The following is a 72089-nucleotide window of genomic DNA, read 5'->3' as shown; positions in this document are numbered from 1 at the left end:
GAGGGGTCCCCACCTGCTCACTCATTCCTACCTGTGCGCCAGGCACAGTTCAGGCATCATGTCATGTAATCCTCCCAATAACCCTATGACATTCTTGTGGGGATCAGGGCTCAGGGTAGTAAAAAGAACATCAGCTTTGAAGTCAGCTCTTGGGTGGGGCGCAGTAGCACATGCCTCTATTTCCAGTGATCTGGGAGGCTGACACAGGAGGAGAACAAGTTCAAGACCAGCACAGCAATTTAGCAAGACCATGTCTCAAAATTAAAAAAAAAAAAAAAAATGAAAAGGGCTGGGGATGTAGCTTGGGGTAGATAGAGCACACCTGGTTTCAATCCTCAGTACTGCATAAATAAATAAATAAATAAAGGTCGGGACCAGGTTGGGGCCAGGAGAATTGTACAGATGTTTGTGTTGCCCTTTTCAAGGCACACAGGAGAAGGAAACTGATGGTCTCAGCAGGAAACCGGCAGCTCTTTCAAATAAGGAGAATGCCTGGAGCGCCCCTTCTCCCCACCTCTGAAAAGGTGCTGGTGTGGAATAGGCTAAATGTGAGGGTTGCTGTGGCAACCTGGGGTTACTAAGAGCAGAGCACAGAAGCTCCTACCTCACCCATCCAGAAGACAAGTAGGGAAGAGTACCTGGACGGGAGGAGGGAATCTTGCAGAGATGATCCCTTGAGAGAATCTGTGCCCCTTCAACCAAGGGACAATCACCCTGGGGACCTCTTGAGGAGCATGCCAGAGGAGTGAAAGCCTAGCTGCACTTTCCTCCATTCCTCTGCACCTTGGAGGGCTCTCCACTGTCCAAACCCAACCAGAAACCAGCCAGCCTAGGAGCCCATAGCTGCTTGTCCCCAGGCCGGCCTCCCAGGACACAGCGAGGCCAAGAAGGCAGACAGTAGACCTGAGAAGCAAACGGATCCTTGAGGCAGGAAGCACACTTGGTGAGTGCAGCGTGGTGCTGGCCCTGGGGGCAGCCGCTTGACTTCTCTGGCCCTCAGAGGGAGGCAGGGGCTGACCCCTTAGGGGTCATCAATGAAAATGGATATTATGAATGTGGCCGATTTCCTGGGAATGTGCAGCAGAGCAAAGGTCTTGGGGAAACTGAGGAAGGGCAAGGAGGGACTCTAGCGAAGGGGCCGGGAAGCAGCCACCAGAGATAGCCAGTGGCTTCCTTCCCTGGGACTTTGTAATATATTCCTTTCATAAAGCTTTTTCTCGTAAAGCTTTATAGAACAGGATAAGGTTCAGTCTGTGCTCAAAGACAGCCACCTGAACAGAGTGTGACAGTTCCTCCGTGACAGAACAGTCCATTGGCCTCTCTGAGCACAGTTACAAGGTGGGGGAGGGGGTGTCACCTGGGAGTTGGGGGACATTGAAAGAAATCCTAGGAATGAGCAAAAGCTGATTTGGGAACCAGAGAGGGAGGAGGCGGGATGGGCAAAGATGATCCCAGTTCAATATTTAGGGCAAAATTTAATTTCCACAGAAGTCAAAGGCAAGGTTAGAGATGTAGGCAGGTGGGCGCTCATGGAGGCCCAAGGGCCTGGAGCTGGGCTTTGGACCTCTAGGCAGTGGGGTCCCTGAAGGGTTTTCAGGAGAAGAGCCCAGTGAGGCAGGGTTTCAAGATAGACCTCTGCTGAGGGATAGTAGGCAGCACCGGGACAGTGGTTACAGCATTACTGTTGTGACAAAACAAGGTTCCAGACCCCCAAGGAAAGTGACTGGCCCAACTCCTGCGACACCACAGCATCCCCGTTGGAGAAGAGCCTTACGAGCGTCGCCAACGTGGAAAATCTTTTAGCAAAAGCTCTAGCCTCGCTCCACACCTGAGAGCTCCCACCAGAGTAGGGCCTTATAGATGTGTGAATACTAGGAAGCTATTAGCCAAAAGTCTTTCCTCAAGTATCACAAAGTTCACGTGGGGAGGACACCCTAGGTGTCCTGGAAATGGGACATTTCTTGTTCCATAGAGTGACACTAGAGGAGACCCCTTATGTGGACACCATCTGCCTGAGCTTTTTGCTTAGGGAAGTAGTCTGTGCTCTTCCATCCCAGGGAGGGATCTGTGAGAAGACAACACCCGTTCCCACCTCCTTCCCCATGTGTTAGGGCCTGGGTTAGACTCATGTTTGGCCCAGAAGACTTGGACCGAGTCCTGCTTGTGAATTAAAAGTTGGACTACATTTTTCAGTGAGGTTCTTGGTCTTCCATGACCGGTGATGGAGTTTTCTGGCCTTGACCTCGCCAGCCTGAGAAAAGCCTGACTCTTGTTGCTCTGCTTTGTGCGACAACCAATGCCTTATTTATTTATTTATTCATTGTTTGATACCGAGGATTGGACCCGGAGGTGCTTAACCACGGAGCCATATCTCCAGCCCTTTTTATAATGTTTTACTTAGAGACAAGTTCTTGCTAAGTTGCTTAGGGCCTCACGATATTGGTGAGGCTGGCTTTGAACTCACCACCTTCCTGCCTCGGCCTCCCAAGTCACTAGGATGACAGGTGTTCACCACCGCAACTGGCTTAAATGCCTTATTTCTTGAGCCATCTATTTAAAAAGGAGATAAAGAAAGTGACTATCCCAGGTCCCTGGTGAAGGTGTATGGGTCCCTTAGCACACCAAACCTCTGAGGGGTGACCCAGCACCTTAGCTACCCTATGACATACAGAAGATTCCCCTTCTATAGGGACCTACCACTTGGAAAGTTAGTGGACCAGCCAGGGACCCACCCAGCTTTTCCATACTCTGGTACCACAAACCCAAAAGATTTACTGAGGATCATGGTCTGAGAGTTGCCATGAGAAAGCAAATAAGAAGAATTTCCAGACTCTGGAAAAGAATTCTAGAGACACTGAGCTCTGAGACAGTGTCTCCGTAAGGGGGTCCTTCTTTCCGCCCAGGAATCTAAGCTACCCTAAAACTTACGACCTTAGACAATTAGTAAGTAACAAAACACAAATACTCAGAAATGTATTTGCAGAATGCGAAGCCCCTGATAGATATAGTCCACAGGGGTTCTGGAACTAGGCAAAGGGAAAATGGCTCTGGTGATTTATTTAAGAGGGTCCATCAAAGCAGGGATAAGGTTTCAAGGGCAGAGTTCTTGCTCCATGATTTCTTGCAGTCAGCAGGTTGATTGACATCTTGGCTGGTCACACCCATCTCAGGTGCTGTGAGGGCCACTACAGAGTGGGAAAGACATTCACATTGTCCCTGGGCAATGGACCAGAGGAAATGTCCACTGGCCATCCCAGGACACCAGATTCTCTATCCACTAGGCTTCCAGGTGCAGTGACTCAGATGCAACCCACGGTGGCTTGTGACAGTCATCCCTTGCACAGGCTGAACCATGAAATCCTTGGGGGAGGGGGGAAAGAGTCTAGGATGCTCTGAATGTGATATAGGAGTAGCCCACTCACCCAACCATCAGGGCAGAGTCAGGGTCTCACCCTGGAGGGAATGTCCCTTCTACCTGGTGTTGATCAAACACAGCAATTAATGAAAGATGCTACGGGAATGCTGAGAGTCGCAGCTTTATACTGGGTGATGAATTTGTGCTGGCCAATTTTCCACTGCGGTAAGTCAGCCACATGTGCCTGGAGAGCCCCCAGAGCCCCTGACCCACTCAGGAACTACATCACTCTCTTCTTCTCATTAAAAACTAATCCTTCAGTTTCTTAAACTACACGGAGGGAGGAGGATTCATGGATGATTGTTTTATTATTCTCTAACCTAGACTGATGTGCCTTTTATGCATTTGAAATATTTCATTAAAATAGTAAAAGCAATTAAATTAAAACCAATTCTCTTAGTGGCAGTTTCAAGGACCTTCCTCAGCATAGGGATACTTGCTGCTTCCCTTTTTTTCTCTCCACACACGATTTAGCAACAGAGCGTGCCTTTTCCTGAGGAAGGAGATTAGCGAGGCCTGAGCCTTTCCACATGGCTCATGTTCACTGAGTGGTCAGAGGACATGGGCCACCTGCATGGCACCAGGGACAGGGCTTTGACTTTGCCTGCCCTCAGGGAAGAGGGCACCTAAGCTGTCCTGGGGCTGTGTGAAGACACATCTAGTCTTCAATCAGAAAATGGGGGCTGGGGGTGCAGCTTCGTGGCAGAACATATGCTTAGCATGAGTGAGACCCTGGGTTCAAACCCTAGCAACAGCAAAGAAAGGAAGGGGAAGGGAAAGGAAGGAAAAGAAAAGAAAAAAAAAGAGACAGGACCAGAAAAAACGATTCTTGGCTCTCTTCAACCCAGTTTCCTCCATCTGCGTCCACTCTGCCAGCCACTTCCTGCCTTCATGCCTTCAAACCTGCAGACCTTCTAAATATTCTATCCAATGAGAAATGAAGGTCCTGCCTGTGATTATAAGCTAACTCAGAATGGCAGAGGGTTTCATTCCCCAGGCCAGTGCTGGTTGATCTGTAATGGCTGCCTAGAGACGTGGGTGGAGACCAAGTCTAAAGCCATCTGAGGCTCAGGGGGAAGGGTGTCGACATTGATGGGTGATGTCTGCCATGAGGGCCAAATGGGAAAATGTTGGCGTGTGTGCCAGAGACTTTTTAACTAAGGGACCCAACAAAGAAATAATCCGTTTACACTGGGAAATGTTAATGAGATACCATTCACAGGCCCAGGATCAAGGGAGCTTCAACTCTTGGTGGAGAGGCCTGAAAGGAGACAGAAAGCAAGAGACGGGCGAGTGAGAAATGAAGGATGGAGACCAGGCAGAGATCCACACGAAAGTTATTCTTCACAGCTGACAAATAAAGGCCAACTCTCTATAGAGAGGAGAGAGACCCGGAGATGTTCAGGTGTTCAGCTTCTGTGGGGTAGGGGTTTGGAGATGGAGTTGTGGCACTATGGGATAGGCTTGGGGCGCTTGCATCAGAGTTTGGTGGATGGGGAATAGTGTGGGATTGGCCTAGGTGGATGGTACCCTGGGGCTTTCCAGAGTCAAGGTGTCATGTCCTTCTGGGGTTGGCTTAGGCTTATGGTACCATGGGTAGGTCACTAATGGGGAGAGGGGGAATTCGGATAAGAGGAAGTACAGGAAAATGAAACTTATTGCATAAGATGGTGGTTAACGTTTCAGATGGCTGCTCAAATGTTAAATCAACACCCTAGAAGCCCCAAGTTACGTTTTTGCCTCTAATCACAGAAATCAACTCAAGCTTTGCATTCAGCCTCCTGATTCAGGTTTCCTGTTTGGATGCTATGGATTGCTGATGTTAGGAATGGAGCTATAAAGTCATCAGCTCTTATTTCTCCACTGCTTTTATTTTTTTAATTATTTATTTTTTGGCAGACACAACATCTTTGTTTGTATGTGGTGCTGAGGATCGAACCCGGGCCACATGCATGCCAGGCGAGCGCGCTACCGCTTGAGCCACATCCCCAGCCCCAACTGCTTTTAAAATATATACATTTTGACAGAGGTCAGGACTGATCCCTGAAAAGGCCCAGAGACCCCACCTTCTGGGATAGGGACTTCTAGAAAAGTCATCCCACCCTGCTCATCCTGGATAGAGGCCACGTGACACATACCCGTGAGCCAGCGTGAGTCCTTCAGGCTCCGAGGATTCCAGCAAACACTGTTCATTCTTAACTCAGTTAACATTTACCCTCTCAAAATGGTTTTGAACTCTGAGCAAAATAAGACCTAGCACTTTCAGGTCCCAAGGTCAGGGACTCCCATTGTGTCCATGGAAGTTCACTTTGAGAATTGTTCCCCACAGACCAGTTAACTGATTCCCCTCAGGAAAAGGCCAAACTGCCTTTGGAGTGTACTTCTGAGAACAGCACTCTAGTCATGGATCAGTTCTCTCTCTCTCTCTCTCTCTCTCTCTCTCTCTCTCTCTCTCTCTGGCTTTGAACAAGACAACACACCCATCCTGAATTGAGTTTGGCAGATTCATGGAAAATAGAAGTATGTTATCTATTGCACAGCAGACATCTCCAGCACAAACCAGAACAGTCTGCTAGAAAAAGCTTCCAGGTGCCCCCGGGTTGCAGCCCAGAAACAACATTTATTAGATGAAGCTGAGCAGAACCTGCTTTGAAGCGATAACAGGTAGGAGGTTGAAGATCATGCATTGATGTCGGGAAATATACAATGTGATTCCACTTTGCTGGTGTGTGTGTGTGCAAACACGCACATGTCTGCACACAGGGAAAAAAAAAGATTAAAAAAAAAAAAGAAATCGTTAACACTTGATCTTGGCAAGGTGGGATTGCTAATGACTAGGGGTTGTTTTGTCTTCACACAATTCTACATTTTCTGTTTGAGCATATGCTCCTTTTATAATAGAAAGCCAATTAAATCTTTAAAAAAAAAAACAATTACAAAAGAGAGGGAAAGGGAAACGTAAGAGAGAACATGGATACTGCAGTCATTTAGAACTGAGCTGGGATTCTCATTCTTCTGCCCTTTATTAGCGGGTACACTTAAGACAAATTACTGAACTCCTCTGGGGCTCCGATTTCTCCCCTTAAATCACCTAAATAGGACAAGCTTTGAACAAAGAAGCAGACTCATTGTTTTTATGGTGTTTTTGTTTTGTTTTGTTTTCAGAGCAGGAATGCTTAACAGGGAAAGAAGAATATGGTGCCGGGAAGAGATTCTTGGTTTCCTCTGTGGGTGGAGATGGAGGATCTAGAGAGGAAGAGAGGCAGCCCCAGGGAACCAAGGAGATGCTTCATTTGGGCAGCTCCCCGTCACCATCCTCCAACCCGGGGATGGGGGATGGAGGAAAAAAACACCAGAGACCTGTGGGTCCCAGCATCCAGTCTCCAGTCCCACCTGTGGTCATGATGAAGGCGAGCTGACAGGCAGGAGTCTGGGACTCACCTCCCGATGCAGGTAGCGCATACCTGAAGGCCCCATCAGTGCTTGCAGGTTGGAGCCCAAGCTGGGCTGGGCCGGGGCCAGAGGATGGATTTGCTGGTCCGCCTGGGAGAGCCAAGGACAAGTGAAGTAGAAGGACCTCCCTGGCAGGGGCACAGTAGGGACATGGAGGCAGGCTGGGTTAAGGCAGGACATGGCTCCTAAGGCCTTTGAGGACACTGCACATCATGGGGAAAGAAGTGACAACATCTCCAATGCGCTGGGAGCCCCTGCCCAGAGGAGTAGCCCCAGCCAGCTCCTCTGTGCTGCGTAAATCTCATTCCAAAGCACTCAAATTAATTTCAGCAAGAGCTCCCCAGAGCTCAGGACTGGATCGCCAGGACTCCTCCTGCCCTAAGAAAAACAAGAGGGACAGCCAGAATTTGTCAAGAAATTAATTGAAAACAGCCAGGAGAGGCTCATGAATTCTTAATTAGACAGTAATTTGCTCCTTCCTCAAGGGCAGGCTCAGACGCCAGCTCTGTCAGCTCGCCTTCAGGGCCTGCTTACCCACGGCCCCCAGCTTCTGAGAGGAGACAGTCCTGCTACCAGGAAACAGCTGTGTCTTCTCTAGCTAGGTTACAAAATCACACGTCCTGGTCTGTCCTAGCCCAGGAGCCAGGGTCACAGGCTTAGATAACATCTAGGGTGCTTCTTCCAAGAAAAGCAAGGAAAAAAAAAAATGCCTCTGGGTGTTGCACAAACCCCAAACAAGCTCTTTACTTAGTCATTATCCATCTGGTTTAGGTGTCTGTGTGAAGTTAACTCCTTTCATGTGTGAATGATTAGACCAAATCAGAATCCAAACTCTGTAGACCTGGAAGAGAACCCAGAGATCAGACAGCACCCCAGGGCCCAGGACTGCACCCAGTAAGCTCATCCTTGTTTGATGGGTGAGTGTAGCATAGCTCCAGGAAATCACAGGACTGATCAAGGTCACAGAAGCCATGACAATGCAAGTCTACTGTTCCCAGCCCACTAGGCCATGGGACTCAGTCTTGAAGTTCAACTGGCCAGAGCACACGGTGAGGAGGCTAAGATGAACAAGACCTAGCCACCGTCCTCAAGAGAGTAAGTGGAAAAACACGGACATAAATGACTGTGATACTAAAAAATAATACTAATAATCCAAACCTTGGTAATAAGGCCAACAGAGAACAGCGTGTTCTGCCAGCCTCGTCCTGGGCATTGTTTCACAATCCTACCCAGTGGTTGCTTCATTACCTCAGGGAATCTATCTCCCTGTGATTTGGCTATTTACTCATAAGGACCCAGATTCTATGAAGTTCCATATTTACTTGCAGATCTTGCCCCATGAAGATAGAAATTATTTCTATCCAATAGAAAAGATAACAACAAAGATTATGTTTTTAATTGCCAGGTCTTGGTTTTTAATATTTATTTATTTGGTATTAGGGATTGAACCCAGGGGCACTTGAACACTGAGCCACATTTCCAGCTCATTTTATTTTTATTATGAGACAGGGTCTCACTGAGTTGCTTAGAGCCTTGCTAAGTCGCTGAGGCTGAATTGGAACTTGAGATCCTCCTGCCTCAGCCTCCCAAGCAGCGTGTGCTGCCGCACTGGGCTGTTTTTTTATTGTTGGCAGTAAAATGCACATATTAGTTACCATCTTAACCATTTTTCAGTGAACAGTTCAGTGATATTCCATGCACTCACACTATGCACCATCACCGCCATCCATCTCCTGAACTTTTTTCCTCTTGCAAAGCTACAACTCTATACCCATGAAACAAGAAATCCCCATTGCATTTCTCCCTCCCCATCACCACTCCTGGCAACCACCATCCTATAGTCCATCCTATAATCTGTCTATGAGTTTGACTATTGACTTCTTGGTACTTTGAAGAGTGGAATCTAATGGCATTTGTCCTTTAGTTATTGGCTGATTCCCTGAGCACCGTGTCCTCCATATTCACCCATGTTATAGCATATACCAGAATTTCCTTTCATTTAAGAAGGCCGATATAGATTCCATTGTACATGTATGTCACATCTTGTTTATTCCTTTATCCATTGATAGACACTTGGGCCAAGTGGGGCAGTGCACAACTACGGTCCCAAAGACTCCGGAAGCTGACGCAGAAGGATCCCCAAGCTCAAGTCCGGTCTCACCAATTTAGTGAGATCTTGACTCAAAGTTTAAAAAATTAAAATAGTGCTGGGGATGTGGCTCAGTGGAGATGTCAAAAAATAGCCCAAAACAAAACCAAAAAACCAGACACTTGGGCTGCTTCTAGCTTTTGGATATCACATACAGATATCTGCAGAAGATCTTGCTTTCAATTGCTTTGGGTATATATATCCAGAAGTGGAATAGCTGAATTACGCTGTAATACTCTGTTGACTTTTTTAAAATATTTTTTTTTAGTTACAGGTGAACACAATAATCTTTATTTTATTTTCATGTGGTGCTGAGGATCGAATCTAGTGCCTCTTGCACGCTAGGCAAGCGCTCTACCTCTGAGCCACAACCCCAGCCCCTTTGTTAATTTTTTTTTTTTTGAGAGAAAACACTACTGTTTTCCACAGTGGCATTTACATTCCGAACAACAGTGCACAAGGGATCCAATTTCTCTACATCCTCACCAACACTTGTCATTTTATATCTTTTTGTTGTTGATATTTATTGCAGTGCTGGAGATCAAACTCACAGTCTTGCACAAGCTAGGCAAGCATTCTTCCCCTGAGCTATTTTCTGATCTTTGATAGTATCACAGTGATCCTAATGGATGTGAGGTGATATCTCATTGTGGGTTTGATGTGCATTTCCTTAATAGTGATGTTGAACATCTTTTCATGTGTTTGTTGGCCATATTTTTATCTTCTCTGGAGAAATGTCTATTCAAGTTCTCTGTTAATTTTTTTAAATCAAGCTGGGGTTGTTGACTCAGATCCATAATCCCAGTGACTTCCGAGGCTGAGGCAGGAGGATAACAAATTCAAGGTCAGCCTCATTTAGTGAGACCCTCAGCAATTTAGTGAGATTCTGTCTTTTTTTTTTTTTTTTTAGTTGTAAGTAGACACAATATCCTCATTTTTACTTTTTTTTTTTTTTAATGTGGTGCTGAGGATAGAACCCAGTGCCTCCTACATGCCAGGTGAGTGTTCCACCACTAAACTACAACCCCACCTGAGATCCTGTCTTAATATTAAAAAAATAGAAAGGACTGGGAATAGAGCTCAGTGGTAGAGCACTCCTAGGTTCAATCCCCAGTACTGCAAAAGAAAAAAAGTAAATCAGATTTTGTTGTTGTTGTTGTTGTTGAATTGCAGGAGTTCTTTATATATTCTGGATATTAGCCTGTTATTAGATATATGATTTGCAAATTTTCTCCAGTTCCATGGGGTTACATTTTTCCTCTGTGGACAGTGTCCTATGATGCATCAAAGTTTTTCATTTTGATGAAGTTCAAGTTCTCTATTTTTTTTTTCCTCTTGTGGCTTGTGCTTTTGGTGTCATATCCAAAGAATCATTGTGAAATGTCATGAAGTTTTCCCCTGTGTTTCCTTCTAAGAGTTTATGTTTAGGATCCTGATTCATTTTGAGTCAATTGGGAGGCATCCCCCCTTCATTCTTTAGCATGCGGATAGCCAGTTTCCCCAATGCTATTTGTTGGCATCCTTGTGTCAAAAACCATTAATCACATATGCAAGGGCAACCGATTTTATTTTTTCAACCTAGAAAATTCTTTCTAACATTCCCTTTGGAACGCCTATAAATAAATATCCAGTCTCTCAAAATGTACTTCGATCCAGCTTTCCTATCTTATTGCTCCCCTCGTGCATGAGTCACTGAGTCTTTGCCTGCGTCCATTCTATATATAAACCTATGGAGGAGAATCGTGTGTTTAAGTTCTTGAGACTTATGCTTTGACAGTAATGTACAAAGTGCTATGGGGGCAGAGCGAAAGTCAGTCCTCATTGGGGGATACAAAACACTTGGTCCCTTTTGAGATCAGCCTCATGATGAGTGCATGAAATCCTGGTCGGGAGAAATGGTGGTTTGGAGCAGATGTTTCAGACTCTGGGGATGGCAGGAAACCCTTCTCCTTCCCCTTTGCTTCCTTTGTGTGCCTTACCCAGCAGCCAACACAGACGTTAATCCCCTCACAGCCCATGCTGCCCCTTCTCCTACCCGAGGAGAGTCTGGGCCTTTCCATCAACACTCCTGTCATCTCCAGTTCTGCCTTATCTAGGGAATCGCATTTCCTGGCTGTCTCCACCCACCACAGAGGGCAGCCGTGAAATATCTCCCTGACAGACTCTAAATGTTACCAGCATCAGTCAGAGGGATAAACAGCAAGAAAGCCCGACACAGAGCAGCCAGCTCTGTCAGAGTGAAAGTGATATTCATTAGGAAACCTGCTTCTGGCTGCAGAGGATGAGACCTGCAGCCTTGGCGTGACCTTGACGTTAGACCCATTTAGGGCTCTTCACCAAGGATGGGGCTTCTGCCCCTGGCTGGTACATAGGGTTGGGATTTCACACCGATTCATGCATTCTGAGCATCCCAGGGGTGCGCTTCCTTTGGAAGTTCTATCACTGTGTCCCCAAGCCTTCCTAACTCACAGCCATGGCATTTCTGAGGTTCTCCCTGATGACCCGGTTTCTGACTGACCAAGAGATCCTCGGGGCCTCACTTCTTCTCCACTTCAAGTTCATTCGTGCAAGTAGCCAGGAGGTTCTCAGCATCCTAAGCCCTGCATGCTGATGTCACCTGTGCTGTTGGGACCTTTGCCTTCGGCTTACCAACCCCAACCCGCCTTGAGCCTCAGTTGTCCAGAACCCTGACTGAGGCCTCCAGGCCCTCCAGCCCCTCGCTGTGCCCAGCCTCTAGACAACTAGTAAAGGGCAGGTCCCCTTTGGAGTCAGCAGGGATCCCTGAGGGATTGGCCCTTTGGCCAATGAGTGGGGTGGAGAGAAGGGACAGTGGTCTTCAAGCAGGGATGCCCGGGCTACTTTGGGGGCTGAGGCACCTGCATTGCTTGGGGTCAGCTAGTCTGCATTTGCTCTCACCCTTCAATGGTTGGGTAGCCTTGGGCAAGTCAACCACCTGAAGCTCAGTTTCCATATGTGTAAAGTGGCCCGAAGAACAGCACTTAACTCACTTAACATTTTAGGTCTCTGGATAATAAGTACGTAACATGCCACATAATCATGTTTCAGCCAACCACAGCCCTAGTATACCACTGTGGCCCAACAAGATTATAACAGAGCTGACAATTTTCTATCACCTTGTGACATTATAGACATCATGACCATCTTTTTTTTTTTTTTTTTTTTGTACTAGGAATTGAACCCATGGGCACTTAACCATTGAAACAAATCCCCCAGTCCTTTTTATTTTGAGACAGAATCTCACTAAGTTGCTTAGTGCCTCATTATGTTGGCAAGGTTGGCTTTGAACTTGCGATCCTCCTGTCTCAGCCTCCCGAGTCACCAGGATTACAGGTGTGCACCAATCTTAACATCCTAGCACAAAGCGTTGCTCACATGTTTGGGACGATGCTGGTGTAAATAGGCCTGCCTGCTACACTGCCCGTTATATGAAGAACAACACATCAGACTGCCAGCTGATGCACAGTTATGCATAGGACTTGGTAATAAACGGATGTTTACTGGTTTATGTATTTCCTATTATTTCTATCATTGTTTTAGTGTGTTCTCTTTCTATTTATAAAAAAGAGAAAAAAAGTTTATTTTGCAACTCTGCTATGGTTTCCTAGCAGCAGTCTCATGCGGCTTGTGTTTACCTGAGTCTTTGCGTGCGTGTGTGTGTGTGTGTGTGTGTGTGTGTGTGTGTGTGTACTAGGGATTGAGCCCAGGGGTGCTTTACTACTGAGCAACATTCCACCCCTCTTTGTTTTTTATTTTGAATGAGGACTTCACTAGGTTGCTGAGGCTGGCCTTAGAACTTGCAATCCCCCTGCCTCCGCCTCTGGCGTTGCTGGGATTACAGGCGTGCACCACCGTGCCCAGGAGTGTGTTTATCTCACTCTCAATGCCATCACTTTCTTTCATGCTTGATTTAACATTGTTTTGTTCATCAAGGTCTCCAAACATAAAAAATCCTCTGCTAAGGGGGCCAGGAAGAGGCCATGTCATGATTGACCTGGAGACAATCAGCAATAGTTACTTCTCTCCAGCCAGGCACATCCCGTTGCGCAATAGGTATGATCTTGATGAACAGAAGCAAAATGACGGAAGCTATTAAGGGATTGCTGTGTTAAAGGCAGCAACACTACTACAAGTTTGAGAAGGTTCTGTATCAGATATGGAGAAACTTCTAATGGCCTGGATTGTAGACCAATGTATCCTCTTCAGCACCATGAAGATCAGGGCCAAAGCAAAAAGTTTGTGATATTGAAAGAAAAGGCTGGACCTGCTGGGGACAGTGGCTCATGCCTGTAATCCCAGCGATTCAGGAGGCTGAGGCAGGAGGATTACAAATTTGAGACCAGTCTGGACCATTTATTAAGATATCAACTCAAAATAAAAAGGGCTGACTCTAGCATGTGCAAGGTCCTGAGTTCAATCCTCAGCATTGCAAACAAACACAAAAAAGATTCCATCATTTATAATGATGTTTTTCATGACATCATGTGAGAGTCAGTGGTGAGTTTGGGAGCACCGATGCAAAGGGAGATGAAGATTATTTGGAAACTTCAAATGAGTTCATTGTGGAGGGAAATTATTTGCCAGAACAAATCCTCAATACGGATGAAAACTCCCTATTTTCAAGGCCTGAAGGACTTTCATACATTGGGAGGTCAAGTGGAACACCAGGTTTCCAGACTTTTAAGGACAGAACTATAGTCTTGCTTGGGAGCAAAGTCGCAGGCTATAAATTGAAACCTTTGTGAACTGCACAATGAGAGCCCAGGGCTTGCAAGAACACCACTAAGTACACGCTGCCAGTGCATGACAGGAGCAGCAGGAAGTCAGGGATTGCCAGTTGCCACACACCTGTAATCCCTAACATTTGGGAGGCTGAGGCAGGAGGATCACAAGTTTGAGGCCAGCCTCAGCAATTTAGGGAAATCCTATCTCAAATTTAAAAAAATAAAAAATAAAAAGGGGGCTGGGATTGTGGCTCAGTGGTAGAGTGCTCGCCTAGCACAGGCAGGACCCGGATTCGATCCTCAGCATCACATAAAAATAAAGGCATTGTGTGGTGTCCATCTACATCTAAAAAAATAAATATTAAAAAAAAATAAAATAAAAAATAAAAAGGACTCTGGATGTAGTTCAGTGGTAAAACATCCCTGGATTCAATCCCCAGTACCCAGGCCCCCAGGAAAATCTCATTTGTCTAGTATGTGAACATAGACTTCATAAGACAAAATCACTTAATGATGCATTTTTCAGAAGGTATTCCCTGGGTCAAGCACATGACTGTGTAAAACACTCCTGCACTGCCTGGCAATAATCAATCCTCACCAAAGGTTAACTATTTTTCAAGGAACAAGGAATGGACTTTGCCCGGTGTGTATACATAAGAAACATAATGACCATCTTGGGGAAGGGCAAGTGGAGAGAGCCAGAGAACTTGCTGCTCTTGACCTTAGACATTTTCTCTGTTCATTGATGTTTTCACAAAAAAAAAAAAAAAAAAAAAAGTTGGTCCTCATTTCACATTCTCTTGTCCAGAGACTGAGAAACTGCTCTCTTCTTAAAGTGATCTATGCTGCTTTCAGATTAGCTCTTCCCCACCTTGACAGATAGATTATACTCATCTTATTTCCCCTCTGGCAATTGAAAATTCCAATGAGATATGAGTCTCCTTTCCTCTGACCTTCTCCTGGGGGAGAATGCGGATGGCCCAGAATTAATGTGGCAGTTGATATACTGTATGGTGCTGAAGACACGGGGACAAGTCCTCCCGTTGCTGGTGTGGTGGGGTGGGGGTGGGGGATAGGAAGAAGGCAGCTCTCAGCCACTTTGTGGGACTGACTCACAGGGCTGTTATCTCAAGTGGTTGCAAAAACAGAGTTACAGAGGAGCCCGCATACCTGGGATGAATATCCCAGAGTGGTGGCCTCAGGCTTGGTAGCCAAGGCCCTGGGCACTTTCAAGTACTAAATACCTTGACAAGTCAGTGGACCTTTCTGGGCCTCAGTTGCTTCATCCATAACATGGGGAAAGAGATCTCCCAGAGGATGACCATGGGATTAAAATGAATTGTGTAGCCAGGAGCGGTGGTGCGCGCCTATAATCTCAGCAGTTTGGGATGCTGAGGCAGGAGAATGGTGAGTTCAAAGCCAGCCTCAGCAATTTAGTGAGGCCCTAAGCAAATAATTGAGACCCTGCCTCTAAATTATATATATATGGCTGGGATGTGGTTCAGTGGTTAAGAGCCTCGGGGTTCAATCCCCAGTACCCAAAACAAAACAATAAACAAACAACAAAAAAACCTGACTGTTCTTTAACTGCAAGAGAAAATACCAAGCTTACAGTAAGATACTGAAACCCAGGCCTTGAGAGGTGAGATCTGCAGCAGTCAAATATTTTAGAAAGAGCATCTTCCGCCTTCACTGCTGTTGACACTTGTGGTTGTCACCATTCCTGCTGGTTCCTTGGAAGCTGGAATGAAGTACAGATGAAGGGCTGGAGAGGATCAACGTTTCCAATGGGGAGTTCTTCTCTAACAGAACAGATGTTTACTGACCACCTTCCAAGAGTCAGATGCTTATCTAGGCATCATGGAGGGTAAAGACACACACACACACACACACACACACACACACACACACGTTGAGAAGGCCTTGGTCCTGATGCTTCTCTTTTCATTCTCCTTTCCCTCCCTCTCTCCTTCTTCCCGCAACCCCATCCCTGAGGCAGCTCTGTTTCTGAAAGGTGTGGAGAGGGACAGCTCCCTGACCCTGAGTCCTCTCCTTAGAATCTGGTGTCTGCAAACTGCAGCACTGGCCACAGGCTCTGGCTAGGGCCAAAAGTATATGTAGACTGCTGTCACTGTCACATCTGGAAAGTGTATCTTCTCCAAAAACTCAACTCGGGATTTCTTTTTCATTATTTCTATCTTATTTACTGTATAGACCACGAGCCTTGAGTGAGGAAGTGAGGACCCTGTCTGCTCTACTGTTGTTCCAAGCACAGTATTTGGCAAACTATGGGTGAGGGAACAATAAAGGAATGAAATTGTGGATCTACAGTGAGGCCATAGCTAACACCTAGACTCTGGGACTCCTTTTTACTGCCATTATCTCTAGATGAACCTTGTAAAATGACCAGTGCTCTTGAACTTCCTGTAAGTCTGGGCTCATGCTCCAGACAAGGCAGAATGCATCCCTCCCCTTGGCCAGGGGGTGGATGCTGCCCAGAAAAGTTGCTCTCCAAGTTGTGAAAGGGGCGATAGGTGTCCCAGCTGAATCTCCTCCCTGCAAAGCAAGAAGCCCCCTGAAAGAGACACTTGGAATGCTTCTTTGATACCTAGCCCCCCATGAATGGCTTTGCTATGGTTTAGGTATTCATGAGAATTCCAGAAAGCAGAATGTTTCCTCCCCAACTGATCTTACAACAGAAGCCAGACATGTAACTCAGGCTCCACCTTCAAATGTACCTAGGCTTCAGTTCAGAGGCTCTGGGAAAATTCCTCTTGGCTGGCAAGGGCAGCAGTGGGTGTGGGGCTATATTCCTACTGCAGAAGGGGCCCCTGTGCAGCTGGCAGGTGTGGCACATTCCTGCCAGGGGCAAGGGCAGCCTGGGCATATTACAACTTTTGGCACTGGAAGCTTTGACTGAGCTCTTTTTTTTTACTTTTATTTTTTATTTATATATAACAGCAGAATGCATTACAACTCTTATTACATACATAGAGCTCAATTTTGCATATCTCTGGTTGTATATATAGTATACTCACACCAGTTCGTGTCCTCATACGTGTACTTTGGATAATAATGATCATCACATTCAACCATCATTAATAATGCCATGCCCCCTCTCTTCCCCTCCCACCCCTCTGTGCTATCTAGAGTTAGTCTATCCTTTGTTCCTCCTCCCTATCCCACTATGAATCAGCTTCCTTATATCAAAGAAAACATTCAGCATTTTTTTTTGGGGGGGGTTGGCTAACTTCACTTAGCACTATCTTCTTTAACTCCATCCATTTACCTGCAAATGCCATGATTTTAGCTCTTTTGCCTTTCCAATTCCATGAGCTACCTAATGTCATTGTAATAATTTCCTTTCATACTCCATAAGCCATGGTCAGCAACTATTGCTTTAAAATTAAAAACCCTGGGCTAGGTGTGGTGGCCAATGCCTGTAATTCCAGTGGCTTAGGAGGCTGAAGCAGGAGGATCATTAAGTTCAAAGCCAGTCTCAGCAAAAGAAAGACACTAAGCAACCCAGTGAGACCCTGTCTCTAAATAAAATACAAAATAGGGCTGGGGATGTGGCTCAGTGGTCAAGTGCCCCTGAGTTCAATCCCTAGTACCAAAAAATTTTTTAAAAATAAAAAATAAATAAGAACCCTGAGTGATCGACTACTTCAAATGTCTCAGCTCCTCACTTCTTGGAATCCCAAAAACAAAAAGAGCTTTAATTTATTCTGTGCTTCCAGTGGTCTCTGAGACTGTGCTAGGAGCTTTGTATGCTCTGTCTCCTGGAATTATCACAATACTGTTTGAAGTGGTACTATCGCTATCTAAACAGATATTAGGCATAAGAGAACTTGTCCAAAGTCTCACAAGAAGCTAATTACATGTTGTGATAGCAAATAAGCTCTCAAATCTAAACATGGATTTCAAGGTGGACTGTGGCAGTCAGAAAGTAAGTTCCTGCTCTGTTCCATGGTGGAACTGTGAGAACTGAGTGGGCCATCTCTGAGAACCAGTAACACCTAGTTCTCACCACTTTACTAAATGTATAGGTGGTGGGAAAAAAAAGATACAAATGTATTTCACTGCTCAAGGATGATTTTTCAGGACAACAGCAGGGCCAGTTAACCACACTACCTATTGTGCTCCCACAAGCAGGGTTTTGACATCCACCTGGGGCTCCAAGGAGGCACGTCCAGTAGAGTGGTAAAGCCAGAATTTAAGGCAGGCAGTCAGTGTAAATAGGTAAATTGCATTGGATCAAGAGAACAGAGGCCAGTTTGGGTCTCCGGAAGTTGGAGACCACCCCTGAGGAATTGAAATGTTAATTCCTCAGAGCCTTTCCTTCATCCTTACCAAGATAACCTGCCCCAGATCCAATAAAGGGAGTTGTAAAAGTTGTTAATTAATGCACCCAGAGCCCCACTCCTGTTCAGATCACTCGACCTTGGCCACTCCTGGGCCATCCCACCTGGGCCATCTCCAGGGCCTAGTCACGTATACAGGAAGGAGAGAGATAAGTGGGGAGAGAGCAAGAGAACAAAGAAAATTTAGGATGTATAAAAGAGGCAGAACACTCTCACTTCTTGCGATATATCTCAGGATACCAGCTATGGCTCCCTTCTCCCTCCCAGGAGAAGTCTGTGTTACTCCTTTTTAAATTAAACCCTGATCTATGTGCTTGCCTCCACGTGCTTCTTTAATGTTATATGTTAACATGTGAGGAAGCAGGACTGGTAACTGGTGGGATCAGTGGTATACAACAGAGCGGCTGCATACCCACATTTGGCCAAGCCTGAGTGCAGGCCAGCCTTCCAGATACATTGCAATATAGGTGATTTCTTTTCCATTTATTTTCAAGCACTTATTTCATTTACCCAGTTCCATGGCCAATAAATCTTGGCATTAAGGCTGATTTGATGTGTGATGCAGACAGTCTAATTAAGGCTACGGTATTTTATCAGCTCCTCTAAATTTTCTTTTTTCTGCTCTGCAATTTTTTATACTGGGTTGATCTTTTTTTTATTCATAAGGGGTTTCATTCCCATTTGTCACGGCTGCATTAACTGGGCATCTAATGAAGACTTGGATATAGAAGTCTGCATCTCATTTATCCTTAGTAGCAAAATTAATAAAGCAGTGGGAAAATAGCTTCCTGCACTGGAACTTTTTTAGCCCACCCTGAGTCATCTAAAATATATTTCACTGTGTCTTCCAGACCTTGAGGTCAGCTCTAAACTTTATGTGACAATGACCAACTTCACCTTCCATCCACTGACAGCCTATACCTAACTGCCCTGCCCAACCCATTACTTGAAGAGAATTAGAGTGGCCAGGAGCCTATTTTCCCACTCACTTCTTCTACACACATTTATTGAGCATTTTCTATAGGTCAAATTCAGAGACATAAAGCAGATTCAAGGTCAAAGGCAAGTGTGTCATGCTACCATGGTCCATGTCCAAAAAAAGAAGCATATCTTAGCCAAGTAGCAAGTCTGGGGGCAGACTGGACAAATCATCTCCTTTTGTCCCTGGGAGGGCGATCTTCTCAACCAGTCCTTGTAGGAATGGGGGACTACCAGTTTCGACTTGCAGATTTATGGATATGTGGGCATATTGGTCTCCTGGGAACGCCATAACAAAATACCACAAACTGGGTGGCTTTTTTTTTTTTTTTAAGAAAGAGAGAGAAAATTTTTTAGTATTTTATTTTTTAGTTCTCGGTGGACACAACATCTTTGTTTGTATGTGGTGCCGAGGATCGAACCCGGGCCTCACGCACGATACCGCTTGAGCCACATCCCCAGCCCACTAGGTGGCTTAACCAAACAGAAATGCATTATCTCACAAGTCTGCAAGGTGGAAGTCCAAAATCAAGGTATTGGCAGGGTTTGTTACTTCTGAGGGTTGTGAGGGAGGATCTGTTCTTGGCCTGTCTCCTTGCTTAGAGATGGCTGTCTGCTCCCTCTATGACCTCCTGTTATCTTTCCTCTAAGCACTTCTGAGTCCAAATTTTCTCTTTAGATAAGGACACAATCATACTGGATGAGGGTCTACTCTAATAACCTCATTTTAACTGGATTATGTCTACAAAGGTCCTATCTTCCAAGGAAGTCACATTCTGAGATTCTGGGGGTTAGGACCCTACATATGAATCTTGGGGAGACACCTTTCAATCCATCACAATGAATGTCTCTGGAGCTGGTTGAACTAAAGCTCTGGGGCAGCATCTGGAAGCACCATAGAGTTGGATTTCAAAAGAAAGTTAAAAATCTGAAGTAAAAGGTCTCAATCAGTAAAAGATCTCAAATGGAACCCTTCTCAGAGCCTCAGGTTCCTTCTCTGTAGAATAAGGGATCTGGACAGGGCCTCCCAAACAGCCCCACTCCCTTCTATCACTTCCTTCTATCACTGTGCCAGGACTGAAGTGACAGAGGGAGGATAATAGTTCAGTTCCATCTCTTGCCAGCAGGGTGATCTTGAGCAAATTCTGATCTTCTGAGCCTCAGGATTTTAACTGTAAAAGGGGACATAATAGTAGCGGCTTTGGAAAGGTAGAGGTGCTCCCCACCAGGGTGCTGTGTCTCAGCTCCATTGGGGTGAGAGGCTTTAGGTGGAAGGCAGCTTGTGATCCTAAAAAGTGCCTTTCCCATCTCCAACTTATGCAAATCTTACTGCATTCTATTTAGCTATTTTACATTACAGTTAGGGCTAGAATTTCAGTTGACTGTTTTTCCTCATTGTGTTTTATAATTTTTATACTACAGAAAAGCCTATTATTATAAGAAATACATTTAAAAAGTCTAATTAATTATTTCTGTTTTACTTAGCTTTTTTGCTGCTGTGACTAAAAGATCTGACCAGAACAATTTTAGGGGAGGAAAAGTTTATTTGCAGGCTCACACAGTTTCAGGGGTCTCAGTCTACAGACAGTAAGCTCCATTCCTCAGGGCTCGAGGTGAGGTAGAACATCATGGCAGGAGAGTGTCGTGGAGGGAAGCGGCTCACTTGATGATCAGGAAGCAGAGAGACAGAATTCACTCACCAGATAAAAAATATATACCCCAAAGCCACACCCACAATGCACCACCTCCTCCAGCCCTACCCCACCTACCTTCAGTTACCACTCAATTAATCCCATCAGGGGATTAATTCACTGGTTGGGTTAAGGCTCTTGTAACCCATTTCTCCTCTGAACCTTCTTGCATTGTCTCCCATGTGAGCTTTTGGGGGACACCTCTCATCCAAACCATAATAACCTCATTTAACACAGTTCTAAAAAGAAGCTATATAAACCTAGCCTCTCTCATGAGCACTAGACTGCTTGATGCTTATAGTTGTTCTGCTCTTATTTTGAACTTTTTCTATGTCCATCTTCACATAGATTATATTATTATTATTATTATTATTATTATTATTATTATTCTTTCTTTCCTTCTGCAGTGCTGGGGACCAAATCCAGGGCTTCCTGCATGCTGGGCAAGCGCTCTACCACTGAGCTACATTCTCAGCCTTCACCTAGATAATAAACAACCTGAAGAAACAAACAGGTTTCCTTACTCAGACTGATGTCCACAATGCACCAGCCCCTTACATAATATACCTCTATACTCTTCCCTACACCCTGGTATACCTCTACATCATAGAGGTACCCTCTGGGGCTGAGAAGTCATATGGTAGTCAGTGGCCAAGACAGGATTCAAGTCTACATCTGATTCCAAGCCCGCCCACCTAGCATGATGCCCTCCTCACTATTTTCTATCAACGGTATCTCAAAAGACACAGATTCCTTTCCCTCACCCCAGACCCTTCATCTGATCAGGGCTTTCTGTGGCCTTGGTGCCCTCTGGTGGCTCATAAGGGCTTATTCCACTGAAGGCCTGTGACCCCAAACACTTGAGAGAGTGACCACAGTCTAGTACAGAGACTCTGCATCCAGAAGGGAGCTGAACCCACTATTAGAGCTGCACTTTTTAAATGGGCCTCTCAGGAGAATTCTGCTAGGTCAAGGAAGAGGGGTTAGGGTTGTTTTGGTCCAACAGCACTGGACTGACACACAAGGTCTGAGACCCCCTGCACTTCTGTCCCACCCTCAGTCAGGACATGTGGACTCTGGCATTCTCTAATGAACCCTCCTGGGAATTTCATTTCCAAGAGCTTATTTATGGAGGAAGAAGAAAGAAGAGACTAAAAGTGGTCAATGTTCAGGACATGATGGTTCTCTGTTACAGAGTCCTTTCCAAAATATGTCATCAAGCTGGGCACAGTGGCAAATGCCTGTAATCCCAGCAACTCAGGAAGCTGAGGCAGGAGGATCACAAGTTCAAAGCCAGCCTCAGCAACTCAGCAAGACCTCATCTCAAAAATAAAATAAAAAGGGCTGGGGATGTAACTTAGTGGTAGAGTGTCCCTGGGTTCAACCCCCAGTACCATACATACAGAAAAATATGCCATTAGACTCGCCAGTGAGTATTGATTATATTCCTATTTACTCTGTGGCTCTCAGGATGCAGAAATGGAGAATACAATAGGACAAATACCTTATTGTGGGTGCTATGGACCTTCTCTTAAGTATCAAACAGACACAGACATGAGTGGTGGAAACATGGAAGTCAAGAAGATGACTCTATAGACTGGGCCTTCTGTGCTGAACCCCATGTGCTTTCTCTCTCTCTCTCTCTCTCTCTCTCTCTCTCTCTCTCTCTCTCTCTCTGTATGCGGGACTGAACCCAAACGTACTTAATCACTGAGCCATATCCCAAGCCCTTTTTATATTTTATTTTGAGACAGGGTCTAATAAGTTTCTGAGGCTGGCCTCGAACTTATGAGCCTCCTGCCTCAGCCTCCTGAGTTGCTGGGTTTACAGATCCCACATGCTTTCTTAAAAAAAAAAAAAAATTGCCTGAGGTTGTCCTGGCACTGTTTGCCTTAAGTCAATAGGATACATTATATTGTCAGCAAATAACCTGTTATCTTCAGGAGAAATTTGAGCCCAAAGAGTCCTCCCTGCACATAAGAATTAGTTTCTAGGACACAGAAAGATAAGATAAATAGAAATAAACTTCCCCAATGATAAAATCTGTAAGAACAAGTCCCAATTAGAATAGAACCAATCAGCATGGGCCAATGTGACCCAGAGTTGCCTTTGGATCTTTTACACCTCATTACTACAGTAAAGTCTCCCATCCACGGGGTAAAACCAAGCACAGCAAGGACTTGAAAGTCTGATGTTATCCTACTATCAGTCGAAAGTGGAGTGGTGGAGCATGCCTGTAATCCCAGCAATTTGGGAGGCTGAAGTAGAAGGAATGCAAGTTTGAGGCCAGCCTCAGCAATTTAGACCCTGTCTGGAAAAAAAATGCTGAGGAATGGACCTGGACAGAACTTGCTAGGAAACGTCCCTGGGACCCCCAATAAAAATGGAGAAAAAGGGGAATGTGTTGTCCCTCTCCTCTGAGACAATCCACTCTCTCCCTCTCTCTCCCCTACCTGAGTCCCCTTTCCCCCTTCCTTTTCCTTTCTAATAAACTCCCATCTGCTACTATGCATGACTTGTTTGATATCTTATCTGTGGGACTGCAAACAACTGGTAGTGGAATCACTTTGGCTAACATGGATGGGACTTGCTCTGAAACACTATTACCCCCAGAAATGGTCACTTGTATTCAAAACCAAGAATAAAGTTTCATCAAATATCCTATTGAGCTGAAGAAGGTGGAAAACAATTAGGGGTCAGATAACTCCTGCAGCACCACTCCAGTCCCCCAGCACTTGCCCAGCTTCTATTCACTATTCCTTTCCCTCTGCCTTCCTGCTCAGGGGCAGGAGGACAGCAGGGCAGAGAAAGAGGGGGTGGTATGGAAAGCTTGCCTTCCCACATCATTTCCCGAATGACAAGGCTGTGGGTCAGATGCCATTCTCTCCCTACTTTCTCCTTTGCCTTTCAAAGGCATTCCTTACAACTTAAAAAGTAATCAGCAGCCCTTCTGAGAATCCTTTAATCATTGATCTGGCTTTGAGATCAGCTGAGATACCCTGAAGCTACATTGGCCAGTGTCATAGTCACTAGCCACCTACAGCTATTGAGCATTTGAAATGTGGTTAGGCTTGATTGAAATGTGCTCTAAGTGTAAAATATACATTGGATTTTCAAGGCATGCTATAGTTGAAAAAGTGTAAGCTATCTTTATTTTTATTGATTGCATGTTAAAATGATATTTTGGATTAAAAATGTTATTAAAATTAATTTGTTTTACTTTTTATTATGGCTATCAGGGCATTTAAAATTACAAATATGACTCACATTATATTTCTATTTGGACAGACTGTGAAGCTTTAGAAAACTAGAGCCCTGCAAAGCTTTAGCACATGGAACCACAAGGAGGTGGTACAGAGATGAGCAGCTTCCTTGGCATGACTTCTGGCAGGAAGCAGGCTGACTTCCCTAGACCCTGGCACAAACCTCTTCAAGTCATAGTTGTGCATGGACTCAATACCTTTATTTTATTCACTTATTTTTTTATGCAATGCTGAGGATCGAACCTAGGGCCTCACACGTGCTAGGCAAGTACTCTACCACTAACCTTATCTTTTTTAAAATATATTTTTAGTTATTGATGGACTTTATTGTCTTTATTTTTATGTGGTGCTGAGAATCGAACCCAGTGCCTCACACACTACCACTAAGCCACAACTCCAGCCCTACTAACCCTATCTTTCAAGAATAGTTTTAAACTGCTGTTCTAAAATTTGTATGGCCTACATTGTGCTGTTCCTAACAACATAAATTCTCTAGAACAAGAGTTCAAATCCACCAAATTACAACACCCAAACTAGAATTTTTTTTTAATTAAAATTCTGCAAGTTTCATCACAACCACTTTGTAGTGAAGAAGGACTCTGAATTCAAGTTCTGAAGAGCTCTGGAGCTGGGCCCCTGATCAGAAGATAAAATGAAGATGCTGGTCACAGCATTGGAAAAAACAGTGCAGGGAAAGATGCACAAGAGAGGGTAGAGACCCAGGAGGGATAGGAGAGTCCACAGATACACCCCACTTCCATCAAAATGCTACACATCTGAATGTAACTTGGCACCACATCTCTGCAGAGTATATATCAACAATCCTAAAAATTACTATGTCCTTTGACCCAAATATCTGGCAATGAGGATATTCACTCAGGATTGCAGCAGCCAAAACACACACACAACAACAAAAACACTATAAGCATCCTAACTGGACATTAATAAGAGTTTGGTTAATTCAATCAAGATATAGCTATAACATGGAATAATTTGCCCTGTTGCAAAGGATGCAAGTGAATACTAGTCTCATGAAAAAATATTTATGTTAAATTCTGTGAAATACAGAATTTTATGTCCAGTATGTATGCTGAACTTGCTTTAAAAAAATTTTAAAAAATAAACGGTCAAAGTACACACTTGCAAAGCTAGCCATCTGAAAAGGATATTCTCCAAGGGATTAACAGTAATCTCTGGACAGTGGGACTATGGATGGCTCTTTTTCCTTTAAAAAAAAAATAAAAATAAAGTCATGTTTAAACTGGGTACTCCTACCAGTTGTCTCAAGAGGTATGACTTAAAAGCCACTATTCCCCTCAAAAACTTTCTGAGCCTTCGCTATGAGTATCTGCCTTTGTTAAAGTTCCGACACTTTGTCAGTGTGCGATCTCAGACCTTCAGACCCTGCGGCCCTGCCTCTTCTGGGTACCTGCCCCTCTGCCCAGATGACACCCGGCCTGACCCACGGGTTACAGTAAAACTCGAACGAGAGCCGGCGCGAGCCAGAACTTGGAGTCGTTTAAACCGTAATCCGAGTAATCCGAAGGTTAAAAAATCGCAAAAGTCAAGTGCCAGAGAGGTCCAGCTGTGGACGTCTTGCCTCTGGGGCGAAACCCGCGCCTCCGGTTCTGCGGAGCAGCCAGGCGTGGTTCACCACGGTAGCAGAACTCTCGTGGGTCTCTGCCCCGCGCGAGCGGGAGCGCAGTGATGTTTACCGGCAAAAAACGCGGACGCTGCGCCTCTATGAATTTGGTCCCTTTGGAGGCGCCGTCTGAGTGCGTACCTCCTCCGCGTCATGTGACCAAGGCCTGTAACGGAGGACCGGCGCCGGGGTGGCTTTCGAGCGGGATGGAGGCGACTTTGGAGCAGCACTTGGAGGATACGTGAGTAGCGCGGGCCCTTCCGGCTGTCCTGAGGTCGCACTAGGGGGATTTGGGTGGGACAAATGGAGAGAGCTGCGGGTGTTGGCCGGGGAGTTTGGGGGACGCCCCGAGTTCTACTTGAGCCCTGGGACTCAGAAGGAGTGGGTGACCCGGAATTAAAATCCCGCTGGCCTCCGAACACTTCCTCACCAGGTCTCTTGGGCTCAAGCCATCTGTGGCTTTTAAACAGTCTGTAAGGTCACCGTGGTTCGTCAAGCTTGGGAAACGGATTAATTTTGGGGAATACCGGATGTGCATTGAGCCCTGCAGTGTAAACACACACACGTTTCTCTTCTCGTGTATGTAATCTTCTGGTTACTTGGAACTTAAGGAAATGTATCGTCCCTTAAATTTTTCTAGTATCTATATGAAATTCAAAATTGGAAACGTATAAGGCATAGAGGGAGACACCTGTCTGCCGCCAGTGTCCAGTTTCTCTCTTCTCTCTAGGAGGGAACTCCTAATAAGCTTTTCAACATAAACGAGTTCATATGCTAAAGCATACATCTATAACAAAGGCAAAAAAAAAAATCCTAGATATTGCAATATTGTGGCCCTTGAAAGTTCAGCAGCACTTGACAGTCTTTTCTCAGAAAACCTTTTATTTAAATAAATTATATAACTTAATTTTTTGGGTGTGGTAATGAAGAAAGATTGGGAAATACTCAAAGCATTTTTAAAATGTCTGGTACACAGAAAGTCTGTACTTGGTGTAATTATTTAAATATTTTTATGTGTTCCTGGAATTAGAATGAAGAATCCGTCCATTGTTGGAGTCCTGTGCACAGATTCACAAGGACTTAATCTGGGCTGTAAGTGTTTTATCCAATCCCTATATAAGGTTAATGTGGAGCCTGTTACACTACCATGCTCTAGCTTTTATTTCCCCTTACCTTGGCAGTTTCTGAGAATTTTTGTGGGAGTAGAGATTCTTTCCAGATAAGATTAGAAAATTAAAACTTTTTAATTGGCACATAAAGAATAGAAACGTTTGGGCTGGGGCTGGGGGTATGGCTCAGCAGTAGAGCACTTGTCTGGCATATGTGAGGCCCTGGATTTGATCCTCATCACCACATAAAGATGCATAAAATAAAGGTATTGTGTCAGTCTAAAAAAATATTTTTTTAAAAAAGAATATAAATTTTTCTTATCATTGTAGTACAAAATAGTTGTCTACATAAATGGTATTTGAATCATTTTACATTGGGTCTAGAAAGGACTTCAGATAGTGACAACAATTACCATTTATTGAATTCATTATACTGGAACTGTTAAGATGTGTCAGATTTTCACAGTACCCCTGCAAGGTGGGTGGTGTTATTTGTTAGCCCAATTACATGCTAGCCCAATTACTCTTAACAAGAAATTAGTAGGCAGTCAAAACAGGGATTTGAAAATCGAACACATCAAAGTTCAACCCATTCTTCCATTTGTTAGTAATGTGAACTTGGACCAAAAAGAATCTTTCAGCGCTTCAGAGTTTCCAGTTATCTATTAAACAAGTGGGGTGTTGTTTAATAATGGCAATAATAGTAGAATAATGTGCTTAATGTGCCTGGCACCATTTTGGTAATCTGTAACTTAGTCATTTTTATATACTCATTGGAGGAAAAAGGTCAACTTTTTGAAGAGTTTGCCAGGCTCAGTAATGGAAAGACTGAAATTCACGCGTAGAAATCTAAAACTGAATCATTTTCTGAAAAAACTTCAAAGTGTTTGAAGACTACACTGTGTCAGTGAATGTTTTCTATAACAATAGTGAATCTATAGTTTGTCGTGGTGGCAAGTCTGTTCTCTTAATTTAAGGCACAGTTAAGCTTATGTTGCTTTTATGTGTAAAAGTCTATTGTAAACTTAGTAATTAATTTTTGTATTTGGGACCCCACATTTAATTATATTATAAAATGTTATCAAAAAGTTCTGAGTCAGGGCCAGGCGTGTGGTGCATGCCTATAAATCCCAGTGGCTCAGAAGACAGGCAGGAGGATCACAAGTTCAAAGCCAGCCTCAGCAATTTAGCAAGACCCCGTCTCAAAATTAAAAGGGCTAGGGATGTGGCTCAGTGGTTAATCACCCTGGGATCAATCCCAAGAACCAGAACAAAAAAGAAAGAATTGCTTACAGAATATTCACATATGCTATTAAGGTGATCTTACCTCTTATCTCCTGACAAAATACAAATATGTCCTTTGAGGTTGAACTCGGTAAAAGAAAATCAGATTTCTCAAAAGGAATTAATTTCACTAAATTAATTTGTTCTTATTAATTTCTTCTTCTTCTTTTTTTTTTTTTTTAGAGAGAGAGAATTTTTATTTATTTTTTTAAGCTTTTGGCAGACACAACATCTTTGTATGTGGTGCTGAGGATCGAACCCGGGCCACACACATGTGAGGCGAGCGCGCTACCACATCCCCAGCCCCCTTATTAATTTCTTATAATTTGTTTTTTAATACTTATTTTTTAGTGTTAGGTGGACACAATATTTTATTTCCATGTGGTGATGAGGATCGAACTCTGTGCCTCATGCATGCTAGGCAAGCGCTCTACCACTGGGCTACAACCCCAGCCCTAAATTAATTTGTTCTTATTGACTGCTTTTTGTTAATTTCTCTTGAACTTCTTGATTTTAGTAAACTGTATAAAATGAATTTATGACTTTAAATTGACTTGAATTACAACTTCCTTATGTGCTTGAGAAGATGATGTTTAGAGATGGTGATGGGAACGACTTTGAAAATTGTCATTTATAACTTTCAAGGATTGTTGCTTGACTTTCTTCCTGATATAACCAGCTGAATATCAAGGAAAATAATTTCATATCAGTTCCTAATTCAAAGGGAGATACTACTATAGCTCTGTACTTGTTTGAAGACAGTCAGGTAACATGATGTCATCTATTTTCCAGGTCGTGGGACTCTGTCAGATGAACATGCTGGGGTTATATCTGTTCTAGCCCAACAAGCAGCTAAGCTAACCTCTGACCCCACTGATATTCCTGTGGTGTGCCTAGAATCAGATAATGGGTAAGTAGATGTCAGTGATTCCCTTCCTTTTTTTTTTTTTAAATAGCTGTCAATGGATCTTTACTTGTTTATATGTGGTGCTGAGAATTGAACCCAGTGCCTCACACATGCTAGGCAAGCGTTCTACCATTGAGCCCCCTTCCCAGCCCCCTTCCTTTCCTTTTATTCTGAAAATTCCCTGGAAAGTCTGTCCTGTGTCAGTGATTCCTCAGAGTATTTGGGAGGGAATTCTTCACCTATGGAACCACAGGAACACGCTGACCTCTAAAATTAATTGTGCTTTCAAGCCACAATGACTTTTCAGTAATGAGTAAGAATTTTCATGAATTATCAGTCTACAAGAAAAAGTAATAAAATTGCACAAAAGAAGACTGATCAAATAGTAACCTCTATAATAATAGACATACTAAGGATATTCCAAGGGAGGAACTGTAGGATAATAGTACATGGGGGGGGGATCAAAATTATGCACAATAGGATCACAGTTTTGTAGAAAGAAAAAAATCTGCATTAGATAAAAAAGAGTCAGAAAGTAGCATACACGGAAAGATGGTGGAATGAGACGAACATCATTACCCTAGGTACACACGATTACACAAATGGTGTGATTCTACGTCCTGTACAACCTGAGAAATGAAAAGTTGTGCTGTGTACAATGAAACGAAATGCATTTTGCTGTTGTGTATAATTAATTAGATTAAAAAAATTTTAATGTTAAGGGGAAAAAAAACAGGAAAATATTGACAGTATCTGTGAATAGTAAGATTAAGAATTAATTTTATTTTTATATTTTCATTAAGTACACCGAAATGTTTTTGTTGTGCTAATTTATTGCTATCATACATAGAAATATGATGTTATTTTAGTCTTATACTGAAGTCCCACTTGTTAACATTTTATTGAATATTTTCCTTTTTTTTTTTTTCAGGAACATTATGATCCAAAAACATGATGGCATCACCGTGGCAGTGCACAAAATGGCCTCTTGATGTCTCTCATCAGTTCTCCAGCAGCCTGTCATAGGGACTCAATCCTACTATGTTAATCATCTTACAAAACTAGTTAAGTTGCAGTGATTAAGCCATTCATTGAATATGCATTGGGTACTTTTTTATTTATTTTAGAGTGAGTTGCTTTTTAACCAACGTATCAGGATATTAATAAGGATCATGTTTTGAAGCAGCATGTCCAGATCACTTTGTATATAAAATTGTGTTAGGTTAAATAAATATGCTTGGAGGAAAGCTTAGGTATTTTCTGGATTCTTTAAAATCCTAATCAAATGCTCATTTTTTTCAGTTATAAAGTTATGTTTTTCAAAAAGATCTGTTTGAAATTACTTCTCTTTCAGAATTTTCCCAAAATGCCTATATTCTAACAGAAGTGTCCATGAATATTTAAATCAAGCATATACTTCTCTCAATAACATCATAGCTAATATCATTTAAATAGTTATTCCCAAAACTTCAATTTGCCCTTTTGTGTTTGTATAACTAAGGCTACGGGATTAGCAGATACCTTTTGAACTCAGACTCCCAATTCAAGAGCCCACAATATTTACCCATACCATTAGAAAAAATAGGCGTATTTGGCCAGAAAAAAATCTTTTACCATAAGTTAACTTCTCAACAACAGAGTGGTGCATAGGTAGACACAAAGAACCTCAGTTCATTGAATTTGAATACAGCTCTAGTTACTCTTTAGCAATTTAATGTTTCATTGTATAAAAAATATCCAGGGCTGTGGCTGTGGCTCAGTGGTAGAGCACTTGCCTCGTATGTGTGAGGCACTGGGTTTGATCCTCAGTACCACATTAAATAAATAAATAAAATAAAGATATTTTTTAAAAAAATATCCAGAATATCAGAAGGGAAACAAAGATTTTGAGTGAGGCATGTCTCAAGCCCTTGAGTTTGTACAGAAGGGAAATGGATGTATGTCATATTCCATACATTGTGTGTGTGTTTTATTATCTCTTCCCTGTTAGCATATACATCTTGAGGGGATGAGTAAGAATCTAGAACAGTTCTTTGTACAGACACTGAATGAATACTTGCTGAATAAATGTACAACTACAACAAGAGTGTTTTGTAGTATAAACTTGGCCTCTAAAGATGTAATGGATGGCCCAGTGCAGAGGTACGTGCCTGTCCCTGCAGTTCAGGAGGCTGAGACAGGAGATTCATGAGTTCAAAGCCAGCCTCAGCAACTGCAAGGCACTAAGCAACTCAGTGAGACCCTGTCTCTAAATAAATAAATAGGGCTGGGGTTGTGGCTCAGTGATAGAGTGCTCGCCTAGCACCTGTGAAGCACTGGGTTTGATCCTCAGCATCACATAAAAATAAAATAAAGGTATGTGTTCACCTACAACTAAAATATATATAATTTTTAAAAAATGTAATGGGTACTTGGAATAAAGGGTTTCTAGGCAGAGGAAATGGCTTAACAAAGACAGGATATACCAAAAGGAATATTTATATAACAGCAAATGCCTTAGTTTGGTCTGTTAAGAGGTTATCAAAACAAATAAACAAACAAAAACTGAAAGGACAGCTCACTCACAGACTTACCTGCCTAAGACTCCTGAGCCTGGGGCTGAGGCTGTGGCTACTGAGCGCCTGCCCAGCATTCTCAGCACCACATATAAATAAATGAATAAAATAAAGGTCCATACATCTAAAAAAAATAATGAAAAAAAGAATCCTGAGCCTTTTCCTGGGTTTTGAAGCAGGTAAGACTAAGTGGGATAATTTAGGATTAATCTGTAGACCAAGCTCATTTTTCCCAAGGAGAAAACTCTTGGTTACTCATTCATGCATCTAATTCATAGTTTCTTGTGATAACAGCCAACCTTTTTTGAGATTGTTGCTACATGCTAGATACATACTAAGTAATTTACATGCATTTATCGTCCTCAATTTTATGATTCATCTCCATTTTAGAGAAGAAATAGATCTGGTGAGATAATTAGCTCAGGATCAAAGAGATAAACGGGAAATGATGAATAAGTAATTTAGGATGACTGAATAGGAAAATTAGGTGCCTTACAAGCAGTCAAATGGAAGGATTAGAGAAAAGGTAACAAAGTTTGATTTTAGATTGAAGCTGAATTTCTTTTTTTAATATTTTTTTTTAGTTTTAGGTAGACACAATATATTTTATCTTTATGTGGTGTTGAGGATCGAATCCAGTGCCCTGCGCATGCTACCACTTAAGCCACATCCCCACCCCTGAAGCTGAATTTCTGACAGCATTCCTCATGTTCATTAACATGTATTGAGTATTCACTGTGTACCAGGCACAGTTCTAAACCTTTCTTCAGAAGTCTCACATTGCATTCAGGACAAACACCTCTGCCTAAGATACTCCCTTGTCCAGCACCATGGCAAGAGGTGGTATGAGTAACATACTTTTCATTTAATTTTTAATTTTTTTTTTTAAAGAGAGAGTGAGAGAGGAGAGAGAGAGAATCTTTTAATATTTATTTTTTAGTTCTCGGCCGACACACATCTTTGTTGGTATGTGGTGCTGAGGATCGAACCCGGGCCGCACACATGCCAGGCGAGTGCGCTACCGCCTGAGCCACATTCCCAGCCCCGTCATTTATTTTTCAAAACCACCCCTTGAAGGTAGGACAGCATAACCAACTTATTGATAAAACCTAAGAAATACTAGAAAGAGTTCAGGGCTGGAGATGGCCGATTTTTTAGTCTACAGAACTAAAGCTGGAGTATGGTCTTTTTCAAGACCGCTCCTTTGATGGCTAATTTTATAACTTGAGATGCTAAGATATTTAGTTAAACATTATTCTGTGTGCTTGCAAGGGTGTTTTTGGATGAGATCAACGTCAGAATCAGTAAAGGTTGCCTTCCCAAATATGGGTGGGCTTCATGCAAGCCATTAAAAACCTGAGTAGAATACAGAGCTTGAAAATCATTCTTTGAGCTCTGGGGAATTGGTTTTCTGCCTTCAGACTCAAACTTGAACTGAAAATTGTATCATTGGTTCTCCCGTCCTTTGATTTGAACTGGAACCATACTATCACTAGGTCTGCAGCTTCCTGGGTATAGATTTTGGGCTTCTCAGCCTCTATAATCATGTGGGTTAATTCCTTATGGTAAATCAATATCTCCACCCCCTACCGCCATTCTAGGGAATATTTTATTATTTCTCTGGAAAACAGATAAATATATAGTCCCTCAAGTGTTGTGTTTTTTTGGCAGTACTGGGTGCTTTACCACTGTGCCACAAAACCAGCCCTTTTTATTTTTTGAGACAAGCTGTCGTGTCGCTAAGTTGTCAGAGGCTGGTTTCAAAGTTGAGGTCCTCTTGCTTCAGCAAGAGTGACTGGGACTCCAGGTGTGTGCCATAGTTTCTTCAGGTTTGATGATTCAGTAGGCCTTCAAAGGACTGAGCATTTGTACTAATGTTATTTAATACAGTAAAAAGATACAAAGGAGAATCAACCAAAGGAAAAGGTAGATGGGGCATGTCAAGAAGAAACCAGGCACACTCTTCCAAAAATCCTCTTTCAGTGAAATCATAGAATGTACTTAATTCCCCTAGCAGTGGGTTATGATAAGTGTGAAATGCCACCAACCAGGGAAGCTTGCTGGAGATTCAGTGCCCAATGGAGGGTGGTCACATAAGCACTTTCTGCTCAGCACATGCTAAATTTCCAGAGTCCCAGAGAAAAGCAACTGTCCAGCATAAAACATGTTGTTTGCATATTAGGCACAGTGCACCTTTTAGGGAATAGTGGGAACTCTACTGAATCTAAGTTCCCAGATGCCAGGCAGAGGCCAACTTTTGAAGACCTTTCACTTTTTAAGACCTGAATCTCAGGCCAACTATGTTAACTCTTTTCTGCATAAGGAATGAATGAGGACATGTAAAGTTTCAGTTAAAAAAATTAAAATCTCTTAATTCTAGGCTGTAGCACTGTATTAAACACTTAAGTCCCTAAGGGTTAAAAATTATTCATGGGTTATATTTGACAAAGGAATCAGGGTAATAGTGGTAACTTAAGAAAACATGCTGTATTCTTGCTGAATAGCTTTAGGGCCAAGACTAGGTTTGAGGCTGAGGGAATTATTTGTTTATGTAAAACACCCTACATGCTTTAAGTGGATTGGGGATTGGATACAGATGCCAAAATGTTAACTAATATCCCAAAGTTGGATTTATTTATTATTATTATTATTATTATTATTATTATTATTATTATTAGGATTTAACCCAGGGGTGCTTTACCACTAAGCTTCATTCCTAGTTTTTTTTTTTTTCCTCTTCAATTTTTTATTTTCAGATAGGCTCTCATTAAATTGCTCAGGGCCTCAATAAGCTGCCAAAGCTGGCTTTGAACTTGAGAGTTTCCTGCTCCAGCCTTCCAAATTGCTGGGATTATAGGCATGTACCACCACACCCAGCATAGTTTAAGAATGCTTACCAACAGCAGCTCCATCAATAAGCAATAGATGGTTAACATAGTCACTTTATATATATACTGTTAATCCTTACAACAACCTTGAAAAATAGTATTTCCCACAAATGGACTCAGTAAAGGTAACTTTTCTAGAGCTTTAATGCTTAAAAAAATGGCAAAGCTGACATTCTACCAAGTTTGCAATTCCCATTACACCTAAAAGCTTCCTTAGGTTTGGAAGGGCTTATCTCTGGGACTTTGCTACTTTCTTAGACTCCCTGTTTGCCACATTTCAAATCTGTCCCCAGCCTCGGGAATCAGACCTCTCTATCAATATAAAGCATAGTTTGATCTCATCTTGTGATTAGAATCAGAGAGCCTTGCTTTAAAAAAGCAACAAGTGTGCCACCAAAAAAAAACAAATACAGTCCTACAGATGTTTACTAAAAATGTTTTCTGGAGTGTGTGATTAACAAAGAGCTCTCTGAAAAGCATTCTCCCCTTTCCTTTGGGTTTTGCCTTTTGCTGAATGTTTATTTGATCCCTACCACCAGCACCACATAATTGCATAATCTTTCCATGGTTACACTTATAGAGCATTTTCCCAAACAACTAAACTTTTTCATTAAAAAATATTATAGTATGGCTTTAAAAGGGTGAGAAACCCCTTGCTTTTTAAAAGGGAACATGCAGAATTTCTGGATACAACAAGAAAAACACTTTGGCCTAAAATACACCCTGGTTTAAAATCTGGAATATTGGTGTAGGGAGATGAAAGGCAATTTCCCATTGGCCTTTTTTTTTTTTTTTTTTTGTAGGGTACAGTAGAAGGAAATAGGAATAGAAAGTTGAACTGTCCCAGTAGTTTTCTAGGAGAAATAGCCTTAATCCAAAATTCAATAAGAAAAAAGCTTCACTGATATTACTGTAAATATACTCCTTTTATGGGAGGTATTTGAAGTTAAGATATGTAAGTATAAAAAGAAAAGATTAAAATTAGACCTGAAACTCCAAATTTGTAACCAGAACACAAAGGATCACACAGTCTGAATTTACTTAAGACTGCCTTCCCCACCCCACCCCTAGTGCTGGGGAGTGAGCCAAGGCCTTATACATACTAAGCACTCACTCCAACCCCCATGATTGTTATTTGTGGTCCAGAAAATGTATCTCCCACCTCTATGAGCAAGTCTAGATTATCTCCCTCAGGAACCTTTGGAATGTGCATTAGAATCCTAAAGCCCCATCCCCCAGCCTTGAGCACAGTCACAAAAAGGATTTTGCCCTTAGTTTACTTGACAATTACTTTTGATCCCACAGTGAAAAAGTCTACCTTCTGAGCAAGGGGTGGGTGAAGGGCGGGCCTGAGATGCTCTCAAGTTACAGCCTTTCCTCCTCCCCTCAGGAAGTAAAGTCCACTGGCAGGAAAGCCTCAACTGGCTCTGCCCTACAATGCTCACTTGTTTTCACAGTGCAGCGGAATGAAATGGCTTAGAAAAAAAGAGTAACTTTCTACCAAATAAGTCTGATTTATTTTTCCTCCTAAATTGCCTTGTCTGCACGGGATTCCTTTGGAGAGCACAACATCAAAGGTAAGGTGGAAATGGGATTGTATGCTGGGTTGATTTTCTACAAGGAATGAAATGACCAGCATCTCTTCCTGTCCAGCTTGCTCACTGGACAGCCATTCCGCACACTGCTGATTCTCCTTTCTCCAGAAAGAAACCGCCTGCTTTCAAACTCAGCGAGGAAATAACAAGTGATGCACTCCTTCCTCAGAACATTTAGATTTTCTTTTCATTCTATACACATTTTATTGAACTCTTCCTGAGGAGGTAGAGAATACCTCATTCCTCAATGCTTTAGCATTTCTCTCCTAAGAACAAAAATAGTCCCAGTAGGACCATAAGACCATCATCATTCCCAAAAGATCCATCTCAGGGCTGGGGATGTGGCTCAAAGGGGCTGGGGATGTGGCTCAAGCAGTAGCGCGCTGGCCTGGCACGCGTGCAGCCCAGGTTCAATCCTCAGCACCACATACAAACAAAGATGTTGTGTCCACCAAATACTAAAAAATAAATATTAAATTCTCTCTCTCCCTCTCTCACTCTTTCTTTAAAAAAAAAAAAAAGATCTATCTCAATGCAGCACCCTCTACTACACAAGTCATGTTTCAGTTTCCCCAACTGCCCTTTTCAACTTTTTTTTTTCTGATGCAGGATCCATTAAAAGAACAGGTATTGCACTTGTTGTCATGTCTATTCAGTTTCTTAAAATAGCAACAATTTAGCAAGTGCTTTATAAAGGTATTTCCTACCCTCATCCTGCCACCAGGCCCCTTATTTCTGTAGAGTCAATAGTTTGCTAGAGGACCAGGAGGATGATGCACAGCTTCTAGAATTAGCTTGCAGCCCAAGGAAGAATCTTGTGCACAATTGGAGAGGCCACTCAACAATCAGGGAGGTCAGGCTTTATAGTTAACTAAATCCTTAGTCATGTCAGACATATGTAAACAGTGAGTTTACTGTTTACCACAGAGTTTAAAGGGTTAGATCAGTTTCTTATCAACTGTCTTGGATCTGTCACAGAGATCTTCCTGCACTTAAAACAGAGGAAACATCATGCTGAAGAGGGAGGGGAAAACCCCATATTATACTAAAACCTTGGATGGAGGATGGGGATGGATGATTGTGTTTCATTTTTTCCTGGTAAGTATCTGCTTTCCTTTTCAACTGCCTAGAATTTGGTGGAGAAAGCCTCAGAGTGGCCTAACAAGATCACTTAGAAAATCCTTAGTATCTGAGTAAGCAGCAGGCCAGGAACTGTTCATACTGCCAAAGTCAAGAGGCCCATGCTGGGCCAAAGAGAAAGCTGAAATGTTCCCCTTGAGAAAAAGCCAAGGGCTTCTATCTAGTACTCTATTCTTCTTACCATTGCTTAAACCTAGCAAATGCTCCTGTCATGATCAGCAAGCTCTACCTTGGCTACATGGTAATTAGGATTTGGGGACAATGATACTTTTAATCATCATAGATGTAGCACTAGGCAGTGTTTAAAAAGTGCCTGGCTCAGCCCAGCATGAACATATATAACCCTTTCACTGATAGGGATGGGTACATTTCCTCAGTTCAGCCTGTTGCTTACTTTCCAATCTCCCACTCCCAATAACCATAACTTTAACTAGAATTAGACCCAGTGCATACTTGATTTGTCTGGAAAGGAAGGACATTGATTCCAAAAAGGGAGATTATTTTTCTCCTGCAGCCATAAGTAACTAGACTAGGCATTCCATTTTATTATAAGTTAACTTTATTCCCTCTTTCTTCCTCTCAGGGTTGCTAAATGATAGTGGTGATGTATGCCATCCATGTATCTATTCTAGAAAGTTGGTAAATCCTATCATACCTGTGCCCTAAACAACCCTGCACAGCAGCACCAGCTCCACATTTTTTTTTGGGGGGGGGTACTGGGGGCTGAACCCAGGGGTCCTTTACTACTGGGCTATATCCCAAAGCCCCCCCCTTTTACTGTGGGACTGAGGATTGAACCCAGGGCCTTGTGCATGGGAGGCAAGCACTCTACCAATTGAGCTATATCCCCAGCACTGCACTCCTTCAAAAGACTTTTGAATTTTTTTTTTTTTTTTGAGACAGGGTCTAAGTTGCTGAAGCTGGACTTAGATTTGTGATCCTTCTGCCTCATCCTCCCAAGTCACAGAGATTATGGTCATGTGCCATGATACCTGGCTTCCACAAATTATTATGTGTCCAAGGTCTGCTCTATTAACTTTGGAGATGCATTCACACACGTCCTCTATCTCCTAAAGCAGCCCCTAGCCATGGGAGCACAGGTCTTGATGACAACCTGATATCCACAATGTGGACAACTAAGGTATCTATGAATATCAGAGATGGAAAACATCATGCCCTCTCCCTAGTGACAGAGCCGGAAGAACAGAGATACCTGGCAAGATTTATGTAATATGAAATTCATAACAAATATAGAACTATCTAATAAATATTAGCTTCATTACCAAAGAATATGGAATGTTTCTTACTAATACGGAAACTAAGGATGCCCTACGTCTAAGAGTCCTTTCTGGCGAGGCCACTTCCTAAATCATATTCAGCAGTGTTATGTGTACATTGTTAGCAAGGGTCACTAGTTGTTCCACCTTTCTCCCCAGGAACCACCCTTTCATTTTTATCCTCTATGGCTAGGAAATTACTTGATCTTACTTGCTGGTAAGAAAAGCTGGCTAATAACCAGATTAATAAACAATGCCTTGTTTTGGGAGTGATGCACAAAATATATCAAGATGTTAACAACGAGAGGGTAAGTGCTCACAGTGGTAATGTGGATCCTTAAAGGACTATGCTTATAGTTCTGTATGTATCACAAGAATATTTCTCTATAACAAGTTAACTCCTGAAAACTAAGTGAAAAATAACTGAATATGCTTAAGGAAGCTCTCTACTTAAAACAGGGGCAGGGAATGCTAATTTACTATTTATAACTACTTGTATTATGTGTATAACTATTTTCTATATTCAGTCTATCTCACTAGACTGAACGTTCCATGAAGGCAGGGACCATGCCTACATTGCTCACAAGTGTACACTATTGTACATCTAGCTCTACATCTTCCTGGGACATACAGTAGGTACTCACTAAATACCTGCTAGTGAATGGATAAACTGATAATATAGTTATGAATAACCAAATGAGTGCAGATGAAATCAGAGATGGGTAGGGTCTTGAAAGATATGCTAAAATGTTATTTCTTATCTTGAGGTTATGAGGTGCTAATGAGGAAAGTTAAGTAGGGGATGATGGAATCAGGTTTGCATTTCAGAAATATAGTTCTGGTTGCTGGGTAGATAATGCCTAGAATCAAGATCGATTGGGGGAAAACAATAAGGTGCTGAATAAAGGCAGTAAATATGGATCTAAGCAAATCAAGGAGACCTTCAGACTTAACAGTTATTAGATGTTGGGGAGGAATCAAGGAGTCCTGGGTTGCTTGCCTAAGTAGATGATGAATGCAATTTACTGAGTTAGAGGACACAGGAAGAGATGGGTATAATGTGAAGATAGCTTGGATGATTTAATATTGGACACTTGAGTCTGAGAGACTTATAACCAAGAAAGTGTTTGGCATGTGTGTACACAAGATTTGCACAATCTGTGTCTACAGCATACATGGTACTTTTAATTTGAGGGTAAAAGATGGGTAAAAGTATCAGGGAGAGGAGGGACTAGGACAAAATCTTTGGAAAACCTGATGTAGAGATTGAATCTGATAGCCCACTGAGCAAATAGAGAAGCACTAATCCAGAAATTTTCAGAGAAAATGATATGCAGAAGCAGCTAAAAGGAAAAATATGATCGAAATGACAATTATATGAATTAGTTTAGTAGTAAAGAAGTCTCTGGTAACCTTGATAACAGCCATTAGGGTAGAGTGATGGGACTGCTTAGGACTTCAGCTTCAGTGGAGAGGTAGCATGAGAAGAAGTGGACACTCCCAATACTCTTGTTTAAAAGCTTGTAAAGGCCAGGATAAATTAGGATGGTATTAGATGGAGACAAAGGGTAGAAAGAAGTGCTTTGTTGTTAAATAAAAATAACTCTGACAAAACCTGGTGCTGATTCCAGAATGGGTTACTGAGGCTAACTCAACTCCTCTCAAAGCCAATTAGAACGATCTGGTGAGGGAGGTCTTGCTGGGAGGGTTGGGGAAGACCTGTAGGTGTTCCTATTGGGTTCAACCCAATTACCATCTCTTAAAAACAAGCCAGGAATGGTGGGGAACTCTTGTAATCCCAGCAATTTAGGAGGCTGAGTCAGGAGTTCAAAGCCAGCCTCAGCAACTAAGCAAGACTTTATCTCAAAAAATAAAAAGAGCTAGGGATGTGACTGAGTGATTAAACGTATCTGGGTTCAATCCCGTCCAAAAAATAAATACAAATTAAAAATATTTTTTAAAATAATAACAAAAAAAGGCAATGAGGGAATATATAATTTCTAGTTTTGGGTGTTTTCTTTTTTTTTTTAAACCAGGCAGGGGTTGAATCCAGGAGTGCTTAACCATGAGCCATACCCCCAGGCCTACCCCCTTTTTAATTAAGTTTGAGAAAGGGTCTAGCTAAGTTGCTGAGACTGGTTTTGAACTTGCAATCCTCCTGCCTCAACCTCCCAACCCTAGAATTATAGTAAGTGCCACCGTGACCAGCAAGGATTTTTGTTTTACTTGGGGGTTAGCCGTTATTTCAATCTCATATGGGCTCTGGTAAAGGAAAACCCACCAACCTTCGTCTAAGGCATGTGATTAAGCTCACAATTCAGATTTATGTAGTCTATCAATTAAGGGAAAACATAGACCTTAGGAAAGGTCTTTAATTTTTTTAGTTGAAATAAAAACAAAGGATGGAGGTATCAAGTTAAGGGAGTGGGACAGATGGATGCAAGAGTTCTGCCCTTGACCTTCTGATACACAATGGAAGACACAAACTAAGTTTTGAGAGATAGATTGTAGCTATTCACAGTTGTTATAACCAGACATCAAGCACAGACTAAAGAGAAAAGGTACTAAACCACAGGCCTGTAGCTAACCAAATTTGAGCAGATAAGAACACAAGTCAGCACCCTGTGGACACCAGAACAGAACCCACATCCACAGAAAAAAGAAAGCTTATTTTGCAGAATGACACCTCACTTGAGTGCTCTTTGCTCATGAGAGAACACAATCTGCTTTAAACTAAGAAACAAGTTGAAACTTGTATTTCCTAGCTTGATTTTCTTCAAAGAAGTATTCTTGGAAGAAAATTATGGTTATAAATGGCCTGAATTGGGGAACAGATTGTCTTCTAGATCTTGTCTCAAAAAGGGCTGGAGATGTGGCTAACTGGTAGGAACACCCCCCTCCCCACCCCAAGTTAAATCTCCATTACCACCCCCCCAAAAATAAATAAGTGTCCCAATCTGGATGATAAAAGTATATGTTCATTCTAATTATATATCATGTGAAGGAGGTACTTAGCTTAGGAGCAGAGTTAAAACAAAGCTAGACTAAGAACTGACAGGAATAATTGCTCTTCAATAGTTACCACAAAGATAACTGGAATAGCTGCCTTTAACAGATGCCAAGAGAATTGGACAGTAAAGCAGTGGTGGTTTTGAAGTCAGTCCATCTGAGTACACATCTCAGCTCCTGTAACCCCACCTTGAGAAATTTTCTCTAAACTTCAACTTTCTGTTCTCTAATACAATATTGACCTATTCCACTACATTGAAGAGGATGAGGTACTTTCATGTAGCATGCTTAACCACTCTAAATATGAATGACTCTCCCCCAAAATACAAGATATGTAATGAGGAACCAATAAGGCAAACCAGCAAATACTAGACAGAGCAACAGAACCTCTAGCAGCTGCAAACTCCCCTCTACTGGCTTGCTCAGTATCTAACTTGGGATTTTTTGGTCTGTTTTGATTTAGGTAAATGTGTTTGTGATGGGGATGACCAAGACTTTTGCAATTTTCTTTGTGGTCTTCCAAGAAGAATTTGAAGGTACTGCTGAGCAAACTGGTTGGATTGGATCCATCATGTCTTCACTTCGTTTTTCTGCAGGTATAGTTATCAATAAGCTTGCTGTCCATGGAAAAGGACCACAAAAAGCAATTCCATGAAGACTCTTCTATTAGTCCTTTAAGACTTACATGTTGCTAACATTCAGGTTCACTTATTAATATATATTAATATGTAATGCTGAGTAAGAGATCGCAATGTTTATCATTCACTTGGTTCCAAGTTGGGAAAATTATACAGAAAAGGTCTCACTGAGTTGCTTAGGGCTTCGCTAAGTTGCTAAGGCTGGCTTTGAACATGTGATCCTCCTGCCTCAGCCTCCCAAGTTTTGGGGATTACAGGCATATATCACCATGCCTATCTTCAATTATTTAATTCTCTGGTTCAATATTTTTTTAGTTGTATATGGACATAATCTCTGTATTTTATTTATATGTAGTGCTAAGGATTGAACCCAGTGCCTCATGCATGCAAGGCAAGCACTCTACCACAGCGATAGCCCCAGCTCTGCTGATTCAATTTTTTATGCCTTATTTTCTTCCAGTGGGGCAAAGCCTTATTATAAGTCCAATGAGCCAGGCTCTCAACCTAAAGTTAGAGCATTAATCATCTAATCACATTCAAAACAAAACACAGAACCATTCTTCCTCCTTTATGATTAGTATTCAAACTTATAGTTAGAAGCCACTTAGAAGTTACTAGGTCTTTAAAGAGTATACATTGGGCTGGGGATGTGGCTCAAGTGGTAGCGCGCTCGCCTGGCATGCGTGCGGCCCAGGTTCAATCCTCAGCACCACATACCAACAAAGATGTTGTGTCCGCCGAGAACTAAAAAATAAATATTAAAAATTCTCTCTCTCTCTCCTTCTCTCTTTAAAAAAAATAAAAATAAAAAAATAAAGAGTATACATTAACATTCCTCATTGTTTCTTTAAGATAAACTCTAAATTCCTATGCACTGAATTCCCAGGTTGAGTGAAATACAAATATTTTAAAGACTTATTTACAAATCACATAGAAAGTAAAAATTCACTTTTTCATCTGCATGATATTTCTTGGAGACTTTGTCAGTAACTGGAAAATATCTTTTCCTTCAGAAATCTTTGTTCACCACAAAGAAATGTACACCTAATATTTTAGACAGATTCCTATAGGTATTAGACAGTATGAATTTTACTGTGTTTATTAGACATTAAGTGACAAAGATTTGTTTATTTCCTTTTTCAGTTTTGAAGAATTTTTATTTACTAATTTCTAATAAATTAATCCATAATAATAATACATTTATTAGACCCTTACCTTATTCTAGATTCTGTATTAAGGAATTTTAATTGGTCCTATGTATTGGGAATATTTTATTTGTGTTTGGTATGTGTCTTTAATCCTTAAACATAAAAATATAAAGTCTTTAAAAATTTTGTGATAAAATAAACCAGTCTTTCATGGTTTCAAAAAAAAAAAAAAAAAAAAAAAACAAAGCAGCCATCTAGTAAAATCTCATGTTGTGGCAGTTTTATAATGCATTTTCAATAAGATTCCCAACAAACCATCTTACTATCCTTTTTTAAAAAACTTTTCAGAGGGGCTGGGGATGTGGCTCAAGCGGTAGTGCGCTCGCCTCGCATGCGTGAGGCCCGGGCCCGGGTTCGATCCTCAGCACCACATACAAACAAAGATGTTGTGTCCGCCAAAAACTAAAAAATATATATATATATATTTAAAAAAAAAAACCTTTTCAGAAAGCAAAGTAGTGTGAACTAGTAATGTTAAAAAACCCAATACAAACTTTTTTTTTTTAAGGATACATAATATTCCAAAGTAGAGTTTTTTCCTTCTTTCATTTAAATCACACATCAGAGAATAAGGGATGCCAAAGGATGTTTACCCAGCATTTGCCTTTCTTTCTTCTCCTAAGGTCCCCTGGCTGCCATAATTTGTGAAATACTTGGAGAGAAAACTACCTCTATTCTGGGGACTTTCCTTATTACTGGTGGCTATCTCATCAGTAGTAGGGCTACAAGCATTCCCTTTCTTTGTGTGACTATGGGACTTCTACCTGGTGAGTAAAGTGTAAACAGAAGACTATAAGAGATGGAACAGGAACCTTCCCTTCTACTACCTTTGGGTCCTGAACTCCTAGTTACATTATGAGATCCAGAATATCTCATTGCACTAAATCACCTATTAAAGTAATTAGTAAAATTACATAAAGTTTAATACCAAATTTCTGGTTTTTCTTTAAGGTTTGGGTTCTGCTTTCTTGTACCAAGTAGCTGCTGTGGTAACTACCAAATACTTCAAAAAACGATTGGCTCTTTCTACAGCTATTGCCCGTTCTGGGATGGGACTGACATTTCTATTGGCACCTTTTACAAAATTCCTGATAGATCTTTATGACTGGACAGGTAAGTCAGTCTAGGTTTCTAAACTATCAGTTCTGCAAGGTTTAATGTTCAGTTCTCTTCATTTGATGACTACAATGATAGATTTCAAGAGCAATTGATTTCAAAAGATATAGTATGTGCAAGGTCCTAGGTTCAATTCCCAGCATTGCAAAAAAACAAAACCTAAACCAGGCATAGTGGTGCACCTGTAATCCCAGCAGCCTGGGAGGCTGAGGCAGGAGTATCAAGAGTTTGAAGCCAGCTTTACCAAATTTAGCAAGGGAAGCAACTCAGTGAGACCCTGTCTCTTTAATAAAATACAAAAAAGGACTGGGGATGTGGCTCAGTGGTTGAGCATCCCTGGGTTCAATCCTTAGTGCCAAAAAAGAAAAGAAAAGCTTGAAACATATTGCCAGAGAGGAAATGAGCATATCTATAGTAAAGATGCTCCTCTTCCTTTGAGAATACTCCACAGAAGAATCTTGAAGCTGGGTGTGGTGGTATATGCCTATAATTTTAGTGACTCAAGGCTCAGCCAAAAGGATTGCGAGTTAGAGGCCAGACTCTGCAACTTGATGAGACCCTTCTCAAGATAAAAAAAATAAAAAGCACTGGGGATGTAGCTCAGTGGTAAAGTGCCTCTGGTTTCAATCATGAGTAATAAGAAAAATAAAATAAAATGAAAGATGAGATCTTGGGCAACCTGCTGATTTTGTCAGTTCACACAAGTATCTCAGAATTCACCAGAGTTCAAACTCTGAGAAGATGGAGGGTACAATGTATAGCATATTTTATTTTTATGTGGTGCTGAGAATCGAACCCTGCAATGGCAGTGACATCCTGGAGAAACAAGGCTTACTCCTTTCCCCACCTCCCTAAAATATTTGCTTTTTATATTTTCCTTTTGAGAAGAAAAAGAAAATCTGGCTGGGCACAGTGGCACACATATGAAATTCCAGCAACTTGGGATGAGTGAGGCAGGAGGATCTAAAGTTCAAGGCCAGCCTGGGCAATTCATGAGAACTTATCTGAAAATAAAAAGGCTGGGGATGTAGCTCAGTGATGAGTATTTCTGGGTTCAAACCCCAGTGCTGGGGGCGCAGGATCCCAGTGGAGGTACAGGAGATGGAGTGGGAGGGGATAAGGAAGAAAAATCTGCATTTAAAAAATCCCTCTTTCACTAGACTACATAGGATGAAACGGAAAAAACATTTTTTTTTGTAAAAAGAATACAATGTTCTTTAATAGTTAGTCAGATTACCTATTTATTTTGTGGAAGTGAAGACTAAAGCCAGGAGCACTCAACCACTGAGCTATATTCTCAGCCTTCATTATTTTTATCTTTTTTAAAAAATAATTTTTAGTTGTAGACAGACACAATGCCTTTATTTTTTATGTGGTGCTGAGGACCGAAACCAGGGCCTCACACATGCTAGGCAACCACTCTGCCACTAAGCCACAACCCCAGCCCCATTATTTTTATCTTGTGGACAAGATCTCAACTTTTCAAACTGGCCTCACACTTGTGATCCTCCTGACTCAGCCTCCCAAGTAGTGGTATTACTGTTGCCTGGCTAATATACGTGTATATTTTATCTACACAGTGGTTCAATTGAATCTTTCCTTTCTAAAGTAAAAAAATTTTTCAGCTGACAAACTCATAAGATGAGAGAGAAGAGCTTAAGGCCTGTTCTCACTCACTAGACACACCATACATGAAGTCACAGCTTTGGTCAGGAAACACTGAAATCAAGTAAGAGCAGTTATCTATTCTCTTTCAAAAAAGTGATTTTTTAGTATTTTAAAATATTTTTTAGTTTTAGGTGGACACAATGTCTTTATTTTTATGTGGTGCTGAGAATCGAACCCAGTGCCTCACACATGCTAGGCAAGCGCGCTACCACTTGAGCCACATCTCGAGCCCTCAAAAAAGTTTTTAAATGTCAAGACAGAAGGCTGTCATCTTTTCTAACGCTGTTTCCAAATGCTTCCTAGCAGTGTACTTTCTGGTTTTCTATGTCCAAAGGACTCCATTGTTACAAAGATACAGCAGTTACATTTAGGAAGCAGAGTATGTTTCCAAAAATTATCTGAACCTATGAACAAAAATTATTGTGAACCGAGAGGTTTTTTTAAAAGAACTTTTTAATATTTATTTTTTACTTCTCGGCGGATACAGCATCTTTGTATGTGGTGCTGAGAACCGAACCTGGGCTGGACGCATGCTACCGCTTGAGCCACATCCCCAGCCCGAGAGGTTGTTTTTAATGTCTCAATTTCTTCTGTTTAGGTGCCCTTATATTATTTGGAGCAATTGCATTGAATTTGGTACCCTCAAGTATGCTCTTAAGACCTATTAATATCAAAAGTGAGAACAATTCTGACATTAAAAATAAAGGTGGCAATTTGTCTTCAAGTGGTCCAGAAGCACAGCGTGGAAGAGAAATAACATGCTTCAAGGAGGAAGAATTTTCCATCAAGCATAGTACTATGCAGAAAGCTGGACAACCTGCTAAAACTACAAATCAAAGTGAAGAGTTCAACCATGGGCCTGACAGGAACCAATTGTTACTAACCACTAATGAAGAAAGTTACAAGAGAAAGGCTATTTCGTGGAATTGCCAACGACTCTTTGATATATCTCTTTTTAGGAATCCTTTCTTCTACATATTTACCTGGTCTTTTCTCCTCAGTCAGTTAGCATATTTTATCCCTACCTTTCACCTGGTAGCCAGAGCCAAAACACTAGGGATTGACATCATGGATGCCTCCTACCTTGTTTCTGTGGCTGGTAAGAAAGCCTACTTAAACTTCCTATCTAGAAGGAAAAATGAACTTGGCTTTAATAAAATTTTATTTAAAAGATCAAGAAAAAGTCCAAGCCAGATAGATATGATGGCGCACACCTGTAATCCCAGTGGCTCAGGAGGGTAAGGCAGGAGGATCATAAGGCAGGAGATCAGGAGTTCAAAGCCAGCCTCAGCAACCACAAGGAGTTAAGCAACTCAGTGAGACCCTGTCTCTAAATAAAATACAAAATAGGGCAGGGGATGTGGCTCAGTGGTTGAGTGCCCCTGAGTTCCATCCCCAACACCCCCCCACCCAAACAAAAAAGGACAAAAGTTGCAGGAAGGCCAAAAAAAAAAGTTTTTTTGAAGCTAACGGGAATTGTCAGGGTTTTTCCCTGCACATATTTATCTCTGTACTTTGTACATTCACTCAGAGCACTAATTACATAGTGGACCCTAACCCAAGTCTTACCTCATTCTTATGTGTCTGACCTAATAGATATCCACTCTATTGGATAAATACCAAATTTTAAAGACCTGGTCTTGCTGGGCATGGTAGAATATACCTGAAATCTCAGCAACTTTGGAGGCTAAGGCAGGTTCAGGACCAGCCTCAGCAACTTAGTGAGACCCTGAGCAACCTAGCAAGACCCTGTCTCATAAATAAAAATAAGGAAGTCTGGGGATGCAGCTCAGTGGTCAAGTACTCTGGTTCAGTCTCTGATACCAAAAATAAAAACATAAAAATTGGTGCTCAGTTGCCACAGCTACTCCAGGAACTAGAGAACCCCAGATATTCATTATAGTGCAGGAGTTGAAAGGATTGATGCTGGAGCTTGACTTCCCAAATCCAGGATTGTACTTATTAGCATTTTTAAACTATTTGACCTTGGACAAGTTACTTGCCTTTTCAGTGCCTCAATTATTTCTTCATCTGTGGTATAGGTATAATGACACCTGCCCTTATAAGGTCATCAGGATTAAAAATGTAATGTATATAGAGGCTAGCATGGTGCCTGGCCCACAGTAAACATTCAATTATGTTAATATTTGTAGATAGGGCTGGGGGTATGGTTCAGTGGTAGAGCACTTGCCTATCATGAGCAAGTCCCTTCATTCAATCCTTAGGACCCCCAGGGGCATAAATTGTAGCCAAGTATTATTTCCCCTTAAAATAATAGTAAGACAGAAAAATATGGAACATAGTCACCAGTGGATTAGCTGACATTAAGGAGGAAATAGTTCTAATTATCTGGAAATTCACAATAATTCAACAGTAACTTTTCTTACTAACTTCTTTGAAAATTTACCAAGATAAAAGATACTCTGCTTCAGTCAAGTAATGTTGTATGCACAAGAGAAAATGCCTGGCTAAAATAATTTTTCTGTAGTACAATGTATGGCAGAATCAAGTTAGATCATATTAACTCTAAATAATGGAACCAAAAGTCATAATATACAATCCCAATATGTACCTTAGAAAATGATGATAACTGATAGCACCCATTTTTAAATTATTTTTAATGAAAGAGTTTATACAAACCATGAAAAGAATTGAAACAACTGGAGTTCATGCTATTTATTCTTAGTGAAAATCTCAGTGTTTACATTATATTAGCTTCTAATAGGATAAAGGGTTTAGAATGCTGTACAATGAAATGGGGTGAAAAAGAATGTGGTTCTTAAATCTTATGATAGCTCCAATGTTCCAAATATAATCTCCCATTTCTAAACTTCTTACATATTTTCAAGTTAAGCATAATAACCTTAGGAGATCCTTACCCCGAAAGTTTCATAATCAATAATAAGAGTCCCAACATCTGTTGTTTTAAACTTAAGGCTTTATTAATTTATTTCCCAATCTTCCACCACTTAGCTTCCTTAGGACACTGACCTAAGAGTCGACTAGTCTTTTAGAAATCTCACTTCCTCATTTCTGAGACTTCTTAGAGGAAGGAACTGCAAAGCCCCCTGAGCCCAGGGTCCTCTGTAACTAGGGATTCCCAGTTGGGTGTTGTTCTTTCTAAATACAATCAGAAACACGACCTGGTAACTTAATGGTTTCCTACTCAACTATGAAAAATACTTTTTGACATTTCTGTATGTGTCTGGAGTGTTTGGAATGTGTGTAAATCATAGATCCTATTGTGGAAGACAAATGAAACCATCCCCTCCACCCCCAACCCCCATATCCCGGAGTAAAGATGGGGGTCATATTATTTAAGGAAAAAAGATGCCTTGTAATTCACATTTTTCAAAGGGGTTAGGAAAATGAAATCAGGATTTCCTAACACTTTCTATGTTGTTCCAGGTATCATTGAGACAGTCAGTCAGCTTATTTCTGGATGGGTTGCCGATCAAAACTGGATCAAGAAGTATAAATACCACAGGTCTTACCTCATCCTCTGTGGCATCACTAACCTGCTTGCTCCTTTAGCCACCACATTTCCACTACTTATGACCTACACCGTCTTCTTTGCCATCTTTGCTGGTGGTTATCTGGCACTGATACTTCCTGTACTGGTAAGTAGACATATCATTAACATTGTTAAACCATTTAGTACAAGTAATAGTAATAATCTCTCCAAAAGAAAATGTATTACAATTAAAAAAAAAAAAGGCTCAAAAACCCTGTAACTAGCTATATCCTGTCTAGTTTTTCCTCTTATCTTGAGGGGAGGGAGGGTGAGAACTAGTTAGTTGGGACAGAAAAGGAATGACAGCAAGAAAGGGCTCAGCAGGATTCCATTTTCCTTATCCATCTCAGGTCAGTTTTGCATTCTTTCCTCTCCTTCAGCTCCAAGAGTCTTTAATTCCTAGGCACAATGTAAGTTCTCAGAGAACTCGTCAAGAAAAAAGGGGATTTTCTGATCAGTGTGGCTTTTCTCTTGGTGAGATTATTGCCTTGGTCCTGTGTACTTTCAGGTTTTTAAAATCTATCTACCTACCTACCTACCTATCTATTTTTAAGTACTGGGGATTGAATCCAGAGGAGCTTTACCAGTAAGCTATATTCCCAGCCTTTTCTTTTTAAGACAGGATCTCACTAAGTTACTGAAGTTGGCCTAGAACTTGCAATTCTCCTGCCTTAGCTTCCCAACTTGCTGAGATTACAGGTGTATGCCACTGTACCCAGCTCCCCTGTTTTCACCTCAAATGGAACTGTGTTCTTGGGATTGTTGGGAAACCCACAGGTTCTTCTTAAAACCAGGTCCTCAACATGCTGGAAAACAATCCCTAGGACATTTTTGGCCTGATATTACCATTAGCGTAAGTGCTATAAGGACACTGGAGGCAGCTCAGGCAAAACTTCAAATTCCCAAAGCCAAAATCAACTCTTTGTGATATCTTATTTCTTAAAACTTATGGTACTTGGCTATAGTAGATGTGGGAGTATCACTGTCAGCTCAGAATGTAAATTACCATTTCCTTACAGAGATTAGTAAAGGTTCAGGGAAAGAAAAATACTCAATGACACCCTGTCTCAAAATAAAAAATAAAAACAAGCCGGAGGATTTGGCTCAGTGATTAAGTTTCCCTGGGTTCAATCATCCTCTAGACAAAAAAAAAAAAAAAAAAAAAAAAAACCCAAAACCCAGAACTAAATTCCCAATAAACTGAAAACACTGCCTACCTAGCAAAGTTACTATTCCCTACTTGATTTCTGCTTTCATTATACTGGGGACAAAAATGCCATCCAAACTACCTCAGAAGTCAAAATATTCATAGTCTGAGACAACATAAACAGTACTTGCCCCTTTGTAAGTCCAGATATATATAGAACTTTATCTTTAATATGGCTAATGCTGAATTCTAATGCCTGCAGGTTGATCTGTGTAAGAATTCAAGAGTGCACAGTTTTTTGGGACTTGCTGGTTTCTTTGCTGGGATTGCTGTCCTTTCTGGACCACCTACAGCAGGTAAGGGCTGAGCCATATTCTGAGCAAATTTCAAAAGCAAGAAAACACTGATCCAGGATTAATGCTAACATGTAATGACAGTATAGGTTAAAGAAATGGAATCTTAAGTATCTAATCTGCTCCATCACTATGACAGGAAAATCTGCTGTTTATCCAACAGATGTCCCCTAAGAAATTTCTCATATTCTTTTGGGAATTTTAGAACCAGGAAGTATGTCTGCATATCTAGGGAGGCAGTCCAGAGTTTTGTCTCAAAGATTCATGATGTTTAAGGAAAAAAGATCAACCATGAGCATCTTTTATAAAAATAAGAGTTACTCCCACAGACTTTGAAGGCTACAAACCTGATACCATTGTTCTCTGATGTGCCATATAGCCCTCCAGGGTCTGTATTTCAAAGAGGAAGGGAAAGGGAGGCTAGCCCTTCATATTCTATCTGTAGCAATAGTGGGAAGATACTTGACCTAAAGGGCAGAATCTCTGTGGAGAGGATATCTGGGGCCACTGGTAAAAATTACAAGTTCATATAGTATATATTTGGGAGTTCTGATTAAGTTAACTTTAGGGCTGAAGTGTGACTTTACACTCACCTTTTAAAAAGCTGGATATTTTGTGCTTACTGAACAATTCATCCATAACCACTAAAATTTTGACTACTCACACAGTAATATTTGTAGGAAATAGCCTTAAATGTTAGTTTCTTACACACCATAGGTTCTCTCTTTGTGTGTGTGTGTGTGGTGCTGGGGATTGAACTGTGCATGTGAGGCAAACACTCGACCAACTGAGCTATATCCCTAGCTCTCTTAATATATTTGTACAAATAACTATAACATGAATCTCCAGTTACCTACAAAAAGGAATTTAGACTAAAATTAAATTTTGCTGCTTTCAGTCCTGAAATGAGAGAGAAAGGATGGATTTTTCTGATCTTGTCCTACCATCACTTCTTAAAAATTAAGTTTTATAATGTTACATTTGTCTCTCTTACTATTAGAAAAGGGAAATAGTAGTAGAAAAAGAACATAAACTTATAACAAGAGAGAAAAAAATACACCATTATCTGAGATTTAGTTTAAGTATACTCTAAACATAAAATCAACTGCCTTATTTACATTTATGAACACACCCTTTCCCATGTTGTTTCTTAGCTTATATTTTACACCTGTAAAGCAGGCCAAAATTTTCAAGTAAAGCCCAGAATTGAGACACGCACATAGGCACACACCTGTAACCCCAGCAACTCAGGAGGCTAAGGTAAGACCTTGCCTCAAAATAAAAAATAAACAAAAACTGGGGATTTAGCTCAGTAGTAGAACACCCAGGATTCATTCCTCAGTACAAAAAAAAAAAAAAAAAAAGGCTTGAATTGTTATCTAGGGATAAGTAAAAGGAATCAACAAACTAGAATTGCCCAGAAAAGCTACTTTATGGCTAACATCCAGATCAGTGTGGTGCAGAAAACAGTTCAAATATAGTTTGTTGATACATTCTTTCAATTTGGACCCTTCTTTACTGGTTGTCCCAACAGTGGCCTTGGAACTTTTCAAGTTCATTAGGCCAAAAGTATAATGACATAACAGACACCACGACACAGAATATATTATTCAAATGACAAAGGCAAATAATATAATTACGATATATTTAACATTACACATGTTCTTGTATACATCTTAAAATGTTTAAAGAGTTCAATATATATGAGAAGACAAGGCAAGTTTTGTGGACCCCTGCCTAAAAAGAAAAGGCTGTAGGTGCATATGTGGGTCATGAATCAATTTGTTGTGTCATGATCTTTTTAATTTTATTTAATGAAAAAGAATAGACTACAACAGAGATTAAGAAAGAGGGTTATCTCTTTATTGTGAAACTTTTATTTTATCCACATACACACCTAAATAATATAGAATGAAACATAAATTTCTTATTGTCAATCAATCAGCAAAAAATATTTGCAAGCCTTTTACTACCCAAAGTCCAGCATACCCTAGGAACTACTTGTGAGGTTAAAAACAGCTCATAATAAATATTTGTATCAATTTTTAGAATATTATTTAGGCAATCATAAATTTTATAAATTCTACAAAAAAGTAATAGACTTAATTGATGATAATTTATATATAGATTTTTATTTAGTCCAGGAGTTGTTCATAGTATCACAAACAAGATTATAATATACCAGGATTTCTCACTGAATATAATGTTGTGCCACTAAGTATCTTGCTGAAGGAAGAAAGTTCTTATGCTCCCCCCACCACTTTTCCCCCTTATGCTGTTAAAAGTCATTCTTCTGTGAAACAACAAAGGGGACTTTACAGCTGCCATTAGATTTGTTTCTAACTTCTGATTCCAATAGCAACTACTGAAGGAACACCAGATTAATTTACTTCTCAAAGGGTATGGGCATCTTACTGATGATAAAATACTGAATTATCAACCAAACTTAGATCTTCAGAATTGTGTGAGATTCTCATTTTTTACTTACCTAGATCTGTTATTACCAATTGAAAAAGCTGAAATTCCTATAAAAGATTACAGACATTTTTTCATTAGGAATCTGGCAAACAGTAAATCCTCAGTGGGAACACTAGTTAAAAATGGTAACATTGATTACATAAACAATATTTTTCTCCTTCCTTTATGGAAATGAAAAAAAAAATTCTATATAACATATTTATAAATTCAAGGAAATAAAAAGCATATAAAATCCAATAATTTTTAAAACATACTTTTTTAGTATTAAAAAATATAAATGAAAATTATTTATATATCTTTCTCAACTCTGACTATAAGAAATAAGTGTAGCAACCAAATTCATTATCACATCTTTACTGAAAATAAAAGGATTGAAAAGATGAAATTAAAAACTTACCCTTCCTATACATACTCCTCTGTACAGCACCACCTTTGCCCATTCCAACCCTTTCCAATATTCAGTGAAAATTTATTTACTAAATTTTGAAAGAGAGACAAAATTAGACTAAGTCAGTTTTAGGGTTGTTCTAAGCTCCCAGACTCAGAAGGGACAGCAGATCTAAGTGTAGGAAAAATGTCATGGCTCATCCAAATGCAACTGCTGTTTTTTTCTGGCAGTGCACAGCATCCAGAACTACACACTAGCACCATGATGGAAGGCTTGGAAGATTGTAAAAATGAAAAGAATTAACTATTTTAAAATCATATTATATTTTTAGTAGACCTCTATAACAAAAGTAAACCTGCAGAAAGCACACAATAGTGCCATGGGAAGAAAATTAAGTATATAATCATAATCTCCAATATACAAATCAGATGTAAACTATTAGTTGAAATTCCTAATTTTACATTCAAGGCACATGAAGTTCTGATCAGTTAAAAATAAAACCAAGGGCCAATATTACCTGCCTATAAAATAAAACTGAATGCAGTTCCCCTTGTTCAAACACTACCCATTCCCAACTAACAAGTGCATATATTATGCTAGTACATACTTTTGTATATGTATTTACTTATTTAAATCAATCACAAATAATCACTTGAAAACTCCCTTAAAACACCATAAATAATTATTTGATTACAACTGTATATTCATTCAATAATTATCAAGCTATTTATTAGCACAACATTTTGCTAGATGCCATATGGGATACATAAGAGAAAAGTTACTCTCTCAAAGTCCTTCTGTGACTCTGGGGGTTATGGGTAAAGTATACAATCTGCCACCTACACTGTCAAGACTTAACACTTAGGAAAAAATCTACAACTCATGAAACTGAGAATTACTGGAATCTACATTCTTCTACTTCATTAACTGGAAATCTGATTAAGCCACTGTAACCTGTCTCTCCATTTCTTACCTTTGATTGAAGATGCTGTAAGCCACGGAACACTAAAGCCCTTAAAATATGTTGAAGGTTATCTCAATTAAGCAGGTGATTTCACAAAAGTGATTTTTTTTCTTGACACACCCTAGGAAAAACATTTCTAATCCTGAATAGATGCAAGTCTGTTGTAGTCCAGAATACATTAAAGTTAACTAGTTTCTAAAGTAGTAGTACATCTCTTTCTTGCTACTACTTGCCAACCTCATATCTCATCAGAAATGACATGGAGTCAAACTGATAATATTGCACCAACTGTTTTATAGGAAAAATATAAAAATCCATTCTTTTATCTCTGTTCCTTTAGATAAGTAAAGACACAAAATAACTCAACCTTTTGATCTGCTATATATCTGTTTGGAGATTGGGGTAAAAATGAGACAAGTGGAAAGACACAGCCAAGTTCTCTGTCCTCCACATGTCCTGAGGAATACATTATACACTGAAGAGGCAAAACAAAATAATGCAAGCCATTTACCTATCTGGTGATTATTTTTCCCCACAAACAACAAAGCCCTCACAGAATTTCACTCTGTTCCAGTGTATCTAAGATTGATGAATACCTACAAAAACACAAAAAAATTAATTCTAAATAACTATTGTGATTTTTAAAAATATGAGAGAACAGTTCATCCTTTGCAAATATAACACATTCAGCCAAAAAACTGAGCCTCCAAATGCAAATAGAGACCACAATCCCCCGACCCCTACTGGGAGTTGAGCTCAGGGGCACTTTCCACCATTGAGTTACAATCCCCAGCACTTTTTATTTTTGAGACAAGGTCTCACTGAGTTGTTCATGCTGGCCTTGAACTTGCCTTCCTGCTGCCTCAACCTCCCTAGTGGGTAGGATTACTAGTGTGTACCACTAGACCCTGTGAGACCACAAAATTATCATTAAATTATCATAAACTGTTAGACATTCTTGCTCAAAACAAAGATTACAACCATACATAAGGATATGACTTAAGACTAATAATTTAAAATAAAATAATCTTTTTACTAAAACTTGTAGCACACAATTTTTTTTTTAAACTCCTAGTAAATCTTATTGCAAATTTCTAGTGTCAGGCCTTTAGTGAGTTCTTGTCTTAAAAAGGTTTAAATCTGGCAATTCACATTTCCCAAAGTTGTTCCTATCATGGCACATATACAAGATATTTGTATTGAATACCAAAAATAAAAAGACAAAGCTGTTAATAAACAACCAGTGGCTCAATGGATGAGAAATCAACTAATTGTCTCTGTACACCTGGGAGGTTGGCCATTATGCTATATAGTGGTAGAAGTTCTGATTTAAACTATCCAATCACAGAATTCCCAAACACTTATTTGAACTAACATTAAAGACCTTTGAGATTAAAGAAAGACCTTCTGGGTATAGTTTATGTTTTAACAAGATGACCGATAGTAAATTTACTATAGTAAGCCTCATACAAAGGATTCAGAACTCAGCTCAGCAACCAAATTCTGAAATATCTGGCAGTAAGAATGCTTCCTAGGATGTCGAACTTTTAAGCATGTACGGCTTAACTCATAAAATGATGTAGACTGATTTTTAAATACTGACATTTAAAAAAATGAATTTAGAATAGTATATTGAACATCAAACTTGAAATATTATTCTCTTTTGCTGACTTTAAGAAAACTGGTTCGGGGGTTGGAAGAATGGAGGTATTTTGAACTAGGCAGAGGGGAGGAGTATAGAGGTAGAATGAATCAGACATTATTACCCTATGTGCATACATGACCAGTGTGATTCTATATCATGTACAACCAGAAGAATGAGAAGTTATACTCTATGTATGATGTGTCAAAATGCATTCTACTATCATGTTAGAATAAAAATAAAAATTAAAAACACCTGGTTTGCAAAACTGTTAAAGAAAGCTCAAGCAAATCTTAATTGTTTTAAAATTATCACAGGAAATTGCTAGACATTACTGTTCAAAACAAAGGTTACAACCATGCATAAGGAAATTACTTAGATTAACAATTTAAAATAAAATAATCATTATATAATAAGTATAATTTTATTAGGCATGAATATGAATTAATGTGCATATCAGATGAATCTGATGCAGACAGTCCAGAGACCTTGATGAAATGCTCACAGAGGGCTCTGGCTTAATTCTGCATCAGTTGCTAGTTCACTCTTCCTTATGTTGGCTACGTGAAACAATAGTCAGCAAGGAGGACTCCTGAATTACTGCTGGTACATTATCTCCTCCTTCTTTTTACATTCACAATGCTTTTGCTATAATCATAAAAAAATCCAGTCTTTGAATACCAATATGTATATATGCTTCCATGTAAATATTAGAATACAGAGGCTTCTGAACTGCCAATAATTTCTTCTAAAAATATGTACTTAGAAATATTAAACTGTTTAGAGTTGGAAGTACATTTGCATATAGTCATTTCATACTGTTAAAAAAAAAGTAGGTATCTAATAAAATCAAATCAAACATACAATCTCCTTTTACTTTTAGTGGCAGACAAAGACTAGTTATGCAAAGTCAATAAACTGGATGTTTTAATACGGATGAAGTACAAATTTTAACATTATGGGGATGGGGTTGTGGCTCAGTGGTAGAGCACTCGCCTGGCACGTGCTGGGTGCTGGGTTCGATCCTCAGCACCACATAAAAATAAAAAAATAAAGGTTTGTGTCCAACTACAACTAATATACAAAGTATTAAAAAGAATTTAACGTTAGCCAGGAGCCACTTAAATTTAAGCTTGATTATGACAGCTAATATAGGTTTAGTAACTCTTATCCAGAATGCCTGGGGTCAGAAATGTTTCAGATGTTGGAATATTTGCATATTCAAAATGATATAGCTAAGGGATGGGATTCAAGTCACAAAATTAATTTATGTTTCATGTATATCTTACATACATAGCCTTAAGGTAATTTTACACAATATTTTATATAATTTTGTGCATGAGACAAAAGTTTCATGGTGTGTAATTTTCCACTTGCAGCATCATGTCAGTCCTCTAAAAATTTCAAGATTTTGGAGCATTCTGGATTTGGATTAAAGATGCTCAACCTAGGGCTGGGGTTGTGACTCAGTGGTACAGCGCTTGCCTAGCATGTGTGAGACACTGGGTTCTATTCTCAGCATCGCATATAAAGAAATAAAATAAAGGTTCATTGACAAAAAAAGTATTAAAAAAAAAAAAGATGCTCAACCTAAGCCGTTGGAATGGTGCACACTTGTAATCCCTGTTACTGGGAAGGTGGAGGCAGAAGATTCTAAGTCCAAGTCCAGCTTGGACAACTTAGCAAGACCCTGTAGCTTGGTGGTAAAGCGCCATTAGGTTCAATCCCTAGGTGCACCCACACATTAAAAAAAAAAAAAAAAATTTAGATTTCAGGAGGAACTCCTTTAACCAATTTGATCAATCAGTTCCTTCTCATACATTTTCATCACCCGAGCCTTCCCTTCATGGTTAATACCTCTCTCCCCATTAAACTTCAAGCTCTGTGAGGGCAGAGGCTATGTCTGTTTGGGCTCCATATCCTTAAAACAGTACACCGCTAGAAACACAGTAAGTACTCAAATGTTTGTTCAAATACAAGAAGGTAATTAGTTCTTGCCTTTTTCTTTTGGAAAATAATAGCAATTCATGATTCTTTTATTTTTTAAAGAACAGTAGTATGCTAATAAAATTCACCATAAAATGAAATGGTATGTGCTCATTTTCTTCAACTTCCAGTGTAAGGTTGGAGATGAGTTCTAAGTCCATAATGACTTGTGCAGATATAAGTCCTTAAAACTCAGATGAAACTGATTTAACTTCATCAATTAGAAATAAGGTATAAAGCTTGAATAACTTTCTAATGGGTCACAAATCAGATTGGCAAGTATAATAAGGTCCCTTCCTTTGAAGTAGAGGTCCTGGCTGAGAATTACTAATGGAAAGATTTGCTTTACTAACAGAAACCATTCCTTCTTTCCAGGCTGGTTATATGATCGTACACAGACCTACACAGGCTCTTTCTACTTCTCTGGCACATGCTATCTCCTTTCTTCAGTTTCCTTTTTCTTTGTACCATGGGCTGAGAAATGGAAAACCAAACAGTCTGACCAGAAAGAGAACTACAATCAAGTGAGAACTTAACAAAAGAAAATCTAAAGGAATAAGTCAGTGAAAACCAAAGCTTGGGAAGAAAAGCTCCCTTGTTTGTAAAAATAAAAAGGTAAACCAAGTAGTTTGGAAGAGACATTACTGAGTAAGAAAACAACAACAGCAACTTTAAAATTAATCAGTTGAAGCACCAACCTTAGGTATTACATGAAATCAGTGGACTATATAATAAATTAACCTCCTCAATTGTGCCATAATTTGGTCACTGAAATATATGAAGATGAAAACTTTTTTTATTAAAGAAGAATGAAATACAGCCATTGGTTAACTAGAACTTTGAAATCTGAATATTAAAACCTTGCTTAGTGATGGAATGGTACCATCCCTCCACCTCTACCCCAAGTTCATCTTGTCTATCAACTAGAAGAAATCCTTGTTTTCTTTTTATTACTTTGTTAAATTTCTATGATAAACATGTATTTCTATGTAATAAAATATAAAAATTGCTTTTAAAAACCCACAAAACCTTCATCTCAGGATCTTCTGCATGGGAGTTCCTACCCAATATATTTCCTAAACAATATATTTTTTCACTTCATCTAGTTATCTAAAATAGTCTTGTTAAAGATCTAGATGTCTCTTCAGAACTACAAGTTTCATATTAAAGTTGAATAAGTGATTTAATGGACATATATTTAAATTAAAATGTTTATTTTATTTTATGTGAAAAAAATTATGTTTTTTTTATAAGATCCCATACCTTGCTACTCCCTATATAAGCACTGTGCCTCCTACACTCCCAGCTACCTATCTTTCCCCACCAGGTACATTCTCACCTACCATTTACAATGTGACTAGCTCAAAGGCTCACTACTGTGAAAAGCCTCCCCCACTATCCAGAGTACTCTTGAGCTCACACGTAAATCTTTTCCAACAGTCTACATGATTAACAAGATGGATGATGTTTTATTAATCTCAGTATTCTGCAAGACCTAGCCATGAGCTTTGGAACAAATAAATCTTGAATGAAATTTCATTTATTTCAGACTTATTTAAAATGTTGGTCTTTCCAACATTTTAAATAAGTGGCACATAACAGTAATCCTAACAACTTGGGAGGCTGAAGCAGGAGGATCACAAGTTTGAGGACTAGGAAACAGCAAGACCCTAAAAAAAAAAAGAGCTAGGGATGTAGCTCAGAGGTAGAACACCCTCTGAATAAATACCACCTCTAAATAAAATGTCTTATTTAAAATGTAGTTTTTATATGTAAATGTAGATGTCTGATTTAGCTTACATTCACATGTAAATTGATTAATTCAAAACAAAACAAAACAAAAACCCCCCTTCACACAAACAGCAAAAATAGTGAGCTAGTAAAAAAAAATCTCAGTTCTGGGGCTGGGATTATGGCTCAGTGGTAGAGTATTTACCTAGCATGTGTGAGGCACTGGATTCAACCCTCAGCACCACATTAAAAAATAAATAAATAAATATGGAAAAAAAATATCTCAGTTCTGCCACTTGTTACCATGTGATTTCATAAATTACTTAACCTCTCTGAGCCCCCAATTTCTTCCTCTGTAAAGTGAGGATCATGCCACAATGTAATTCATAGATGTATTGAGGATTAAATAAAAATATACTTGTACCAAGCAAAATACCCCTCATATACAGTAGCCACTACATTCCTTTCTTCTGCCTTCTATTTCAAAAAAGAGGAAAAAATATATTAATGATTTTCTAGGACCCATCCTCATCAATTCTTCCTTCCCTTTTGAGCAGTGATTAAGACTTAACTAACTTCAACTACATAGGGCAATTAGATTCTTTTTTCCTTCTACACAAACTGTACATTTTAAGGAGACCAACCAAAAAACTCCAAACTGAATTCTCATTCAGACAGGTTTTACAAATCTTATACAACACAGAAGTTCTTCATCCTACTCAGTCACAGCCCTTCTAAACATGAGTAATATGAATTAAGAAAGCCTGAATCCCTAAAACATAAGAAGTTAAAAACTTCTATAACTGTGTTCATTGGGTTAACAATTCTACTTCCTTCTTCTGCCTGCCACCTCTACCCCACTGAGCTGCATCCCCAACAGTTTCTGATTTTTTATTCTGAGACAGTGTCTCACTAAATTTCTGAGGCTGGCCTTGAACTTGTGATCCTCCTACTTCAACCTCCCAAGCCACTAGGATTATAGTCATGTGCCACTGTACCTGGTAACAATTTCTGATGTTTTTATTCACTTTCAAAACTCCTACTATTTTCATGGGCAATATTATAAATGTCATATAACAAATTTCTAGGAACCCACATAATGTAGGAATTATCACCATAAATGTGTATGTGGTTTAAAGAAAAGCACAAGTCACTGAATGTCTTCTCCCTTCCCCTTCAAGAGATCCCTTTGAACAAAGAGAGAGAAATATTAGACTTAACTTATATGTGTGACTGGGGTGGTGAATAACTTTATTTCAAAATCTAAAAATATAATAGTCACTAAGGTATATGTATTTTATATACAGTATTATCAAATTAATCTTCAAAATAACCTTCAGAAGCAGAAACTGTGATGCCCATTTTACAAATGAATAAGCTGAAGATCAAAGAAACTAAATAACCCAGTAAACTGTTGAGTCATAATTTAAACAGTCTGACAAGACCCTGTACTTTCCCTTCTATATGATCCTTGCTTCTTAGCAGTACTAACAGATTATGAAACTTATTAAACTAAAACCAGTTATCTTATTTGTTATAACTCAAATTAGCCTAAAATTTTAATTTCTAGACTGAAATGAACACAAAGTGCCTAAGAACCAACTCTCCCCTGAAAAAGATTAAAACCACAAATCTTACCTGCTACAGTGCAACAACATAGTTGCTAGACTCAGCAACTTAGCAAGGCAGTCTCAAAGGCTCAGTGTTAAAGTGCCTCTGAGTTCAATTCCAAGTACCAAAAAAAACCCAACAAAAACAAAAACATCATCTTAAGATATCATTTCTTGTGGCTCTAAGAAAATGGTACATCATGTTGGTCATAAAACATTATCTCTAGGCTGGGGATGTGGCTCAAGCGGTAGCGCTTGCCTGGCATGCTTGCAGCCCGGGTTCGATCCTCAGCACCACATACAAACAAAGATATTGTGTCTGCCTAAAACTAAAAAATAAATATTAAAATTCTCTCTCTCTCTCTCTCTCTTAAAAAAAAAAACGTTATCTCTGACAGTAAAGCTTTATTTTAACAGCATTTTTAACTTTTCAGAGCTCATTCCCATCTATTACCTTATTATGATGTCAATTCTATGAGAAAGTTTGGATAAGTATTATTATTCCTAATTTATACTTAAGGAACAAAAGTAAATTAAGTTATTTGTCTAATGTTACAAAGCTAGTCCTTAACAAAACCTAATTACTGGGCTGGGGATGTGGCTCAAACGGTAGCAAGCTCGCCTGGCATTCGTGCGGCCCCGGTTCGATCCTTAGCACCACATACTGGGAATTCATGGGTTCCAATTCCCAGCATACAAAATCACTCCCCAAATCTCATTATTGGTGCTGATTACATCATGGCAACTGGTTTTCTTATTTAGTGATTCTCTAGGATTTAAAATTCACTTAAATTGATTTGTACACTGTTGTCTGTTTGTACTGAGGATTGAACCCATTGGTGCTCTACCACTGAGCCAGCCCTTCTGATTTGTTTTCTATTTGCAGACAGGGTCTCACTAAATTGCTTAGGTCCTCACTAAGTTGCTGAGGCTGGCCTCAAACAGGATGATGGGAACATCATCCTGCCTTAGTCTCCTGAGTCACTGGGATTACAGGCATGTGCTACCACGCCCCACCAGATGGAAAAAACTGAAAGGAGTGCAATGATAATTTTGTGGCATTTTCACATTAATTGAGGCATATAAATAAGTGATGTTACATGTGTTTGCAAAACTTAGGTACTTAGTAAATAAACCCATTTTAACCATAAATCACCTTTTTCCACGAGGAAAAAACCCCACATATTAATATTTTAATTGTTTTTTAAAAGATAGACATAATGCAAATCTTGAACAGTGGTTTCTCTGAAGATGTTAATATGAAATTAAAACTCAATACTACGTAAAAAGCCTTGCATTTTCCCTTAAGCCTGAGGCATTAGGACTACATATTTGCCTCATATATCTCATTTGCTACAAATATTCACCCAACCATCTCACGTTTATCACCTGTAGTCTTAATATATATACATAATCAAAAAGTAACTAAAGTGCTTGGAACCAGGCTTTTAAAATCAGCTTAAAATCCCTTGTATTTTATTTCTATGAATGTAAACTTGCACTACCTAGGATCCACGGGACAAATGAGACAAGTCCCTTCTTTTAAAAGGACATAATCCCTGCTACATTCCAACAGAAATTAGGATAGTATGAAATTTCCTGCAACCAAATAAGAACCTAGGGAGACCTTTTTAGGGAAGCAGACATGGAGGGGCTGTCTGAGTTTGGCGGGAAATGAGGTAGTTCTTGAGACCCGAGACTTTCAGTTTTAAAACCAGGACAAGTTGGCTAGTCTTACAGAGTAGAGAACATGTCTGGACACTTGGTAGCAGGTGGCATACTAAAGGTTTTTCTAGCTAGCTTAAAAAAAAAAAAAAAAAAAAAAAAAAAAAAAAAAAAAAATCACTAATTCAGTTCTATTTTTATCTCAGCAAAGTCCCAGTTGGCATAACATAAACTAATAACAGGATGCATTTTATAGTGAGAACTCATCTTTTTTTTTTTTTTTTTTTTTAAAAAGAGAGGGGTGCGGGGACGGAGGGAGGGAGGGAGGGAGAGAGAATTTTAATATTTATTTTTTAGTTCTCGGCGGACACAACATCTTTGTATGTGGTGCTGAGGATCGAACCCGGGCCACACGCATGCCAGGCAAGCGCACTACCGCTTGAGCCACATCCCCAGCGCCAAGAACTCACCTTCTAGGTATAAACTGACCAGAGACTTGTGAAATAAAATTTTTAAAAAGTGAGTATGCTCTTATCCAGTAAAACTTCTTTTACCTCTTATACTGTTTTTACAAGTAATAATTTGAACAGAAATAAAGTGTATGTGTCCAAATCAGGTTTATGTCAACCAATAATAATGTTCTCTTAGCAAAGAAAAGAGAATCTTATTCCTTTAAGAGAAGTACATCAGGGGCTGGGGATGTGGCTCAAGCGGTAAAGCGGTAGCGCGCTCGCCTGGCATGCGTGCGCCCCAGGTTCGATCCTCAGCACCACATACAAACAAAGATGTTGTGTCCGCCAAAAGACTAAAAAAGATAAATAAATAAATAATTCTCTCTCTCTCTGGCTCTCTCTAAAAAGAGAAGTGCATCAGGACCAAGGAAATAAGACAGGTAACTTCTAGAGCAAGAGCTAAAAATGTCTTTCTTCCAGTATCTCAAAGTTAATTAGAGTTTAATAAGTTATTTATGTATACCAACCTGCAAATCAGAGGTTTGCTTACCACACATATTTCAAGACTAAATGCTGCAGCTATGCAGCATGGCACTCAGACACCATAGCAAGAGGAAGACTCAGCAACCAGCAGTTGTCTTAGGTTCAACGAATAATGGATGTCTGCCTGGATGAGAATAAATGCATGTTCCCCAACACAAGAACTTATCCTGCTTGGCTAAGAGAAGAGAAATGCTTAAAAAAATATATTGGTCAGTAGAACATACTTGTTTTATAATTGAAAGAAGAATCAGATTGCTACAAAGAGGCTTATAATTCATGCAGACTTTTAAAATGTCCTCTGTACATATTCTATACCAACTCTCACTTATCAGAAAAGTAGAATAAAATCAGATCTAAGGATAAAAATCAGTTTTATGACCCCCCCAAATTAAAAATAACTGAAAGTGAGAATTAAATTGTTCATTCTTTGAAGAAATGTGAAGTCAGAGTCACAAGAAAAATAAATCCATATTTAAACCCTTTTTTATATTTAATGACTTGGTATCAGTTTCCACAAGTGAAATATGTACTTCATATTTGAAATATATTTCACTTATGTATACCTTTATGTGGAAAATGACACCATGCCACAGTTAATATATGGGTTTATAAATATGGAATTAAAAGAAACTTACCCTTTCCCTTTGTGCAGCTCTGACTTCCAAACCAGTTTCTATAGAAACAGGTAGACAAGTGCCAGTGCCAGAAGTCTGCCAATTATAACTCAGCTTTTACTTGTTGGATAATAAAGCCAGATTCCAAAGTCGGCTAGAGGGTTTTGTCAGTAGATCCTAAAAAGAAATCCAGGAGGAAAAAAAGATGTTTAAACCAATTATTGTACTTAGAAATACTCCCTCTTTAAACTTGGTTATTAAAAGGAGTAAGAGGATAGAGATCCAATACCATGTTAAAAAAAAAAAATCACTAGGGACTTAAGCGACAGCAAATATAACAAAAGATAACACTGGAGACTCAAAATACATTTAAACCACATTTAAAAAAACCAATTATATATTGTAAAAATATAGTAGTTTTAATCATCAAATCTTAAAAGTTCAAATTTCTTCCTTTTGTGGAATGGATTATAAGATTATAACACTATACAGAATTAACTTCTTAAATTAAAATTGTCAGCAGAAATAAATGATGCAATTAAGTTTCCACTAAAAACAAATCTATTTCTGATGACTAATCTATAAATCATAAGTGAACCCTCAAAGAGCTTTCTAGGACTGGGAATGTAACTCAGTGGGAGAGCACTTGCCTTGCATGCTTAAGGCCCTGGGTTCAATTCCCACAACCAAGGGGGGAAAAAGTTTTCTAGAGATGTTGACATTGCTGTGCTCAATATAAAGATCTCTTTGAAAATATTCCCGTATCAATATTAATATAGGGTATAAACAATCATACTGGATATCCTAATAAACATAAGTCAATATTTATTATCTTTTGCCACTGTATAATATGAATTGAGATTCTGCATTCTTGTTGCTTTGTAAGGAAAGTCAGTTTATTTATGTAATTAGAATTGGAGCAAACTACAAAACAAAAGCCATTAGGAACCATTCCTCAATCCTGCCCAGATTTATCTTCCCAAGAAAGTTCTATGACTGGGGGTGTGAGCGTACCTCTATGGTAGAGCGTTTTGTGGGGGCAACCCCCTTCCCCTACAAAAAAGTTCTAACCCTACCTCTACCAAATTTTCTAAATCATGGGGCAACTATCAGCAAACCCTTTGCTGACATTCTCAGCTGTACTTGTTAGGGCTGGGGTGTGGCTCAGTGGTAGAGTACTTGTCTAACATGTGCAAGACCTTGGGTTTGATCCCAATATAGCAAAATGATGATGATGATGAGTATGTATTCTATATATCACAATGTAGACCAGAGCAGCGTAGGAGAGGGAAAAAAAAGATTATGTATTCTATATCACAATGTGGACCAGAGCAGAGTAGGGAAAAAATATAAGTGTAACCAAATGATCAACCAGCCAACTAGAATAGCTAAGATTAGTAACCTCTTCCCTAACAGAATGATTACCTGAATCCCACTACCTCAGAACTCTTTTGTTCCTACTTTTCCTGCTGAAAATATTTTTTTAATGCTACACTGTAACTGTATACAAACACAAATCTGAGTTTAAAGCATGAGGAAGATTCTAATTATCAATACTTATCATATAAAATACTTATCTACACTTAGAGTTTCTATTATTATTATTGAACCTAGGGGTGCTTTCCTACTGAGCTATATTCTTAGTGTTTTTTACTTTGAAACAGAGTTTCACTAAGTTGCTTGAAAGCAACGTTTCTTAAACTTTATTACAAAGCCTGGGGATTTTTGACCCACTCAAAAGGTTTGAAAAGAGGCCCTGCAAATCTAAGTTTCTAACAAACTTCCAGATGATACCAATGCTGTTAGTTTGGAGACACACTTTTGGTAGCAGGGATTCTGGAAAACTAAGCAATATACTGTACAGAGCCAACACTCAAAGTTTTTGCTTTAGGCTTTAAAAAAATTCGATTATGTTATTATTTGTTATCATGTAGAAGATTTTTCTCTAAAGCAATGGGTTTCAATCTTGACTGTACAGCAGAATCTCCAAGGGCACTTAAAACAAATGAAAAACAATACCTGGGACTTCCCAGAGTACCATTCTTCCCAGGTCAAATTTCTAAATGACTGAGAAAGAGCCACAGCTACTGGCATTAGTTCCACAGGTAATTCTAATGTGCAGACAAGGTTGAGACCTCTGTTGCAGAATGCAGAAAAATTCTAATTCCAATTAAGGAGTCTAGTTTACTGACATATTTCTGTTTATATAAAGAACATACACAAACTAGAGTATGTAAGATACTTATTTTGGCAGCTAGGTAAAACTCTATAATCAATTTCTACATGCTAAAAGGCAAATCAATTTTATGGGACATCAATTTTCCCACTGCCTTAAATGTGTAATACAAGTACATATATAGCACCTGAAAATATTAATTTTGCCTATAATGGTAGTTCTATTGTGGTCACAAATACAATAATTTGTGCTCATGCATAATTTTTCTTTTCATTAAGTCTTTTTCCTGGGTGAAAAAGAAATCCATTAGTTACCTGAGAAGAGTCAGACAACAAATTCAGTGATTACAAATGTATCCGCTTAGCATAGAATGATAGCTATTTCACAAAAGACCCTCTTAATTAATTTTTAGCATGAGAGTTCAGTTTGCTACCACCAGAAAAAAGTCAAGTTATAAAATTCAGAAAGCTTGGCCAGTGTGTTATATTAGAAATATATGAGTACAGTGAAAACTGTCATGACAATTTGCTGAAAGCAGAAAAACACCAAGTGGCACATTGAAAAAAATGAGGATATACAAGACTGACTGCTTTGAAAGTTCAGAATAGTCAACAATTATGAACCCTAAGAAAAAATATTATTTATATTATTGTAGAGAATACTAATAAGTAGCTTAGTGTTAAGGCATGTGCTTAGCATGCGAAGCCCTGGGTTCAATCCCCAGCATCACTTCCCCTCCAAAACTCCCAAAACACAAAAACCCCACTAAATAAAATACTGCTGATTTCTTTTTTTTTTTTTTTTAGTTCTCGGTGGACACAACATCGTTGTTTGAATGTGGTGCTGAGGATCGAACCCGGGCCACACGCATGCCAGACGAGCGCGCTACCACTGGAGCCACATCCCCAGCCCAATACTGCTGATTTCTAAGCAAGAATATATTCAGTCTTACTGAGGATCTGAAAAGCTAAAAATGTATTTTCCTTAGCATTTAAAGTAAATTTATACAATACTTTCCTGAGACAGTCAATTTTTCTTCTTCTTCTTCTTTTGGTGGTGAGGATTGAATGCTGGACCTCTTGGCATGCTAAGCACACATTCTTTCTACTTTTTAAAATTTTTTTTCTTTTTGTTGTTGAGGATTGAACCCAGGACCTTGTGCATGCAAGGCAAGCACTCTATGCCAACTGAGCTATATCTCCAGGCCAGCTAAGCACACCCTCTACCACTGAGCTACAACCCTAGCCACAGGTAGTCAAATCTTGATCAAATCCTAAACTCTCCCCCTGCTGAAAATCTCCAATGGCTTTCACTGCCTTAAATATTTAGATTACAATTCAAACTTTACTACCTCCTTGCTTCCACCAGAATGTAAGCTCCATGATTAGGGAAATTTATCTATTACTTTTTTTAACCAATAAACTATTATAATAATTAACCAAATAATTGAAGAATCAATTAGCTAATCTTATTAAATACAATATAGATCATACAAAATAAGAACCCTTCCAGTCACATACAGGACAAAGATACACTCAACTTCACCCATACAGTTTGAGTGTCCTTTATCTGAAATACCTGGGATCATAAATGTTTTCAGATTTTGCAGTTTTTTCAAGACTTGAAATATTTGCAAAGATTTTACTGATTAAGCATCCCTAATCCCCCCCCCCCAAAAAAAACTGGGAAAATTTTGTTGGGAAAAATCCATGTTGTTCTGTTTTACTTTTTGCAATGCTGAGGATCCAACCTAGGGACTCAAGCACACCAGGCAAGTACTCTTCTCATAAATACATCCTTCAGCCTAGAAATCTGAAACTTTTTGAACATCAACATGAAGATGGAAAATTTTCAGATTCTGAAGCATTTCAGATTTCAGATAAGGGATGCTCAACCTGGAATTCTTAGAAAAGAAGTCCTATTAGTAACATAGTCAGAAAGTAATACATGAAGGTTATGAATCATAAATTCAAACAACTTTTGTATACATACATATGAACTCACTCAATTCCAGAACTGCTTTCAATTTTAAGCTAGATTACAGTCATATTATTTTTAGATTAATGTCTAAAAATTCAAGTACACCTGAATCAATTCTTGGTTGTGTACTCCTTAGCCAAGTCACAAAACTTTTCTGGCATACCTTTAAGCATTTCATAAAGTAAACACTGGCCCTTTGCAGATTGTTATTAGGCAAAATTAAATACTAAGCAAGACTATCTTGAAGAAATAATTACATATATAAAATGGTTACTTAACTGACAATTTTAAGTGACAAATCTGATGGCATGTGCAGTTTTACTCTCCCTGTCTGCTCCAACATCTTTGAGTTTATCTTCTGGAAGCTTCTCCTCTCAACCTCTGAAACAGAATACTATTCTTGCTCCCACCTAGGTTTCTTTTACCAGCACCATCTTCTTCTTCTTCTTCTTTTTTTTGGTGCTGGGGATTGAACCCAGGGCCTTGTGCATGCAAGGCAAGCACTCTACCAACTGAGCTATTTCCCCAGCCCCACCATCTTCTCTTCATCCTCAAATACAACATCATCCTAGCTTTACACCTCAAGCACTCTTTATGCACCAGTATTATTCAACATGCAGCCCACTAACCATAGAATGTAACAGAATTACCTGGAGAGCTTATAAAAGAATAAACATTCCAGGACCATCCTGATCCTAACATTACAAAATGTCCAGGGTAGAGCAAAAAGCCTGTTTCCTCAAGGTTTGTTTTTATTTTTTATTTGCTTTTGTGGTACTGGGGCACTGTACTACTGAACTAACTTCCCAGCCCCTTTTTATTTTTGATTTTGAGACAGGATAACACTAAGTTGCCAGAGGTTGGCCTTGAACTTGTGACCCTCTTGCTTCAACCTCTTATATTGCTACGGTTACAGACCTACACCACCAGCTTGCTTCCCAAGTACTGCAAATGTTAATACACTGTAGATTGAAATCCATTGCTCAGGCATTTTCTCTAGTTTACAGATTTAGACATATCCCTAACTCCAGAAAAAAAAAATAGTGAGACATAACAACATGGTGACCAAAAGAGCCCTAGCTGAGACAAAGTCCTGGTTATAACTCCAGTCCCGTCACTTATTGTCAGATTCTGGTATGTGGTGAGAGTTAAATGAGACAATGTACATACAGTACTTTGAAGAATGTTTGGCCTGAAGTGATATTCAATAAATTACTGCTATCAAATGTATTCCAACTTATCATCCATTTTTACTCTACCCTCCTCAAACTGGCTTTGCCCTTTTTGTTGATCCAACCATCTTACTAGCTTTCCAGGCTGTAGTTTGCATCATATCTTCAGTGGACCAGCAAGCAGCTGCTATATTACTACTCATGCTCTCCTGCCTAGGCTGTGGATGCCAATCTCTATGTCCATCTTCAACAAATTCTTCTGTAAAGCCTTTACTGACCATTACAACTTATTCCATATATCCATATCACCCACAAAAATTTATTGGCACTTAAATAATGACCTGTGACCTCCTTCCTATAGATGATATTTAACTATTTATCTGTTTCAATCTATTTTTTTTCCCAATATTTAACTATTTATCTGTTTCAATCTAGTTTCCCCAATTAGAGTATATGTTGCTAAAGTGGGTAGAGAGTATCTGATCTGTACTTCCTATTCCCAGCGCCTCAGTTCCTAATTATACAGCCAGCATTCAAATGATTGTAGAGAAATCTTAACTGGAAGCTGAATTTTATAGTCACTTGAGCTGAAGCATATGAAGTAATTTTACCTCAAGGTCAAAAACTTCTTTTCTGCTAAAACCAAGCTTTTTCAAGGTTTGAAGAAATTGTTATTCAATAAAAATTTCCCTTCTAAGAACTTAAAACTAGATTCAAGTTTCTAAATGAACAGATCTTTTAAATAGGGAAACCCAGAGAATAAATTTGAGTGAGAGATAAAGGTGGTGGTCAGATAAGGCATAATTAGATATATTATTTAAAAAAGAAAATGAGATGCTGTATAAGCCACAGGCAGTAAATTTATTACCTCAGATACACTGCTCTTAAATAATTATATGACTCATGCTATGGAAGTGGCAATTTATAAAATCTGGGTTGTTTTAATGAAGTCAGGTGATCCTCATTTCCAATATTAATACTTGCAGTCAAACTTCACAAAATAAACCCAAGTCAATTCAGAGGTGTTTCTGGAACTATGCCCTTTGCAGAACCCTAAATTATGATCACATAAAAGACACTGGGAAACCAAACAATTAATTCAACAGAGCAGTTTCCAACTTATAAAAACTCTGTACCTAACAACCCAGTTGAGCAGGAATAAATAATCTCATGAGTATTGCAGTTTCAAAACATTACCGTACTATATGTTTTTGCATAATATGATTTTAAATATAAATAAACGCAACACTTCTTCTACCTTCTTGAGAAGAATCCTGAGACTTTAGAAAGAGACCAGCCATATAGAAATAAGTTGAAAGTATAACATAATCTTCCCCAAACTCCAGTAATTTGAAATATTTGCTTGCTAATAGGAAAAAAACACTTATGGGTTTATAAAGTGGAATAGCACAAGAGAGAAAATGCACTGAAAACTGACATTTACAGCAGGTATAAAAATCTTTAAAAGAATTACAAAGAGATTTTTTTTTAGCAAAGCCTTAGATAGCAGTCACATATGTAGAACACACTGAGAACCTTAAAAAAAAAAAAAAGCTACTGTTCTTCATTTTGTCCCTTTTACT

General features: G+C 39.7%; 2 protein-coding genes and 1 long non-coding RNA gene across 12 annotated transcripts; 2 read left to right on the top strand and 1 right to left on the bottom strand.

Annotated features, from left to right (window-relative positions):
* Positions 1 to 20625: 20625 nt before the first annotated feature.
* LOC144368236 (uncharacterized) lies at positions 20626 to 25530 on the bottom strand. The gene is made up of 2 exons (XR_013428012.1): positions 20871 to 25530; positions 20626 to 20763 (listed from the first exon to the last, which is right to left on the bottom strand). It is a non-coding gene; the product is annotated as an uncharacterized LOC144368236 (long non-coding RNA).
* Positions 25531 to 25610: 80 nt separating this feature from the next.
* Lamtor5 (late endosomal/lysosomal adaptor, MAPK and MTOR activator 5) lies at positions 25611 to 31081 on the top strand. The gene is made up of 4 exons (XM_005338120.5): positions 25611 to 25938; positions 26728 to 26789; positions 28883 to 29000; positions 29929 to 31081. The coding sequence occupies exons 1-4, from the start codon at positions 25763 to 25765 to the stop codon at positions 29987 to 29989; spliced, it is 417 nt and encodes a 138-aa protein (XP_005338177.3). The 5' UTR covers positions 25611 to 25762; the 3' UTR covers positions 29990 to 31081.
* Positions 31082 to 35812: 4731 nt separating this feature from the next.
* On the top strand, positions 35813 to 68375 carry Slc16a4 (solute carrier family 16 member 4). Of its 10 annotated transcripts, none has more exons than XM_078026976.1 (9): positions 35813 to 36017; positions 37014 to 37133; positions 41925 to 42057; positions 43931 to 44074; positions 44259 to 44420; positions 46690 to 47190; positions 49500 to 49711; positions 51015 to 51108; positions 68161 to 68375. In XM_078026976.1, exons 2-9 carry the CDS (start codon positions 37047 to 37049, stop codon positions 68187 to 68189), a joined length of 1362 nt encoding a protein of 453 aa, XP_077883102.1. In that variant the 5' UTR covers positions 35813 to 36017; positions 37014 to 37046; the 3' UTR covers positions 68190 to 68375. The 10 variants fall into 10 exon arrangements, with proteins under 10 accessions (XP_077883102.1, XP_040143353.2, XP_077883103.1 ...); XM_005338119.5 differs by lacking the exon at positions 68161 to 68375 and adding an exon at positions 58939 to 59591 and having other exon boundaries at positions 35819 to 36017; XM_078026975.1 differs by lacking the exons at positions 35813 to 36017; positions 68161 to 68375 and adding exons at positions 38079 to 38316; positions 58939 to 59591 and having other exon boundaries at positions 37008 to 37133.
* The last annotated feature ends 3714 nt before the right edge of the window (positions 68376 to 72089 follow it).

The sequence above is a fragment of the Ictidomys tridecemlineatus genome, chromosome 11, assembly GCF_052094955.1.
Source record: "Ictidomys tridecemlineatus isolate mIctTri1 chromosome 11, mIctTri1.hap1, whole genome shotgun sequence".
NCBI classification, from domain to species: Eukaryota; Metazoa; Chordata; class Mammalia; order Rodentia; family Sciuridae; genus Ictidomys; species Ictidomys tridecemlineatus.
The sequence above is the reverse complement of the archived record's forward strand: the minus strand, read 5'-3'. Positions and strand labels throughout refer to the sequence as shown.

Bases quoted from the DNA above. Each gene is read 5' to 3' on its own strand.
- Lamtor5 (XM_005338120.5), top strand. From the start codon at position 25,763: ATGTTTACCGGCAAAAAACGCGGACGCTGCGCCTCTATGAATTTGGTC. The intron at 25,939-26,727 runs GTGAGTAGCGCG...TCCTGGAATTAG, and splicing joins GAGCAGCACTTGGAGGATAC to AATGAAGAATCCGTCCATTG. The intron at 26,790-28,882 runs GTAAGTGTTTTA...TCTATTTTCCAG, and splicing joins ACAAGGACTTAATCTGGGCT to GTCGTGGGACTCTGTCAGAT.
- Slc16a4 (XM_005338119.5), top strand. From the start codon at position 37,047: ATGCTGAAGAGGGAGGGGAAAACCCCATATTATACTAAAACCTTGGAT. The intron at 37,134-41,924 runs GTAAGTATCTGC...GTTTTGATTTAG, and splicing joins TTGTGTTTCATTTTTTCCTG to GTAAATGTGTTTGTGATGGG. The intron at 47,191-49,499 runs GTAAGAAAGCCT...ATGTTGTTCCAG, and splicing joins CTACCTTGTTTCTGTGGCTG to GTATCATTGAGACAGTCAGT.